At 42.5% G+C, this 72,089-nt stretch overlaps 1 protein-coding gene and 2 long non-coding RNA genes across 5 annotated transcripts; all 3 read left to right on the top strand.

Moving 5' to 3' along the window:
• Positions 1-3,159: 3,159 nt before the first annotated feature.
• LOC308588642 lies at positions 3,160-10,343 on the top strand. Its single transcript, XR_014008854.1, has 3 exons — positions 3,160-3,277; positions 9,808-9,865; positions 10,060-10,343. It is a non-coding gene; the product is annotated as an uncharacterized lncRNA (long non-coding RNA).
• A 13,458-nt stretch (positions 10,344-23,801) lies between these two features.
• On the top strand, positions 23,802-36,741 carry LOC308588630. The gene is made up of 4 exons (XR_014008839.1): positions 23,802-23,963; positions 29,921-30,026; positions 35,075-35,155; positions 35,476-36,741. It is a non-coding gene; the product is annotated as an uncharacterized lncRNA (long non-coding RNA).
• A 7,049-nt stretch (positions 36,742-43,790) lies between these two features.
• Positions 43,791-70,627, top strand: MXRA5 (matrix remodeling associated 5). Of its 3 annotated transcripts, none has more exons than XM_081196982.1 (7): positions 43,791-43,899; positions 51,145-51,360; positions 53,603-53,732; positions 54,468-54,858; positions 56,299-61,047; positions 62,759-63,659; positions 67,024-70,627. In XM_081196982.1, the coding sequence occupies exons 2-7, from the start codon at positions 51,155-51,157 to the stop codon at positions 68,930-68,932; spliced, it is 8,286 nt and encodes a 2,761-aa protein (XP_081053108.1). In that variant the 5' UTR covers positions 43,791-43,899; positions 51,145-51,154; the 3' UTR covers positions 68,933-70,627. The 3 variants fall into 3 exon arrangements, with proteins under 3 accessions (XP_081053108.1, XP_081053107.1, XP_081053106.1); XM_081196981.1 differs by lacking the exon at positions 43,791-43,899 and adding an exon at positions 44,198-44,327; XM_081196980.1 differs by lacking the exon at positions 43,791-43,899 and adding an exon at positions 44,228-44,323.
• Positions 70,628-72,089: the final 1,462 nt, after the last annotated feature.

Here is a 72,089-nt window from a genome sequence, read left to right as displayed (position 1 = left end):
TTATTTAAGAACCTGTGACTGGAGCTATCTCTGTCTTCACCATAGTTGACACCTATTGCGTTAGCTTATTGTGTAAGCCTTACTAAGCCCTTCTTCCAAGAATTTATCATCCCCCCAAGAAACAGCTCTCAGTTTCATTTGACCATTTTAAGTTCAATGTGGCTGGACTTCCTCTCTTATTGAGCTAGTCATTTTAATTCTTTAAAATCAATTTCACTGAGTGCTGAGTAATTGGCATATATGGGTGGAATTCAGCTTTGTGATAATACAATTGTTCCCGTTCTGCATGCCAGATAGAATGACCATCCCTCTCCTTCCCCCTCCAGGTCTTGTTCTGTGGGTTCTCCTGTTCCTCCAGAGAGTACAGAATGGAGTACAGATAAAGCTTAGGACTTTCTATCCATGACCCTTGAATTGGAGCCATATTTCCTATCTCTAGGCCACACCGCTCACTTGCTCTCTTCATGAACTCTTGCATATCTGTAAAGTAAACTGAACTATGGTGATGTAAACAATAGTAGTAGAGCTCTGACCATTCTTATGTGTGTACATAACACTTTTGGGGTTCTGAAGTTTTATGTTTTTTCTTTTTTACAGTATAGTGATTTTGAGATTGCTCCCATTGTTAAGAAGCAGGGGAAATGCCCAGTGAAGTGTATAAAGTTATTTTAATCACTGTGGTGTTCTGAAAGGTGTCATGTTATCTTTAGACGATCGGGGAAAGCCTAATCCTTCAGCTTAAGGAAACATTAGGTACTTGGCACTTCTTTCCAAGATCTCAGCTTGTTTTCTGCTACACGTTAGTATTAAATTAAATCGCCAAGCATTCTCAGGGCTGACAAGCAGAAGCAGAAGAAAGAAGAGGCTATGAAATCTCCAAGCTTTTACTTGTATCCCCCCACTCCCTCAGTGACTAATTTGCAGGGTACATTTGCTACTTTCAGGGTCAAATTACACATTTGGAAGTGATCTGAAGGCTGCCCTGTTTGGGGAAGTTTTTAATATTTGATGAATTATTGTATAATATTTTGCTGGAAGCCGCCCAGAATGGCTGGGGAAATGCATCCAGATGTGTGGGGTATAAATAAAGTATCATCATCATCATCATCATCATCATCATCATCATCATCTGTCTTTTTGCCAGCCTGTGACATCTGGACTACTATACCATACAGATTACCATAACAATCATGATTACTCTTATAAGTAATACCGTATTTTTCGCTCCATAAAACACACTTTTTTCCTCTAAGGGGAATTGTCTAAGGGGGAATGTCTGTGCGTCTTATGGAGCGAATGTGTGGTCCCTGGGGCTGGGGGGTGGGACCCGGGCTTCCCTCGCCAGACCCGGCAAGTGTGGGCAGCAGCGGAAAGGCTGCACGCAGCCTTCCCGCTGCTCCCCGACCTGCTCTTTGGGGCTGGTGGTGGGGGAAAACCACGCTTCCCCCACTGCCAGCCCCGGGGCTCCCCGACCTGCTCTTTGGGTCAAGCAGCTCTGGGGTAGCCCGTGAAGCCTCCACAGGGCAGCGGGGAGCCTTCATCCCGCTGCTCTGGGGAGGCTTCGTGCGGCTATCCCTGGCTTTTGTGGGAGGTGGGGGAAGGGACAGAGCGAGGCTCTCTCACTTCCCCCAGCTCCCGCAAAAGCCCCCAAGAGCCACATATTTTTTCCCCCTTGAATTCTCCCCCCCCCAAAAAAAGCAGGTGTGCCTTATGGTCAGGTGCACCTTATGGAGTGAAAAATACGGTATATTAATGAGACAATCCAAAGACAGACGAATGGTGGCAGGGCAAGGTTGAACCACTGCTGCACCTGCCAACCCATTGCTCACCCTGGCCAGGGTGGGAAGTGAGTGGAAGCAAACTGCTGTGCCAGCATAGAGCTGGTGCAGCGATTGCACCTAGCTCAGACCTGACGCCATCAAGTGACAGCAGTGGAGGCAGCTATGATACCGATGGCTCCCAAAGCCAGCTTAATCTCTCCCTACCCCAGTACTTCCTGTTTTGAGGCTTCCTGCAAGCGGAGGCCTGTGGAGGCTGGCAGGGCTTGGCACAGGGCCAATTTCGTGCAAAGGGGGTTTGGATTGTAGCTTCATGTACTCTCATTAACATTGCCATATTTTGCATGATTAATATATCATCTGTATTTTTGGTTCTTAATCATTTTATTGCTTTATATTATGTTTTAATTCTTTTTGTTTTGTGAGATGCCCAGAGAAAATATATTATGGGGTGGCGATATAAATTCATCTAATAAACAAGATGTCATTTGACTGTTCCCCACCCACAGCCATTCCACCTGACTGCATCAGAAGGAAAAGTGAGTTAGCCAGACTCCTTCCATCAGTTTGGACCATATGTCTCCTCTTCTCTACAGTACCTGAATTTGCTTCCTTTCCTTTCCCCTTCCTAACCTACTTCTTTTAAGCCATTTATTTGTGGACTGTCTCAAGGGCATTCTAAGAACTGGGAAAATATAGAGGGAGGGAGAGATTTGGGGCATGTAATTTCAGATTTCTGACATTCCCAGATGAGGATGGGTAAATGCAGCAGACAGAATGAACTGAGGACACAATCCTTTCACATGAAATTCTGATTCTCAATTGGGTTCGTGGTTGCTCCTCCCTTTCTCCAATAGGTATTGCTGGGCTCGCTGTTGTTGTCAGTTAATGATATTGTTCCCTGCCAGCCCTTGTTATGGATGAGTGAGATATTTATCTCACAGACCCATGGTACAAATTGAAAGCACTGTAACTCAACTGCTGTGCCACTGTGGCAAGTTTGCTAGGCTATGTCATAAACTGTCTTTCAAAAATTTGGGATCTGATCCCATGTGAATTACTTTTCAGTCCCACTGACATTGGTGAAACTCTACATTCTTAACTCCAAGTATTTTAGCTGAGTAGTAAATTGTGCTGTCAATCTATTTCATGGAAGAGTATTGGTGAAGAGAAATGGATTCAACAGCAAACTGGAGCTTACACAAGGAACACAGATGGTCTTGAAAAAAATTTTACATTACCTCTGAGTCTTCAAAGTACAGCCATGATTCCACAAACGCACTTTGTTCTACTCACGATTAAACACATATGGTAACAAAAGGTATTAAGATTTTTTTTTCTGACATAGGAAATCATACTCTGCTTTACTATTGCGGTAATAACAACTGGTCTCAAGGGTATGAAGATTGCTTGGCTTAGACACTAACCAGATGCAGTGATATCAAGCCCAGAAAACACACTGGAGTAGTATTGCCAAAATGCTCAACAATGGGTTTTAGGTAATGCAATATATATGCAATGTGTGTTAAAATGCTGGAGTCTGCATGATGCAGGCATTGTTTAGAAACTTTGAGGAAATGATAAGATTGTATCTAACTGAATTACAGAAATTATGTGGGAAAACAGTTGGGGAAAAGTGGTTTTATTCACATGGAACCATGGAGTCTCACTTCAAACAGCTATATGGTATATTCTGCTATTCATCAGAAGGATATTCTGCTATTGTCAGATGCAGAGTATTAATATTTTTATCTAAAACAATTTCATAGATCATTTACAGCAGAGAAAGAGCCAGTGGGGCCAGATGGTCCAACAGAAGTAATTAATCATGTTACCATTAGAGCACAGGTCAGACAAATAGTAGTTTCCTTACTGTCCCAACAAAACTCCTAGGAATGAAAGACTCTGGGTTGGTCCATATGCTTACTCTAGTAGTAGATGACATGGTCAGGTGATTCTGCTTACCTAACCTATGGATAGTCATGTCACTGCTCACAAGAAGATATACAGTGAAGGGAGAAGCAGTGTTGAGGTTGGTATGGTGCAAACTCACCGGCTGAGACAATCCAGTGCTCTTGCTGGTGTGTTTGCATTGTCCTGACCTCATCAAAACTTCTCCCTTCACCCTCCCAGTAAACAGCAGTGATGTGACCAACCAGAGGTCAGGTGAGCAGGTCATCCACTAGTGGTTTACTCTCTTCCTTGCTGACCACTTTCTTTCTTCGTTTGCAATAACACACACACACACACACACACACACACACACACACACACACACACACAATCTTTCTTCCAACGTGGAACCAAAAGTGGTAAACATGTCATTCTCAGATGGCTTTCCATGTAAGACCAGACCAGATCAGATCTGCTTATCTCAAGCAGGGTTCTGGCCCCCTGCGCCTTCAAACAGTACCATGGACTGTACTTGCAACAAAAGTCCCCCCCCTCCAGTCAATCACCACATACACAAGTCAAAATTTTGCTCATTATTGACACATCCATGTTCACAAATGAGCAAATAAAATGGTGGTGTGTGACCAAGTTCACTAGCATGCATAGATTCTGTAGCAGCTGGGATGGTGGGGCAGAGCTACTGAGCTGCCTTCCCAAAACTGGTGGCACTGTAGCTTACCTGGATGGGAAGGGGGTGCAGAGGAGCAGCAAAATATGAAAATAGGATTTCTAATATTCTCTGTCTTGTCATAAGGTGCTTTTACAGAGCAGTTTACTCTGGACTCAATGCAACTCATATACTGTATGCCAGTTTTTCTCAGGTCTGAATCCGCATGGTATCACCCTCATCAAAATGCATTTCATATTTTGCCTCCTGCCCTAAATTTAATCTAGATTCACCATTTCCACAGGTTTATTTCTTTCTTTATTGGCTTTTCTGTGGAAATGGGAAATCTGGATTATTTGGGCAAATAATAAGTGGCAGCACTTTGGTAAGGATGTCACTGTGCTGATGCAGTGATAAATGGCCTTGTGGAAGTTCCCAAATGCTCATAACTGCAGTTATATTGACTGATATTTCTGAAGACATTGTGTGCTGCAGTTCTATCATAACTCTGCATGAGAATTACAATAAAAATGCAAACTTATAACAAGAAAAACTGTGTTATCAGTCAAGAATCACCAAACCCAAAATATTTCTGTTGGTGCAAAACATACATTGCATATCTAGTCTACATAATTTATTTTCAGACCACCTTGCATTTCTACCTCAGAGTCTGAATCCATGAAAACTTTATCATTATTATTCTTTCTGTTTCCTGAGGCAATACAATTTTCTCTTCACACCACCAAATGTAGCTTTTAATTAAATCAAGACCTTGAGCAGAGCAATAACACTAGACACGTGTAAACTATTTGAATGGCAAATGCAAGTGTTCTGTACTTTCCATTTGCTGCTGGTTGAGGAAAAACAACAACACTTTCCTTTTAAATGCTGGCAATGCAAATCCCTCCATATGCATAATGTGCAAAAGGAAAAGCCACATATGTCTGGGTTCAATAGGTCTGAGCTCACTTTTTTTTGTGGCAGAGCCAAGCCACATATACGTGAAATACAATGTGTACAGATTTTTGCCCAGTATTGATTCCAGCCGTAGGGTAATGATACTTATAAAACTGTAGCTGTCTAATAAGAAATGTATTAAGAACCCTTTCTAGGTTCCCGCATGGCCATAGCAGCTCACAAATGTCTAAGCTTAAATCTACACCATACTTTAAGAAGGAAAATCCAGACAGCTATTTTTTTTCTTCAGGCTGTAATGGAAATGTTTTAGCAATATATGCAAAACTGGTGTGTGTCCTAGTTTCAGAATGAAAAATTCAAAGGAAATCCAATTCTTCCATTCATTTCAGTCCAAATCATTAACTGTTTCATGTTCTATGACAGGAAAGGGAAATTCCAAGCCCAGGGGCCAAATGCCCTCCAGGTTTCACTATTCAGTCCCTAGAAGTCTCCTTAGGCCCACAACCCTCCCAAGCCCGGCGTCAAGCATTTTTGCCTGACTGGAATGGGCCCTTTATGCTCCTTGCATAAGTGAGTAGAAACTATTGTACTGTACAAAGGTACATTCATTGATCTTCCCACTTTTGCCTGTGACCCCACTCTTCACTAGCATGTGGCCCTCAGAAGGTTGATCTGAATGGAATGTGGTCCTTAGGCCTAAAAAAGGTTTTCCTCTGGCACAAACCATGATCTCTCTCTGTGTTTGTGGGATTCTAGTATCTGAACTAACCACATCATCCTGCTTTCCTTCACCATCCCTGAAACCATTTATGACAACTTTTTGTGGTATAACTACCCGCAATGGTAGCATAGGAAGCTCAGGGCAAGATACATACAAGGGTGTATTGCAATAGCAAGCCTTGAAGATCCTACTTTTTTTGAGATTCCCCTATTATATTGGATAGTTGTTTAAAAGGAGGAGGAGGAGAAAGCTCTTTCCAGTTTTTTAACGTTACACTGTTGCTGAGAGGCTGATACAAATTGGCACTCATAGAGTATCACTTGGATGAGGTAAGTGGCTTTTTCTGCTCTCTTCCATTTCTTGAAAGGATAACACTGAGCGCATGGTTGAGAGGACCTAGCTATGCTTTAAGGAAGGGTGTGTTTAAGCTCTCTAGGCCCAGTTTCTGAGGCAAGATGTCTAGGCAATAGAATCATTCTGCTCATAAAATGGGCAATCTGGAAACATCACCTGTCCAGCCTGATCCCATTTCCAATAATAGGTGAAGTCAAGACCCATTCTCCTTAAAAGAAGGGGGGAAATGAACGTTGATTCATGTTTCCTCGACTCCTGTTTCCACTTTAATGTCTGAAGTGAGATTTCTGGATTTCACTTGGAAGTCATTTGTCCATTCCCCCCACCCCCATTTTTGCTTCTTAGTAATGTATTGTATAGTAGTTTATTTATTTATACTTAAGGTTATTTAGAAGCCAAATTTCCACCATAAATGCCCTCAGAGCTGCATCCATGATAATTAAAAGAATGAAACAAACATAAAACACATTTAAAATTAATTTATCAACACATCTGAAGTCTAAAACAACATCAAGAATAAAACAGTGTGGACTAATCTTTAGAGTATAGCAAGATTTTCTAACTTATATAATTTAGCATGGGTTATTTATAAAAAGACAGGACATTTCTACCAGATTTTTTTCCCTAGTAAAAAAAAAAAGTTTTGTGGAACTGCATATGATTACATTTGATCTGATACGGAACACAATTCTTCTATGATTACATTTGATCTTATGTGGAACACAATTCTTCTATGAAGCCGTGGCCTGGTTCACATACAATGCTAAACCAAATCATGGCTAAGTGGGAATGTGGGAATGTGGGAATGTGCAGGTTCTTACAGCAAAAATTGTGGCCATTTCACTCCTCCCCAGTCTTGTGGCTGTTTTCCTACTCAGAGCTAAGATGATTTGGCTTTGTGTTATGCCTGAAACCAGGCTCATGGGTTCTCTCGCTCAAGACATATTATGAGCTATAGCTTAGTTTTGTCCTTAGTTTACTGCTCTTAAGGCTACAAACCATGAGCCTGGGTTCGATGCAATATTAAACCAAACCATAGCTTAGTTCCTGGAAGCACAACAGAACTGAGGGAGAAGGGAAAACTGTCACAATTTTTGCTATCGAGTACAAGCATGCTCACATGTTCATACTTCACCATGGTTAATGATAAAAGATAAACATTATGTTCTGAGGTCCACAGCTATAATTCACTTTCCTTGTGCATCTTCAGATATCTGTCCTCGATTTCTTTATAAAAAAGGGGTTTAGTCGAATGAATGGATGAATTAAATGTCCTGCCAACTTAAAAACAGTAACACTGTGCCATTTCCATTCAATTAATTTCCTAAACATATTGTTGGAAGCAGAGCTTTACCAAGTATTGGCTACCCATGCCTGTACAAAAAACTGTCTGACTGCTAATTTAATCAGGAATTATTTTCCTTCAGGCCAGTCTGTGTGAATGGTGCTGGACACAGTAAGGACAAATACCAAACCGAGCCTTGAAACATATTGTTTCTGAAATGTATTACTGTCCTTTGTCTGTGTTCATTCAGGCTGGATGTTTTCCTGAGAAAATTTCCCTGTGCCTCCTTTTCCCCCAGGTCACTTATAGACCCATTGAGTTGTTTGACTTCCTGCTGGTGTGAGACAAATATCTGGGGAGTCCTTCCAACTGGAAACCATATTCTACATTGCTCAACTTTTCTCACACCCCCTCAGTCCCTTTCCTTAGGTCTACTGTCCAAGCAGTACTATAATTATGAGTACAGGGCAAACAAGCACTCCTTTTTAAAGTTAACAGGTTTATCCCTCTGGTTTCTGTCCCTAGCTAACAGGCTCTCAGTATGGAACCAGTGAGCTATCTAGAGATATGGTTGCTGCTGAGTTATAATCATCACATAAGACCTGGAACATTAACCTATCCTGAAATGTTAGCAATGTCTAGATTTTGATCCACCGCTATCACCTGTGGCCCAGAGGACAGCTCTCGAAAGCTGTCAACCCACTTTGGCTTCTGCACTAAGTTCTGTCACAGGTTTGGGACAGTATGAGGTTAATCTGAAGGGGTTAGAGTTGATATGTAGACATGCCATTAGATTTACTGCATAAGACTTGTTTCTTTACCCCAAAGCATGCCTGAATGGCCGTTTCCCACTGTTCCCGGATCAATACCACAGAAGATGGCTGGGAATATGTAGTGTCTCTGAAGAGAAGGGAAAATACTGTGGGGTCACTTCTATGCTCACCTCAGAAAGCCAGGCTATTGTTCTAGATACATGATGGAGTCTCTGTGAGCCATGTGGGCTTGCTAAAGTGTTTAACCTAATCCCCTAAACCGGGGATTTCTGTCTACTATATGTCAGCTCCCTACAAAAGCACTTTTCTTCACTTTTACTCATTCAAAGAAGTAAAGCTGAACCTCCTTGCTGAGGTGCAATTGAAAATGCGGTACAAATAGACCTCCAGAGGAATCTGGGTTGAGTGAATGGTAATGCCTTGTGCTGCTTATACAGCATATATTCCGCACAGTCTCCAACGCCATGTACAAAGAGGTGATTTTGTTGGTTTCCCTTAATAGAGTCCTGACTAAGGAGGTGATTGCCTTTCAGGACAAACAGCTTCAGCAACTATGGTGAAAGGTGATTAAAGAGTACTACACCGAGTAATGTTTTGGCCTTGATGTGGTGCCAGCTGGCATGGAAGCTGCAGAACAAACCTTTGCTTCAACTTCTTTCCCTCCTGCTACTAAAATCTTATCAGTCTCTCTCTTTTTGCCCCAAGAAAGGCATTTTTGCAGATGTTTCAGGGAGGATACAATTAGCCCTTTTCTATTGTATTTGTAGGGACGTTAGGGCTTCTTTCTGGAATAAAATAACACTGCTTCTCTCAGGACTATTACTCAGCCAGAGAGAAGGGTGTTCTGTAGGAGCTTGTTTGATGGTTTTGCAAAAGGATGAATGAAAATGTTTAAAACAGAGCTGGGGCTGGGCACCCTCATGATTCAAGATACCTCACATTGCAATTGGGCCATGCCACTCTCATAAAACAAATTGAGATCCATGTGACATCTTCTGTCTTTCCTTTTTCAAACTGCAGAAAGTCTGTCTTTTTCCAGAACAGAAATGTAACCTCAGTTGCCAGAGGTGGAGCTGCCTGTAGGACTATACTGTAATCTTTTTTAAAAAGATTAGGGTGGGTGGGGATGAAGTGGACAGAGGCATAAAGTTATCACAGCTCAGCACATGTCCACTGTAACACTTATGGTACACATCATTTTATGACTTTGGTTATTATTATTATTTAAATAAATTATTTAATTTAAAAAATCCACACACAAATGATTAAACATGATTCTGGTAACCATCATTTTAGCAACATGGTTCAAGACAGTGACTGGAAAGCATGTTTTAGAAAGAAAGAAAGAAAGAAAGAAAGAAAGAAAGAAAGAAAGAAAGAAAGGTGAATCATAATGGTGTAATACTTGTCTTTCATAGGAAAGCTGCCTCACAGACAGTAGCTGAAGAGTGAAACCATGGAAGACCAAGAAGAAAGGTAGGAAATCTGTTATTTCATTTCCTGATAGTACACTTTAATGTGACTGAACCATACAAATCTTCTGTCACTTGCTTCGAAAACCTCTTTGGGTTATAAAGCAGGATACATGTGTTCTAAATAAATTAATAAAATGTCTTGCTATCACAGTTACTGAAAGACAATGGATGCTGATTTCCCTTTTTGCATTGTAGAAACAAGATGCCCACTGGTGCTTGTGGATTTGATGGAATGTGGATTGTGAAACCTGTTTTCTGGATCTTACATACTCTACAAAGTCATGTGCAAGACTTGGATCTATAAATGTTACCATAATAGACTGCAAAAGAGGTGGTTTAATAAAAGCAAATTGAAGTTGTGGCTTACGCTTTAAGGCAGCCAAGCCAGGTGATTCCCTTTTGGCATGCTTTGATTGCAAAACTGTATGCATTTTTTATTGTAAAGAAATGTTATAAAGGTGTCATAACCACTTCCAAAATATTATGAGTGCTGGCTGTAAGCTACTGAGGTGTTTCTCAAGACTGTGAGTGAGATTTTCTCTAAAATTCAGTCAGGATTTTGTTCAGTTGGGATATTGTTTGTTCTTTTTTTAAAAAAAAACAAAAAAAACTGTGCTTAAATTGGATGCTTATACTTTGAAGGAAAAGCAGCCACATGGGACCTGATCTGAAAAGCATTCTTTTTTTTTAAAAAAAAAATATCATTTTTAATTTTTTAACAGTGTTCTATGCATTTAAATCATTTTCAATTTTTTACACATCTGAGATTACTTGAATCCCTGGACTTCCCCCCACCCCCACCCGCTGGTTTACAATATTTATCTGTTCTTTCTGCTGCATCTAATTCCATTTTTCAAATTCATTTTATATCCATTTTTAACTTTAGCCTTATTACATTATAAGTGTTATAACAATCCTGATAACGTTTTTAATATCTACAGTGATCTTTAGGGTACTCTATAAAATTTTCCAACTCTTTACTGAATTTCTTATCATACTGGTATCTGATCTTCACAGTCATTTTTGCCATTTTGGCATAGTCCATCATCTTGGTTATCCATTCTTTGGTTGGGACTTTCTCTTCTTTCCATCTCTGGGCAAAAAAGTGTTCTTGCAGCTGTCAATGCATACATAAGCAGTCTTTTCAAGTCCTTTGGTATTTCATCTCCTATTATTCCTAATAAGAAAGCTTCTTATTGACAAAAGTTATCTTAAACATTTTTTTCCACTTCATTATATATCATGAATTCCCAGAATTCTTTTGTTATTTTGCATGTCCACCACATGTGGTAGAACGTACCTTCTTTTTCCTTACACTTCCGGCATAATTTGGTAGTGTTTCTATACATTTTTGCTAATCTTATAGGCAGTGCTTTTTCACTTAAAAAAATGTTTGGGGGTGCTCTCATTTTCCTACTCATATTGAAATACTGACCCTCAATGAGGCCAAACTTGGATTCACAAAATGTTCAGGGGTATGCGTACCCCTGCATCCCCCCAGAAAAAAGCACTGCTTATAGGAGTCAAGACTCAATGATACATCATTTTCATATAGTTCTCTTTCAATGTACAACAAGCCGATCTGAAAAGCATTCTTGATCCAGAAATGGGGGGGGGGCATATTGCTGTTTCCCCCTCAAAATAAAGGTAGCCAGTTTAAGCCATTTCATAATATGTAGGTTTTGGGTTTTCAAGTTGCTTTGTATCCAGGGTGAGGGCCAAATGCAGTCCTTTGGACTTTTCCAGCCAGCCATGGCAGGCCCTGCTCCATGCCCTCTTGGAGTACTTCTGCCTGGCTGAAATTTATCCTTCAACTGATAATGCCTCTTGTTTGCCTGGAATGATGTTTGCTTAGAAACCTCTAAGCTTTGCCAGAGTTCCTCCATTGGCATTTGGCCCCATGAGGCAATGTGGCCCTAAGGCTGAAAAACATTTCCCCACCCCTCTTTTACATCTTCATTTGGAGCTATGTTGTATATTAAACTGCAAGATAACACCAGGCTGTCAAATTTCAAGATAAGAGGGCTTTGCATCCTTGTGAGCTTTTGTTACAGCCAAATAAAATCCATTCATTTATTTAAAGACAATTATGCACCACTTGGTTGTGAAAAGAAAAGAAAACCCCCTCTAAGTGGTTTACAACTTTGTAAAATAAGCATTAAGAGCAAGCAACAACAACAAAAACCCAGAAGTGATAGAAAAGCAGGAAGAAGTTTGCACTCCCCTTGTTCCACTCTCATCAGAGTGTTTTGGAAATTTTCTGTTTTCAAATATAGCAATTGTGAATGCTTATTATCTATAAGGAAAAGCCTGACTATTTCTTTATGGTTTATCCCTATTTGTCCCTATATGCATTTTTCATGATGTGTAATTAGTTTTCAAGCAGACCAAAATTTGTCCACCTACTGGATAAGTGTACCTGCCTCAAGTGGCAAGTTCCTGTCAAAATGGTGGCTCTTTGCCCAGGGAAACAAATTAGTCATATTTCTTCTCAAGAATTCTGGAGAGTTTTCAAGCATTCATTAGTCTGCCTATCCTTTGAATAGCTCTGGCTCTAATTCTCTTACTCTCTAGACAGGACATAGAAACCCTAGAATGATTTGGTTTAATTTAATGAACTCCTGGAGAGGTGAAACAGTTGCCCTCAGTCCCATCTGGTTTCAGGGTAATGAAGGAAGAAATCTGACTGGGATTCTATCTTCAGATTTGTGGATGAACGGCTAGAATGTAGCAGTCCTCTCAAATGTTACTGGTTTTCTAGTTAAAGTAACACTGTTTTGATTTGGAAAACTGACCATAATATAACATTGTTCAAATGTGGGCAATAATGTGGGCAGCTTTGAATGGGAAAAGATGGGTCAAAGTTCTCCTTTTTTATTTCATTAATTCATCCAATCAATCAGTGCTTTTTCTGGGGGGACACATACCCCTAAAAATTTTGTGAATACAAATTTAATAAATACTACTACTACTAAAGAATAGCAGTCTAGAGTCATGGCCCAACTATCAAGAAGGCCGGATCTCTCATCACCACCTGCTTAACCTTTGCAGATAAGAACATCTTAAATGGGATTTATTCAGATGATGCCAGTGCATGTTCAGACCTGTGAATACACAAATGGTCCCTGAAAAACCTGAGCTTTATAGATTAAAATTAGTACTGTGCTGAAAAATTCTCCCACTTTTCTTTGTTTCTTTACCACTGGAAGTTATCGATGGGAGAGGAAATTTTTGGGTAAAATTCTCATGGGTAGTGCAGAGCTTTCTTGTGCCTGCCTTGCTTTCAAAGTGGCCAAGATAAGCTTTCTTTCTTTCATTCTGTAAATAATCTCTCTGGTGATCTGCACTCTGCAGCCTTCCTGGCTGTATGCCTTTACTTTTTTTAAAAAAATAAAAAATCCATGTCATTTTCAGCTGCTGATTGTTGTTATTTTTCTTTTAAGTGAAACTTTCTTACTTTTAAATAAATGAATGTAGAAAGTTTTTCTTTGAAGGTTAAAAAGAATGGACTTCCCATGAAAACAGCATCAGCAAGTGCACTGATCTCAAGCATAAGGTAGCTGGCCTGTCCAGCTTTCCCATGCTTGAAATTTATGGAGTAACTCCTCCCATGCGACTTTTTCAGATTAGGAAGTGCAAGCAACCAGGGAGGCTGCAGAGTGCTGCACAAATGCTAAACTGAAAGAGAGAGGGAAAAACACACGTCATCCATAGCCACCTTGCAACAGTAAAGTCAGTTCAACCTTTCATCCCCCAAATCCTAAAGGCATTCTCAGGAAATTCTAAAGCATTCTGAGCATGAGTTAAAAAAATAAAGCCTCTTTCACAGGGAAGCAACACTTTTGAGAAATTAGAGGATAGGTTTTGGCAGAGGACTAATTAAAACCGACACTGAGTCATGCTTAGAAACTTAGGTAGGCTGTTTCAAAAGTGATGTTACAGGCAACTGTAACTATCAGCAATCCAGCAGCTATATTTTTTTATTTTTTAAAAAATCAAAGTTTGAGCCTTCAAAGCAGCCTCAAACACGACCCATTGCAGTAGAATACATACCAGCATGGTACCAGATTATGTATTTAGCGAGTACAGATCTCTGTTTCTCAGTTCTCACTACTACTTTGGATGTTACAATGCAAATTCTGCTAACCACCTCCACACTCATTTCTCCATTCCAAGGCCAAGGCTTGTATGTGATGTCTGAAGGTTTTGAGCATTGATGTATGTGAGCTGTAGACATGACTTCGGCCTCTGCAATTTTCTTGTAGAGATCATTTCCAGACATAACAAGCGGGATCACCAGTCGGTTGCAGAAGAGACATCACAGAACGTCAATGTCTCATGTTCAGAATGTCAGAAGCCGCTCTCAGTCTCCAGTGGGATTAGCAACAACCTAGCTGGCAAGATTGCTTAAAGAGGAACAAAAACAAAGCCCCTTTGCATAGTTATAGCCTAGCGTCTCTGCCCTGTAATGTGAAACACAGTAATGTGTATTTATTACAAAATTTTTAAACTTCCAGAGTTTATTAAACATAAATATATAATATTACCAAGGCATTATTTTGAAATGTTAATTATACCTTCTTTATGATTTCCCCGGGTGGCCCTGGTTACATTAATGTTAGGGGCAAACAAAGAAGTTAAAATCTAAAGAGTGCTTATTGCTACAAGTAACAGCATGACAAGAAACCTGCCTTTCACTAGAATGAAGTTCACCCTAGGCAATGGCTGTTAGGCTATCAAAGGGAAGAGTTCTATTGGGATGAGAGTTTAAGTATAACAAATTGTCTGCCGACAGGTTGAAATGCCACACAGGGATAGACTGTCCATTCAAAGAGCAGAAACCTCACTTCTCCGACACATAAATGGGGAAAATGTCCATATAACATGCCATCAGGCCTCTTCGATTCAAGTTTGTGTCCCTGTGCAGGGAACCCAATGCATGTACATCCATATATACTTACACATATGTTTGGGAAGTGTTGTAGTTCTGAGATAGAACAACTGCATTGCATGCATAAGATCCCAGGTTTAATCCCTACCATCTCCAGGTAGGCCCTGCCTGAAACCCTGGGGAGTTGCTGCTGAGCTAGGTGGACCCAAGTGTCTCACTCCATAGAAGGCAGTTCCCTTTGTACCTAGGATCCCTTCAAATCAACACCATTGCACATCAGGGAGTGGCATATTGATGTCTAGGAAGTAGCAAGCTACACCATCCAGAAGTCCGGTTACACATCCAGTGCTCATTGGTACCAAATGACTGAACAGAGCTATTGTTAACGGTTTCGATGGTGTGACCACACTTGGAATACTGTAGACTATTCTGGTCACCTCACCTCAAAAAGGATATTGTATAGTTGGGAAAGGGCAAGTAAAATGTGAGAGAAGATGGATCAATGTTTGCAGCATTTAGGACTTTTTAGTTTAGGGAAAAGGCTCGTAAGAGGTGACATGATAGAAGTTTATAAATTATGTCTAGCATGGAGAAAATATACGGTGGTACCTCGGGTTAAGTGCTTAATTTGTTCCAGAAGTTGGTTCTTAACCTGAAACTTTTCTTAACCTGAAGCATCACTTTAGCTAATGGGGCCTCCCGCTGCTGCCGCACCACCAGAGCACGATTTCTGTTCTCATCCTGAAGCAAAGTTCTTAACCCGAGGTACTATTTCTGGGTTAGCGGAGTCTGTAACCTGGGGCATCTGTAACCTGAAGCATATGTAACCCGAGGTACCACTGTAGAGAAAAGTTTCACTTCTGGGCATCCAATGATGCTGAATGTTGGAAGATTCAAGACAGTCAAAAGAAAGTACTTCTTACCACAGTGCATGGGATTTGCTCCCTCAAGAAGATTATACAAATTCATGTAGGATAAGACTATGAATGGCTGCTAACCACAGTAGCTGTATTCTACCTCCACTGTCAAAGGCAGTATGCTTCTGAACACCAGGTTCTCAAAGCCACAGGATAGGAGAGTGCTGGGCTCAGGTCCAAGCATCTGGTTGGCCATTGTGAGAATAGGATGCTGAACTAGATGGGCTGTTGGCTTGATCCAGCAGGCTCCGTGTGTGTGTGTGTGTGTGTGTGTGTGTGTAACAGCTTTCTAGAGCAATGGGGACTCCATGGCATTCAATATGTTGTTCAACTCCAACTCCTGTCAGCATGATTCAAGATGGTTATACTATCTGAGAGTAGTATCATTCATCTCAGGGTACTTTGGACATCAACGTGGGCTAATGACAGCCTGCTGGGCAAGAATTTGAAATCATGGCCCACCACAAACAAAAAAGTGATATTAGTTGAGATGCAAGCTGGGAATCTTCAGCCTAAAAGATTGATAAGGTTTGACTTCATAATTGTTGCAATCTACCATAGTTAGTCATGTTGACACCACACTCTTGCATCAGCTGACAAGACAAGACAAGACACAATAGCTACAAATTGTGAGGCCAGATTATTTGCATGAAAGACTACACTAAAAATAGGAAGCAGGAGGAAATCTAACAAGCAGTGTTGACAATGGTCATGGTGGGAAGAAGGTTTGTAGTTTCACTCTTGCCAATTAATATTTAATTCCATGCCTCAGAAAACATAATCAAAGTTTTTATGCGTTCCAAATTGGTTTGGCCTGGAAGACTGTTGTGTGGTTTAAACACTAGCATGACTGTAAACACAAAGCAATGATGAACCATACTATGAGGAATTGGAAAAAGCTGTGTACTGGGATACCATCGAGTTTTCTGTTTACTGCCTTCTCTGGATTCCTTTTTTCTTTTTTTTTAAAGATAAACAAATCCAGACATAGATCGGTCCCTTAGGTCTGTTTCTTGCACATAACAGAATGCAGGGAGCTGCCTTTTACACATAGATTTCTTTATTACTATTCTGTAGCATTTGGAATCCACAGAAGAGATAAACAGAGCAACAAATACTTAACCAGTTCAAAGTAAAAGCTGTGCACTCTATCTGGGGTGACATTTGAGGCTGCTTCGGAATATACATTGAATGCAAAAAGCTGTAGCTAGAATGTAATTAAAGCACCTTACATGTGATGACAATGTGTGTGAGGAGCTGCATTGCCTGGGGATATCCTACCTAGGTAGGTTCAAGTTTCTTGAACTGATTTACAAAGTCCTATTTTGGGACCAGATTCTCTAAGGGAGCACCTTCTTCCATATCACCTGGATTAGACACTGAGGTCAGCAAGTGAAGGCCTCTGTAATGTGTTACCACCTACAGAGGTCCATCTTGCAGAAACCTGGAGGAGGGCCTTCTCTTTTGTGGCACCCTTTCTATGGGACTAACTACCTCTGAGTTGTGAAAGGTGTTGATACTGATAATATTTCAGCACCTTCTGAAAACTCATTTTTTAGCAAACCTTTTCTGAAAGTAAGTATCAGTTGATTCTAAATTTGTTGTGGTATGTCACTGCTGGTTTTTTTAATATCATAATTGTATATGTGTTGGTTTTAATTGCAATATATTTCTTCATTTATTTAACAAAATATTTATGTTCTGCAATCTCATAAAAATAGAAGAGTATAACAAATATCTATAGTATAAAACCACATTAAAGAAAAACAAACCACAGTTCACCAGCTAACTGTGACAGAAATATACCTTACTGTGCAGTCTGCATAAGCCAAACAGCATAGAAAAGTTATCAGCAAACATTTAAAAATTAATACTGAAGTCACCTGCTGAATATCTATTGGCAGGGCATTCCACAAGACCGGGCCAATAACAATGAAGGATCAGTTTCGTGTTAACATTAGATGTGCCTTACCAATTTGGAGGACAACATAGTTGTTCCTACATGTGATATCAGTGCTATTTTGTTGTATGTTTGGGAATTTAAAGAAAAGCAGTATAAAAATAGTTAGTTAGTTAGTTAGTTAGTTAGTTAGTTAGTTAGTTAGAATGAATGCTTTAGAAATTGCAGTCTAAAAGAATAAAACAAGAAAAATACTCTTAGTGGCACATTCTCAGATAGATAGATAGATAGATAGATAGATAGATAGATAGATAGATAGATAGATAGACAGACAGATATTTCTACTTAAAAATCATTGTCTTTGACTTCAGTGAGGCTTACTCCCAGGTAAGTAAATGTAGCTTTGAAGGAAAATATATAAAGCCACACTAAAATGCAATAACAGAAAAGTAGGTACAAAACCAAATCTGGAAGCCATGTCTCATATGAGCCCAGCTTCAAAAGAACCAGTGATAGCTCATACCCTCCAGTGGCTTCACGGTTCCCTGAAACCATGTTCTACCTCAACCATTGGAGGCAGTATGGTTCTTGTCAGAGCTGCCCAAGGTCCCAGCTCACAAAGGACCAACGCCAGTTCGTCGTTATATACAAAAGTCTTTATTGAAGTTCATTTTCACTTTGACAGCCGCAGCGTGCAGCTCTACGTCTGAAACTCTAGACCGCCGAAGCTCCGTCTGAATCTCCTCCCCCCATACACCAGTTTAAGACTCTAGCCTTGCTCCACCTCTTCCTTTGCTCTTTCCTCCTCTGGCTCCGCCTGTCAGCTGGGGTCTCGCCCTTCCTAGACTCTTCTGACGCTGAATCCCCTGAGTCTTCTCCTTGCCTCCGGCGGGCTTTAGGACCTGGTTCCCAATCCGGGTTTTCTGCTGTCCCGCGCGCCTGTACATTTGAACTTGGTGGGGAAGCTGGTCCTGATTTCCAGCTGCTGCTTTGGGAGTCCCCACTGGCCCCTTGTTTCTGGTGTGTCCCCCCCGGGACTCCCCTTGCCCTGACCATGGGCGCCTCCTTCTGGGAATCTTCTGATTCGCTGGAGAAGCTCATGGAATCTCTCAGGTCACTGCCATACTCCCCTACACTGCCCTCAGATTCTTCCCCTTCGCTCTCCATTTCCTCTCTCCCCTGTGCCTCTGTTCCTGAGTCCCTGACAGTTCTGAATATCAGTTGTTGCGAATCACAGCTGAGGCGAGTGCTATTATGCTCAGATTCTGCTTGCAGAATTTCCATGGGTGTCTGGATGGCCACTGTGAGAACAGAATGCTGGAATAGATGGGCCTTCCTATGGTCTTATGAACCATAAAGTCATCAAAATGCTTGACCTCAATAAGAAAACGACATGTGATTTTTTCCCCCCTGTGCATACTTCAGCAACAGTTATCCATCACTACATGTCAGGAAGTAAAAAGACCTTCCTGAAAATTCCATAGAGAACCTAACCATCAATCCATCACCTAACTGTCATCTTGTTTATGGGAAGCACAGAGCATTAAGTCAGACTCAATTTTGGCAATGTGAAAATAGTCTTTAGGCTTGAACTTTGCCACAAGTGGCCAGATTCTCCTCACATTCAGAGACAATCCAGTGAGGTCAAAGGGGCTGCTTAGTGATTTAAGAATATATACCAAATGCCCATTCTTGTGATTTGTGATTCACAGCAGGCAACTGAACATGCATGTGATTTCCAGTGAAACTCTGACCACTAAATCATTTGGTTACTCCTTTGTATTTTACCTTGTAGCCGTTGAGCATCTTTCAACCTGGGCAGAGTGTTCCTTCATTAAATTTCCTCAGTATATGAACTATATATAGACATTCAGTCCAGATCAAAACAATCATAAAACAATGTCTTTGTAGTCTCTACCAAACTGTTCTAATATTTCTTCTTTGATATCCGTTTTTCTGAAAGCTGCACACTCCCACGTGCTGATAGATATAAATGTAATTTCCTTCTAAATTTCTTCCTTTGTTTCCAAGATCTGAAGAAAAATATTTTAAGACTTTTTATAACAGAACTTGAAAAGAAGATTGCATCAGTCAGGATATAGTATGATACTTCAAATAAGGCAATACAAATTGTGCATATGTTGATTTTACAAATGGTGCTTACAAAAGGTGCCAATTAGTTTGGAAGGCTACATGGAATTTTTGGAGATGGCACAATTGACTGATTTCAACAGACCCACAATGTTGTTCATTTGTATTTCATTATCTGTTTGGAGTACTATAGAGGGGCAGTCTTAATCCTACCCTACAAGCCCATCACACAAAACTATCTAGCCAACCTGGTTGCATGTATCTGGCTGGCTTACAGCACTCAATATTTTAATACGGAAAACTGTATTGCCATATCATGTAAGACAATCATTATCTTGAGGAAATTTGGGTGGTGCCCAGCAATTGCCTCCCTCATCCCACGATAATACCTGGAAATCTTGCAGATCTGGGCCTTTGAGTGGTTAATTCTACTTATTCCATAAAGCGGTAGCATCTCATACTTAGTTATGCTAAGACAGCAGTGTGTAAGAATTGTGACCTTCTAGATAAGTTTCCTCAGGGATCTCAAGCTGACACCTGCTATAGGGAGTATCAGACAGACCTGGAAGTTATCTATGTTGACTTCCTGCCAAGTATTAACATTTTACTCTGATGAGAAACTGATGTGTCATCCAAACACCAGGTGTGGCTTATGTAACCAAACTGTATGAAGTAGTCTTTCACTTTTTTGGGAATGGGCCGTCTGTGATTTATGTAAAGGGATAAAAAAAAAACCCTAGAACATCTCTGTTAGCTGGAACCTCAACACAGGCTAACATCCAAACCTCCAGCTCCTTATTCATGGCTGAATAAGGGGTCCTCTGACAATGTAAAGGGACATAAGATAACAGCAGTGCTTTGTAGCTTTCTTTGGGCTAATAGAATTTTCATCCCATCTGAGTGTTCATTGTGCTTCACATTCATAAAGAACCATTGCCCCTTGGGTAACACAATAATAATACTAGAAGCTGTCTTTCATTGAGCCTGACTGTTAGTCCATGTACTTCAGTGTTGCCACCAAATGACAGAAGTGACTCTCCAAAATTTCAGACAGGATTCCTTCCCAGTCCCACCTGGAGATTACAGTCTGACGACAGGGTTTAAATATGAACATTCAGAGTGCTGTTGCATGGGGCTAAAATTGCAGTTGCTTTGCTTTCACCTCTGCTGCTTCTGTATTGCCAGGACCTAAGACCTTAGCATCACGTTCAAGCCTGGGTTTGTCTCTCCTTGAACTAACAATGAGCTGTAACCAGTGTTTGTTCATAAACAAGGTTTGTTCTGGAGCTTCTGGGTTAGGGTGATTTTCTTCCCTTTAATCTTTTGTTCCACATTTTTCTTGGTGTTGATGAGGAGGCAGGCAAAATCACCGCTTTCAGAGTCTACCCTGGTAAGCCCTTGACATGCCCATTCCTCACCACTACTCCCAGCAGCAGCAGCAGCAACAACAATTTTATATATACAGTGGGACCTTGGTACTTGAACAGCTTGGTTCCCTAACAAATCAGCTCCCGAATGCCGCAAACCCGGAAGTAAGTATTCTGGTTTGCGGATGTTTTTTGGAAGCCAAACATCCAACACAGCTTCTGCAGCTTCCGATTGAGTGCAGGAAGCTCCTGAAGCTAATCAGAAGCCAGCCTTGGTTTTTGAATGGTTTCAGGAGTCGAGTGGACTCCCGGAATGGATTAAGTTTAAGAACCAAGGTACCACTGTGTGTGTGTGTATATATATATATATATATATATATATATATATATATATATATACCCTGACCATCTGGCTGGGTTGCCCCAGACCTCTGTTTCCAAGTGGACTGAGTCTTAGTCTCCCTGGAAACCAGAACTTTCTTTTTACTGTTAGGGCTTATTGAGAGTTAAATGCTTAAAAATCCATCCAAATGCATTCTTCAGTTATTTAGATTATGCAGTTGAGATATTTGTTTTGATTTCCCATAATTGATCTCACATTGGTCTTATTCTAATTGGTATCACATTAGCAGGGCTTTTTTTTCCATCTGGAACTCACCGGATCTCATGTGCCATGTAAACGGAGATGTATGTCCACACTTGAAGCTTAGACATCATGAACAAGATGTACATTACACATAATGTGTAATGTACTTTTTTATTGCATTTTTGTACTCTTTGCTGCTACCCTGATATGAAACCAGATTCTACTAACTATATTGAAATAAACACATGGAAGAGTCCTGGAAAGTTCTTTAATAATAATAGTAATAATAATAATTGCATGATCTAGCAAACCAAGACATTGGTAAAGGTAAAGGTAAAGGTAACGGGACCCCTGACCATTAGGTCCAGTCGTGGACGACTCTAGGGTTGCGGCGCTCAAGGGTTGCGGCGCTCATCTCGCTTTACTGGCCAAGGAAGCCGGTGTATAGCTTCTGGGTCATGTGGCCAGCATGACTAAGCCGCTTCTGGTGAAACCAGAGCAGTGCACGGAAACACCATTTACCTTCCCACCGGAGTGGTACCTATTTATCTACTTGCACTTTGATGTGCTTTCAAACTGCTAGGTTGGCAGGAGCAGGGACCGAGCAACGGGAGCTTACCCTGTCGTGGGGATTCAAACCGCTGACCTTCTGATCGGCAAGCCCTAGGCTCTGTGGTTTAACCCACAGTGCCACCATAAGCCAAATCAAGAGTCTCTTACTCTGAAGTAGTCCACTAGGGCAACTTGCTACTGAACTGGCTGTTCAGTTATTCAAATGTAAATGACGACATCTGCTTAAATCATCATAGTACAGGGAATGAAACGTCTTTGTAATATCTCTCTTTCAAAAACATTATTGGCAGTGCAGAAATGTATTTACTATCTTGCTTGACTACTGTATGCTGGTGATCTTAAAATTATCTTTATTGCACAGTGAATGCAAGATTATCCATGCTTCTTTCACAGGCAGGCTAAGAGTGCAGTCCTAACCCTCCTGATCAGTGCTGCTGAGTTAGAATATAGCAGGTGTCATGCCTAGGCGCCAGGCTCCACTGTTGAGGGTGTGGATGAAATTATGCCACTGGTGGTATCTTCACAGTAACCAGTATAGGTCCCCAAAATAGGGTGTTATGGGGCTGGGGTAGAGCAGAGTCAGCCATGAATCTGCTGAATCCTAAACTAATCCATTCCCCTTAGAAGGCTAGAACTCGGAGTTGGAGCAGCAAGAAAGGTAGAAATGGTCCTCCACTTTGCCCTGTGTGTTGAGAACAGGTAGGCCTTCAGATGCAGCAGTCAAACTGCTGCTCCACCCTGGTGTTCCTGGCTGAGAGACTTATGATTCCTCTCCCTTACTACTGTATGAAGCATCTTTTTCAACCTGAGGGCTGCATTCTCTTCCAGGCAACCTTTAAGCAACCACCATGCCAGAAGCAAAAGTGAGTGGAGAAACAAATGCTAATTTGCTCACACACCCCTCTCTTTCCTTCCAAGCAATGAAGAGGTATTGTCACAGTTCAATGGCATATTCTAGGCAGGCAAAAACACACAAGGAGTGTGAAAAGCAGGACTAGTGAGGGGTGTGGTCTGGAAAGAAGGGGCACGGTGAAGGAGGGTGTGTGGCCTGGGACCACATTCTGAGGCACACACAGAGAGAGCAGGAGATCAGGCCTGGGTTTCCCTATTCTTGGTCTATAGGTTTGCACCGCTCCTGTTTGATTTAAAGTTGAGGAAAAGATCAGCAAAATTCCAAACCTCAGATGGCTCAAGTAGCTTCAGCAATCAATATCTGACAGTAAATTTTTTCCCATGTTTGCATTCCTGCTTCAGTCATTCCTGTTTCCTGATAGAATTTCCAGAAGGTTGAAACAGAAACTACCTGACTGCCATTGCTGTGCTTTCCAAATTATTGGCAACGTTAGCTGAAATGTTCCCAAGATTCTTTTTAATATTCAATCTAACTGATTTCTGCAAGAATACAGTTAAGTACCTGTTTTTATGCAATCGTTGACATAGCTAGGCTTCATTGTGGTTTGGCCAGAATGCCAGAATAATGAAGATGGAAACCTGAGTCTGCTGCCTGAGAGATTGCACTGGTTCTCAAAAACACTGAAGTGGCTCTTTAGAGTACAATATAATATTGACTTTTAATATAATGTTCCTATTAAGAACCATTTCTTACAGATGGCAGATATTGTGAACCTGTGGAGTCCTGCAAAAAAAAGACAGAATCCAGCTCTACCGGTCGCTTGATGGTTTGGTCACAGAAACAAACTGCTTTCTTTACAATTCAGTGTGTGTCTGATTAGAAATAAACCTCACTGAATTCAATGGGACTTGCTCCAGGTATGTGTGTATAGAACTGCAGTCTTAAGCACTGTTCTTGAGTAAACTAAAGGGGCAAGGCTTTTTAAAAATGTGTTATGGAAGGGGTTACTGGGTTGTTGTTTTATTTTGATTACCGTATTGGCCCGAATATAAACTGCACCTGCAAATAAGCTGCACCTTTAAAATTCATGGGGGAGGGGAGACAATACCCAAGTATGGGTACCATTCCCCCGTGCTCCTGGGCCAATACCCAAGTATGGGTACCATTCCCCCGTGCTCCTGGGCTGCTTCCGGGGGGGGGGGCATGCCACTTTGCCAGCGGTATAAGGTCATGAATATAAGCCTCACTTTAACTTTCCACAGTTGGAATTGGGGGGGGGGGGAGTGCGGCTTATATATGAGCCAATACGGTATGTATTTTGTGATTTTATATTCTGATTTTATTCTGTGAACCTCCCTGAGACCTGTGGGTATAGGGTGGTATATAAATTCAATAAATAAATATATAAAAATATATATGAAAATGATAGCAAATAAATAAATAAATAAATAAATAAATAAGTCATTGCCCATTACAACTATTGCGTTATAGTAAAGAGACATGGAGAAATAGTGATCAAAATAATCTAATTTCTGGTGGCTGAGGTAGGGGAGGGAATAGAGATAATTATTAAAAGATGCCCTAAACTAAGGACACATCAGTGAAGGTGACAGATCAGTGTTTTTCTTTGTAAGTAAAGATTATTATGATTTTTATTTTTAAAAAACCTTTCTCCAGAAGATTCATTACCTTAGCTTACCCCAATACTATATTCATTGACTGAGCTAGTGAAATGTACCAGACTGGAAAAAGACACACACATTTATTTTGCTTAACTGGCTACTGCTTCTTTGCTTCTTACTCACCAGGAGCCAGATTTTTCTTGAGGCAATGTCTATTCCTATTGAAGGAGCCATAAAGTTTACTACCGCCAAGCAGTGACTTGCTCCATTTAAACATGATTCATTGGGAAGCCTGTTTTGCATCAGTTAACATGCAACATTCACACTTTTTGTTAGGGGGGATTCACTGCTAAGTTTTGTAACTGTCTCATTTTGGTGAGACAACTTCTGGAGTCACAAACCTAAGGGGCACTGGATAGTACAGGTGCTGTCCCTAATGTCCTCTTCTACTCCACCTGACCTTCCTTCACTGAATGGAAAGGTCTGAAGAGGGATTCCAAGCAGATACAGCTGCATTGACTTAGAAGACTTCCCATGACCATGAACCCTGGTAATGCAGGGTTCCTGGCCATGGGGAAGATTCTAAGCATATTCACCTGAGTGGGTGAGGATCCCTCCTCAGATATTCTCACTCAGTACTGGAACATCTGCAGGGCCACAATTTCTACATCCCTGAAACAGAGATAGCTTTTCATAAAATCCAACCTTGTCTCTATAGACATTGTTAAGCTTCTCTTCCAAGCAGGCCTGTGCTTGTTGTAAGTACAGGAACCATTTCTCACAATGTTTGCCAAGACTTGCTGCCCCAGAAAAGAAAAGACCTGTATGGGGTGAACCAACATCTGTGCCAGTGCAATGCCACAAGGCATGATGTTCTGCCCCACAGGAATGTTACAACAGCACTGCAAGCAACAGTGCCTAGGTCAGTATGGAAGACCAGGATGTGCAGATTCTGTAGTTGCAAATGGCTCATGGAGAAGAGTTCATTAAAATGTTCCCTCATGATTAAGTTGCATCTGAAAGGAAAGGCACAGGAGAGTGTTTTCCTGGCTCAGACCCCATCACCTCAGGTCCCAGAAGAAGAAAGATATACAGAGTAGACTGTTCAGCTGGTGGTTGCAACAGGAACAGGAGTGAAGCAACATGAATGGTATCTGTGCTACAGTCAATGGTGAGAACAATGGATGTGGTGATCATAAGGAAGCATAAAGTCAAAAGAAAATGTGATCGACAACCAGAAAAAGTGGGGAATAGAATAGGGACAGTCTGGAAAAGGTTGGAAAAGAAAGGAATAAGAGCAGATTCAGGGGATAAAAGGAATTTCAAACCTTACTTGGGGAAAGACTTGAACCTTGCACCTTGCTCTAGAACAGATTCCTGTGGAGACTTAATAGTCCACAGCAATAACCTGCTGGAAGGGACATCTCAGCAGTTCATCATATTTCCCCAGTAACTTTGATATAAGAGACTCTCCTACAACATCTCTACCTTTCTACTGATTGTGTTCACTTATGCCAGTTTCTTTGCCCGAACAGGCAGTGCTACATATTGAGGCTAACTTCTGGCATCACCATTTAGTAAAGGTTAGTGAAACACTTAGGAAAGCATTTACAATTGTTTCCAATTTCATCTATAAAACCTACCACACATCCCACCCATTACGACTATCTCCAGGGCCAGCCATACTGTTACTAAGTCTCCTCCCATGACAGATGCCAGGGGACAGGGGTCCAGAACTGGTAGAGAACAGAGCTGTGTGTGCCACATAGCCTGGCCTGCCCCTCCTAAGATAACCTGCTGTCTGTAGGTGCAGTGAGGATCAATGTCCTCTCGCCAGCACTGAAGTAAGGCCCCATCTATGCCATACATTTGAAATGGAATGGCAACATTTTAAATAGTCATGGCTTCTCCCAAAGAATCCTGGGACTGCAGTTTGTTAAGGGTTGAGAGACTCATAGAGAATTGCTGGGTAGTCCCTATTCCACTCAGAGAGCTTCTTCCTCTCCTCCTCCTCCTTCTTGTTGTCATATTTATATTCCTCCTTTCCCCCAAGGCAGTTCAATACTCATTCAATCTGTTTAACATTCAATCTGCCTTGCTAAGGAACTCTAAGAATTGTAGCTCTGTGGATGGAATAGAGGTCTCCTCATAACTCTCAGCACCCTTTACAAACTAAAACTCCCATGATTCTTTGGGGGAAGTCATGCATGACACCACCTTCTTCAATGTATAGGGCAAATGGGGCCTAAGATTCAACAGCCTGTCTAGTATGTGGAATGGAAGGTGTGGAGTGCCATCTTGTCCACCTCAGACAGCAAAATGGCTTGACCTGGGCTGCTCCTGGCTGTCTTTCTCGAGCTGTCTTACTGTCTTATAACAGAAAGGGCCTCTCCTGAAAGCATGTATAATTAAGCAGTTTCTAGAGGAATGGAGAATGTTTTTCAAATCATTGCTATTTCAATGACAGCCTTTAAGCGTATTGTTTCAAGTCTTGATATCCAGCAGGCCAACTGCTGTTCCTATGGCCTGAAATGATATACACAGATGTGGCTCCTCCAACATATTAGTCAACCAAAAAAATGTTCTTATTTACAGGAAACACATTTTATCCAGAGAAGCAACAGAGCAACAGAGAATAAAAGAACATGCCGAAGTTCAACGCTATGAAATGGGAGGAGACACACAGTAGTTGTTTATGGGGAACATGCTGTGAGATGTAAGATGTATATATATTTTCAAGGAAGGCAGTTTTTCTTCCTCCTTTCCATATCTCCACAGAGCTAAGAAACATTCTTCCCTAGTTCTCTGAATAAATTACTATGACTATGCATGAAAGGTACAGACAGCTAGCTCATTGCCTTTTGGGATTTTTTTTCCTGACGTGTTTTTTAACCAAATGAACATGTGGCAACAGCATAAAAGAGTAAGTTTGAATTCCAGAGATTCTGTTAAACCAACTGATCTACTCAGATAGTTTGGAAAGGTACCAAACTGACAGATGGGTTCCAAAACAACAGTTTTTAATTTGATTAATTAGATCACTTTTGAAAAGAAAGGAGGCAAAAGGCTGCTCAAGTTAATTTCCTGATTTCCATAATCTCCTCTCGAATAAAGGAGGACAGCTAAGGAAATAGCCTAGATGAATAGAACAACTATGATGCAATATTGTAGCAGAAGAAAGAGAGGTTAGATTTGTGGTGCATTCAGACTTTATGAGTTTTTGTTTTTTAAAGCGATGCGCACTTAACGTTTCAGAAGAGGTGCAAATACATGGATGCATGGAAAAATTTCAGTAATATCTGAATGGCCAGGGGTTCGCCATCCCTGCTGTCATGGAAATCAAAGCATCTTTAAGAAGTGATGTCAACTAGAGGAAAAGAGTGTTTAAGTATATCCTAAGAAGGTGTGTGTGGCCAGCTAGCTTGGGGAGTACGAAGCTGAATAAAGCTAGTTTGTTGAAAATATTGACAAGAAAATGGGACTTGAGCCAACTCACCAAATCACAACTTATTTCCCTTGATGCTGTCAAAGCTGTCTCTCAGTCTTGCCTGCAAGCAGTTGTGCAGAAGACTTAATTTGTCACCTGCCCTCTCCAGTTATAGAACTGTAATAGTCAGGAGGAAATATTCCATGTTGATAGCAGCACTTTGAGATATTATACTCCCAGGAATTGCTGGCAAGTTCCTGTCCATGGGCGCTCCCAAGTCACACAGCTAGGGATGATTCAGTTGGCATTTTAAGGGGAACCCACTTAATCTGCACTTTGCGAAACAATAAGTGAACGAAAAACGGTGATCTATCAAATCTGAATTTTGCTGTGCAGCTCTCCGGTCAATCAATGTGCACAAACCAAAAGTCCAGATTGACAAACAAAGCCAAACCATGGCTTAGCACAGAAGAGGAAGAATTACAGAAAGAATGGAGAGTCCATGAGCCTTTTCAGGAACCCTCATGCTGATCTGTTTGTCCTAAGCTAAGTGTTACATGCACACCAGTTCTATGTATTGATTTCATTATTCATGGCATAATTGACTCAGCTGCCATTGTCAACATTTGTGATTTTTATCTGAAATCCATTCATTTCACTTCTTCTGGAGATTCAGCACTGGCTATCTTTGCTGTTGACAACTCAGCTAGAACATTTCTGTTTGAACCAGGGAGCACATATAAAACAATAACTGCATTTTCTGATGGCTCTTTAGTGGGTAAGTTTAAATGAGAAATGTGTTTGGGCTGAACTCATATTACATTTTTTTAAAATGAGTTTCTAGAAGACCCTTTTCTTTTGTGAAACATTGTTCACTAGTTGTTTCAGTATTTCAAAATTGTAGCAGTGGTTAGAATCAACATGCCTATTGGTTGGGTATACCCACTGGGATTTTTGGGTCTCCGTCTTTGAACAGCTGACTTCCCTGGCTGCCATGCCACAAACTGCTTTTCAAAGTCCCCTCATTTTCAAAGGTGGTATGAGGTTGGTATTTGGGGCTGGAGGTGATATTTAAGACACAGAAACTCAAAGCCCCCTTGGCTTTGAATAACTGCCTTTCGCTCTCTCGTTCCTGCCCAGTGGCTTTTTTTTTTATTTTTTTATTTTTAGAAATGGGAGAGTACAAATAAGGCAGGAATTTCTTTGAGGAACTAAATGAACAAAATTGAGGCTGTGCCATAGCACCATGGGCATGAATAGAAGATATTACAGGTGAACCAGAAGCCTAATGTCAATATTTAAAAGAGGCAAACAAGTCACTCCTACTCATTCAACAGCACAATTAATTCAGAAATCTGTCAACAGAGGTATAAAAGGAATGCCATTCTACATGGTTCGGGGGGGGGCAGTTTGCCAAATAAATGTTTGTTTTCCACAGGATATGGACAATAATATTTGTACAGGATTTCGCATATTAGAATCCTTAATGTTATGTTGAAATCGCCATCATAATCCAAATAGCTTAACAAACAAAAATGGGGAAATGGAGTAACTAGGGGATTCTAGTGATAAAATCCACTTCGATTCACCGACAATGTTCTCACACTAGAGCATGTAAAAAATGGGATATCCTGATGGGGACAGGATCTCTCTTTCCTCCCCAGGAACCCAAAGGGTGGCAATAAATGGAGAGAGAAAATAAATACGGTCCTTCATGAGCAATCCTTTAGTTTACACATACGAAAATAGTTTCTACAGTATTGTTAAATACAGGACATCTAATTCTTTCCCCTGTTTTATTTGTCTTCACCTCTTATGAGTTGATCTAGGAGTACTGAAATTTGCGAAGAAGTCCCCATTCATTTAAATAGGACCTAGTGTTGTACAGTTAACAACCCTACAGTCTATGAGATCATTGCTGGCGTGAAAAGTAAGGTAAATATGATTACTGGATTTGTGTGTATATATATCTCCTGTCTCTTTCCTTGTATTTCATAATTCCTTAGGGTCTTGTTATCCTATGATAGCTACACATGTCCTGGGGTTACTAGCACCATAAATTATCTATTTTCATTCTAACATCTGCCCTGTGGGCTTGGTTACTGTGTTTAATACCTTCCTCAGTGCCAGATGGCTGGCCTTACTTTTTCACCATGCCACTATAAACCATCCTAAATGCAGAGATGGTTTTAGGGTAGTGTGACAGGTTTGCCTGCACTAGGCCAAGCTGAGAGGAAGTGCTGCAGGAGGTGCCACAACAATGATGAACAATAGAAGGCGAGAGGCAGGAAACTCTGGATTTTTGTGTCACACAGGGTGCCAAAGTCTGCCCCTGCTCCAAGGATCTGTGCTCCTGACTTATCTAATGCAGCAGTCTTGAAGACAATCCATGAAACTGTTTTGCTGGAATAGAAGCATGATGGAACTACTTCAGTGATCTGTTATTTACAGCCAGATTCAGCCCAAGTGACTTTGAACAAGTTGTTCTCTCTCAGACTCAATTACCTACATGTAAAATACATCCAATGTGAACACTAAGCTCCCATCTTATAGAGGTTTGTTAGGCTACAGGGCAGAAAGACACCAATAACTTCCATGATGAATGTGTGCTAACATAAACAACAAGCCAAATATTCCTTCCAGTAGCACCTTAAAGACCAACTAAGTTAGTTCTTGGTATGAGCTTTCGTGTGCATGCACACTTCTTCAGATATCTGAAGAAGTGTGCATGCACACGAAAGCTCATACCAAGAACTAACTTAGTTGGTCTTTAAGGTGCTACTGGAAGGATTTTTTTTATTTTGACTATGGCAGACCAACACGGCTACCTATCTACTACTGGAACAAGCCAAATAAACGTTCTTCATGATATAGCCTCTGTGCACCGCAACCCTCAATCAAAGAAAGAAGCTACTGTAAGCCCTGCAGTTTTACCTTTATTGCACCTTAATTTTTAGTCTTCAATGAAGATGCTCATTACATCATTTTTACATGCTTAATTGATCCTGAATCAGTTGCCTAGATATACAATGCTGGATGGTTTAAGATTCAACGTATGTTGTATTACTTTGAAATATTCTAATGACTTGATTGTAATTTTTATTCTGTTGGCATACATTGCCTTGCCATAATTGAGTATAAATGGAAATTAATATGCAGGCAATTATTAAAATGAGGTCTGTGTCTATTCACTTAAAGGTAAGCAAAATACAGATTGACAAGTTAAAATACAGATGGAAAATTGTTTTCTTCTACTATAAATTCTCAGGTGTTAAATGGTTTGAAAAGTAGGAAAACAAATTTGTAAGGTGGGAGTTGGGGAGACGGGGATCTGGCCTTTGGAGGTGGGGACTATAAGCATTGGCTTACTTATGCTGATTCTTCCAAGTAGTGAAATAAATCCAGGAAGTGGGTTTCTCAACTTACTAGTAGTTGTCAATTCCAAATGTATCAGACTGTTTTGTTTTTCTTTGTTTACCCTCTCTGCATTTCTTTTGCCATCCTTTTCAAAAACAGAAAACATACATGTCAGCTCCAATTACTGCTGCTGTCGAAAAATCTCCAGTTACAGCCAGTTGTAGATTACTTTCTTATGGCTGTGGGATCAAATTGTAGATTAATAGTAATGGTATGATATCCCAAGTCGCATGATTCCAAGGTATGTATAACAAAAGCCATCATCACACACAGTGTCCCTGTCTTTATATTCTGCTGCAAAGTTTTAGCTCCCGGTAGTAATGGCACTACCAGTAGTGATGTATGGAAGTGAGAGCTGGACCATAAAGAAGGCTGATCGCCGAAGAATTGATGCTTTTGAATTATGGTGCTGGAGGAGACTCTTGAGAGTCCCATGGACTGCAAGAAGATCAAACCTATCCATTCTGAAGGAAATCAGCCCTGAGTGCTCACTGGAAGGACAGATTGTGAAGCTGAGGCTCCAATACTTTGGCCACCTCATGAGAAGAGAAGACTCCCTGGAAAAGACCCAGATGTTGGGAAAGATGGAGGGCACAAGGAGAATGGGACGACAGAAGACGAGATGGTTGGATGGTGTTCTCGAAGCTACCAGCATGAGTTTGACCAAACTGCGGGAGGCAGTGGAAGACAGGAGTGCCTGGCGTGCTCTGGTCCACGGGGTCACGAAGAGTCGGACACGACTAAACAACTAAAGAACAACAACAACAAGTAATGGTACTGCATTTCATTCAAGCATTTGTATCCTAAATGTCACAAATCTCTCTCTCTAGCCTGTTTCAAATTGTTGATCCTTTGAAATTTGCACGTGAGTCTGAATGGACCCCAAAATGCCCGGCTCCTACCACGAGCCCTCATCATCCTGACTATCCTCTTCCTTCGACATTTATTTAGTGGTAAAGGCTAGCAAAAGATACTGCTGTAGGGTCTCTGTGGAACTGCAAGTACACAAGAGCATTCAGGGGCCACTGAGAACAATGTGAAATATTGTTGGTATTGGATGCAGAGGTCCCTAGGTTACATTGCACTGCCTGTAACATCAGAAGCATGATGGGACCTTTGCTTAAAATGCAGCCAATTAAAATGACTCATAATCTGAAGATCAGTTACAAAATAAATCTTTTAAGCTTTCTTCACTCCTAACCAGGCTTGGAGGGAGTCGTCAGGAGAGTTCTAGAGTTACTACAGAATTCTGCCTTTTAAAATCAATAAAGGCTTTAAAATGCCTGAGAAACCCTACAACTTGTTAACTTGACAGTTTAACCTGAAAGTGTTAAACTGAATTTTCACACAAGTCTGCTTTCAAATTCTTCAAATGTAAATGAAGACAGAACAGTTCTATAACAGAACTATACCACCTCCAAAAAGGTTTGGCTCACTCAGTTTCCAAATAGATAGTATTGTGATCCATTAAACAGAAATGAGACAGATCTGGTTTTCGTAACCCCCAATCCAATTCAAAGGCATCTAGCACAACACCTTTTGCACCTATCCATCTGAAATTTGACAGTATCCCTGTACATGTAAAAGGCTACTGTGCCTACAAAATTCATCAAATTATGACAAAATATTTATAATAGCATTTACCTAAAAAACCCAAAAACCTTCAAAATTCAAGGGCTACTTGCACATACGCAAGCAACCCCCTCTGCACCTATTTGTCTGACATGTGACATGCATCATCCACTTGGAAGGGAATATTAAGCATGCAAATTTCAGTCAGTTTTGCCACAAAGCAAAAAGTCCAAAACTATGTGCTGATTTCCTCTAATAGTCAATGGGGAGACAAGTGAGGTTCTGATTCAGACCCAATATGAAGCTATAGTCCTCCGTATGGGTCTGAGAAGAATCAACCCACTTTTTGGAGCCCTCTAGTTTTTATTTACTTTTATTTATACATTTTAGACAGCTTTTAGAAATGTTCATGGTAACAAAGATACTTAACAAGCTTGCAATATGTGGCTATTCCATGCACAACATGGAAGGGTTTAACCTATCCAGGCTGCAAGGTGGCAACCTTAAGAACCAGCTATAGATTTCTATCTATTCAGAGAATGCATTTAGCTAGTGAAGCTGAATTCACACCAGCCAGTCATGAAGACAGATGAAAATGCTAACAGCTGTTTGAAAATTCAGGGAAGCACATGTTCAAGCTCTGAACCACAACTTGGTTTTTTTGCCCACTGTGTCCCTTTTAATTGATGAAGTGACACATTTAGAATTTAATTCCAACATCATTTCTGTAGCGAGTGTGTAAAAGTAAGAACAAGTTGTTCCATAGACGTCTGTGACGTTAATAATAATGTGTTAATTCAGGAAATAGCAGAGGCAACATTACATTTCTCCAGAGGGAAACAACTTGAAAGAAAGGCATGAAGGTAGAAGAGAAGTTAAAAATCAACATTATGAATAATATGAGTTTTCTAGACTTTGAGACTCTCTGCCTCAGGATCAGGCTGCATGCACAGATCTAAGCACAACTTTCATGCTAGAGAGAAAATACTGATCATGTGTTGGAGAAGAAGGAGAGAAAGGGAAACATTTCCTCATTCCTGTATCATTGACACTGGATTAGCTCCAGAGTTGCATTTCCAAAAATCGATGGACTCATTGGATTCATGGAACGGATTGAAATCCTGTAGAGGAAATTCTGGCAGATTCCCCCTCCTGGCTGCAGCATCATGCAATTCTCCAGAGCATATTTTCATGGGACTGCAAGGAGGATAGAGGAATCAATATCAGCTCCTTCCTTCTTTCCTAGCGAGAGTGCCCCATGAGTTTAGCTTCACTCACAGGAATTCTGGATCCAAGCCACTGTCCCTAATACTGCCAACCATTTGTTTGGCAGAGTGTATGGTGTGCAGAAGTGTCCAATGTGTACCCCTTTGCGTGCATGGATCTAATTTAGAACAGTGGCCCATATGCAGAAGCCAGTTTCCATGCGCAGATCTCTTTTGCTGCACTGAAATCTGACTCGGAAATATTTTTTTTGAAAGACAAAAATACAATTTCATCGTGATTTAAGTTAATTCAATAAGGTCCAGGATCAACATATTCAATACTTTTACACTTTGTTTCTCCTCCCCTGCCCCCAACTTCTTAAATCCAACAGTACCCATTACTTGGGAATACTATAAAATTGATCGTAAGGAAAAAATGGATTTTATTTTATTTTATTTACAAGCAAATTGAAGCTTGTTGAGTTGGCACTATAGGAAGCTGTGTAATTCCTTTGGTAGGATCAAACAAAGACAATTGCCTGCAAAATGTGTTGGTGTTGTGTGTTGTCTCTCAGCCTTTCATATGTAGTCTAAGTGGTTTGTGACAACCATAGTACCTGATTTGCCAGCCTCTTTGAGTAAAATATGAGAAGTGTGGGTGGCATGAAGTCTTCCAGGGATTTGGATAGTGGTGTCACAGAGGGGCAGCTTTTATCAGTCTAGGATCCTCATATAATAGTGAAGCATCACTTAGTATTTTATATTCCTTATCTAATCAGGACTCCAAAGTTGCTGTCTTTCAGAATATCCCGTCTGGCAGGACATCTGTACATGCTCTGAAATCCAAGACTCTGCTTAAGCAAGGAAATTGTAAGTTGCTAATTTAAACTGAGCTTTGTTTCTCATTTGCAAGTCTATGCAAGTGCAATTTTGATGCCTTTCCATTTCCTTCCTTTCCCCCCTCCCTTTCTTATTCTCTAGTAAAATTCCATATGTTTTTACATTTGCCTTTATTGGTTTTTAAAAGGCTATTTTCTGGAACTTCTCACTAAAATCATCCCAACATGCTAGATTGCATGCTTGCAAATCTACCTCTTTGCATTCTAAGGATAGTTCACAAGCTTTTCTTAAGTTCTGGCTTTGAGAAACTAAAGCTCTTCTCTTCTTTCTCTTCCTGCCCCCACCCCAAGCTGGACTGAGGAAAGTTATTGGCAGTAAAGACACTCTCCAAGCAACTGGATCCCTTAACTGGAAGCTGCCTATCATAATTTTTGGGGAGGGGAAACCCTTGCAACAATCTGCCCGCGTAAAAAGAACCAGATCCGTCACAAATGGAGGTCCATTTGGAACAGATTTTCACTTGCAAGGGGGAAAAAACCCCTCCTTTGCCAATGGTGATGGCATGTGTATGTGCAGAACAGTTATTTTAATCCTGTCCTCCAGATCAGTACGATAAAGTAGCCAAGCACCAACCTGAAAATATAGTTGCAGATCAAGTGACGCTTCTGCGGGAAACCTGGGGGGGGGGGACATTTTGGGAGCAGACAGGAGCCTCAAAATGTGGATACCATCCAGCATTCAGAAGGACAACTCACAACTTGGATTGCAAATATGAGGCACCCCTATTATTATCTTCCAGACAATTTAATAGGATTTATTCACATAATAATTTTAAAATTAAGATTGGCTACTCTTTGTCGTGACATTTCCTGAATCAATGAGACTCCCCTTCATAAGTTTCTGTAGCTCAGCTTCTACATTTCAATGACTTCATCCTGTGCTCCTTATGTTGAAAACCACATGCTAGGGGAAACATGTGTAGATCCTTCTTATCTGATCACTGCTCCTCCTTCTTAGCTGATCAACAGTTGGGTGAGAAGAACTGGACCCACCTTTCAAACTACACTGCAGCTATGTGCTGGCTGCCAGGATAGTGCTAAATGTCATTTTTTCCGGAACTACAGACTTCCCCAATATTGACCTCAGAAGAAAGCATTACAAGCTGTTACAATGTATGTATCGGAACCCATTAAAAAAGTCACCAGAATGTGTACTTCCAAACCAAGGAATATTTTTTTCTGGCAACCACTGGTGGTTCTATATTAGTGCTTTTCAAAGTGTCTTCTAGAAAACTCTGGGTTCCTTGGACATTCCCGTTTACCTGGTGCTCCAGAGAAGCAGTGTTTGTTGCCTTGGTGCATTCATGGCCCAGCTCCAAGAAGCATATTTTCTTCTCCTCACAACTGTTGGGGGCCATGCTGGCTTGATGCCAAAGGCCCGTTGGAACAGGCCAACCAGGGCACAGCTGGGGTGAGGCTGACCCGGCCGAAGCCGACTCCACCTTTGTGGTATAAAGAGAGGACCGCATCTGGAGGTTCTCTCCCTTACAGCAGAAATTGTTGTGGGATCTCTACTAACATCTGTAGTCAATAAAGTTGTAGCCAATTTCGACCGAATACAAATGTCCTGTGTCTATGGTTGGTGCCTCACCAGGCTGCAGGCATCATGCACCTGGGCATGCAAGTTACCGTGGGGTGCTCAATGAGAAAACCAGACATATAAGGCAAATCCTGATCTCCCTATCAATGTAGAGCCACAGAGCTTGCTGGGTCTATTCCAGAGTGTGCTCCCTGTTCACATGGGGTGACGATAAACCCATATGCTTTGCCAGTGCTTCATGTGATTTCTCTGCATCTTAGAAGATGTCCTAGGATCTTCTAGGAGACGCTAATGTTCCATGGTCAGCCAATGTGAACAGAGTTAATGGAAAATTGAAAAGCACTGTTCTAAGTGAATCACAATACTTTTGATTCCGTAAAAGTGAGGTTTTATACTTCTTTGAAACTGTTATTGTTTTGAGGGGGGAAAGTAGATAATTCTAAGACGTCTCTCTCTTTTTTTTTACTTTCTTGTCTAAACAGAAATATTGGATAGTGGATTAAATCTATGAAAAATGAGACAACATTTCATTTCTTCATTCCTAGATACCTGGGGATATCTAAATATGATATAACAATGATAATGATAATTTGTTGGCTGGGTGATATATCAGTCATCCTGGTAGGTGAGAGAAAGATGAGTAAAAGCTGGCAAGGGTTCGTTGATTGCATTCTTCCAATATTAAAGCACTCCAGCCACACAAAACACAAAGGAGTAAACCCTAAGAGGATAAGCAGACATGCACATCAAAAACATTGATATGCTGACAAGCTTGAACCTGTCTGTCATATCTGAGCTTTACTCCTTCCTGAGAAGCACTGTGATACAAAGCAGGGTCCGGAAGTTATTAGCACTGTTGAAGAAATCCCATGGGGAAAAGTCAGTCTACCTTCTCTGGAGACACAGGACATGCTTGCCCATATATACAGTGATACCTCAGTTTAAGTACTTAATTCGTTCTGGAGATCCGTTCTTAACCTGAAACTGTTCTTAACCTGAAGCACCACTTTAGCTAATGGGGCCTCCTGCTGCCACCGTGCCGCTGGAGCATGATTTCTGTTCTCATCCTGAAGCAAAGTTCTTAACCTGAAGCACTATTTCTGGATTAGCGGAGTCTGTAACCTGAAGCATATGTAACGTGAATCATATGTAACCCGAGGTACCACTGTGTGTGTATATATATACATATATTCTTGTGGAGAAACAACATAATGCAGACTTATAGCTGATGTACAGCACGGGATTAAATAATTAAATTCAGGCATATCCCTTATTTCCTTGATCTGTCAGATGTGTGTTTCTCCACCCACAGTATCCAGTGATATGGAGCAGGGAAATGTTCAACACAAGGATATCTAGAAAGCAGGGCAAGTATTACTGCATGCTCCAGAGGGAAATAATATAGGAATATGGGGAGCTTCTTTTATACCGAGCCAGAGACTATTGGTTTATCTCACCAGCTATCATATACAATGCGACTTTTTTGATGCATCTGCTTTATGATGTCCCAGAGCAAAGACAGCTGGCCTCCACACAAAGGGACTATACTACTCATGTGAGCGAGAAGCCACAGCCCCCTACGGATGCAGTCTGTTCACTAGTGACGATAAACATTCATAATCCCTGTGCTCCTGTTAAGTGGATGTAGATTTTGCCCTGAATCATGATCCCCGTCCTTTACATTTTTCTAACATATTCATTCATGCATTGGAATATTTAGTCATAGAACTGAATGTCATGGACTGGCTCGATGCAGAGGAGTGATGGAAGACACCAGCCAGGGAACCCCTAGGGAACCCCAGGAGAAGAAGGCTCAGAGCCAGGGAATTGGTGGTAGGATGACAAAGAATTATTAGCAACATCCTCCCAGGGTTTCAGGCAGAGAGAGATTCCTAGCCCTACCTGGAGATGCTGGGGATTATTTACTACTACTACTACTACTACTATTATTATTATTATTATTATTATTATTATTATTATTATTATTATTATTATTATTCCCCACTCATCTGACTGGGTTCCCCCACTCTGGGTGGCTTCCAGCACGTATAAAAACATAATAAAACATCAAACATTAAAAACTTCCCAATATGGATGTCGTCCCAGTAGAGTTGCCTTCAGATGCCTTTGGAATGTTGTTTGGTTTTTTTAAAAAAATCTGTTTGACATCTGATGGAAGGGCATTCTGCAGGAAGGGTGCCACTGCCGAGAAGGCCCTCTGCTTGGTTCCCTGTAACTTCACTTCTCACAGTGAGGGAACCACCAGAAGGCCCTTGGAAGTGGACCTCAGTGTCGGGGCTCGACAATCCAGGTGGAGATGCTCTTTTGGATATACTGTCATTGCACGCACTCACTGAGCCGCAGCTGCTCCCATAGCTTGGCACGGGAAATGCTGTCTTTAGTAGCAGTTCCACATTCATTGTGACAGGGATTTCCATTTAATTTTCTTCTAATGGGGGGGGGGAGAGATGGGGACGACATTTTAAAATAAACAAAACAGCAGTGTCTCCTGTTCTTGCTTGACAGACCTATAAAAAAGCATCTTGCCATTTAACTGAGCCACAAAAGTCTACTTTCAAATTAAAACATTATGAAGCAGACTCACCATAATTTTGTATTAATAAGCACATCTTTGAAGAATTAACTGTGCTATCACTTACATACACACAGAGAAAGGGGGGCAGGCAATTCAACACAGTGACATTGTATGAGGACGGAAAGAATTCTTCAGTCTTGAATGGCTCATGCTGTGACCCCGGGTGCAATTTTGAGAGGGGGGACAAATAGGTGCCCTCACAGCAGACTCCTTCATCGGAGCCTGCACCAGAGGGAGCTGTGCCTTGGCGGCGGCACTTGTGCCTGCCGTAGCTCTGTCCCAGGTCAAGCCTGACCCTGGGGGAAAGAGCAGGCAAGTGGGAGGTAATGCTGTTGCCCACCCTCCTTGCCTGTGAAGCATCTTACACTCGGCTACAGTAGCTCTGCCACCGGTCAGGCCTGACCCAGAGAGCAGGAGGTGAGTGGGCAGAAGCTTCCTCACCCCTCTCCTACCCTGAACTGTAGTGCACGGGAGAAACGCCTCCACGCCCCTTCCCGGGCATTGCGGGCATAAGCTCCACTCTTGCCAGTCATAAAATAATTTCAGATACTATTTACCATATTTTTTGCTCTATAAGATGCACCCGACCATAAGACACACCTAGTTTTTAGAGGAGGAAAACAAGGAAAAAAATATTCTGAATCAAATGTTGAAGAGGAAGGAGGAGGGAGGATCAGCTTAAGGCATCACAACAAGAGGCAGCTCTCCCTCTTGCTGTGCTGGGTTCAGCGGAGCAGCGCAAAGCCTCTTCAGCGAAGCAGGAGGAACTCTCCCACTTCACTGAAGAGGCTTTGTGTGGCTATCCCTGAAGCCAGAACAGCAAGAGGGAGAGCTGTGCAGCCTGCATTCGCTCCTGTGCTGGTCCCGGGGGAGGGGGTTACCGTGAGGCGTGGTCAGAGGGTCGAGGGTCTGGAGTCTGTCCACCAAGGGCAAAGCGGGGTCCAAAGCAAGAAGCCGGGCATGGTCGGGAACTCCGGAAGAACAGGTCTGGGTGCTGGCCAAAACGGCTCTTCAACGACGTTGCTCCTGCAACATGGGACTGGGCTGACTGGCCTTTATCTTCTCTGAGGCCAGGGGCGGTCCCGGCCCCCAGGAGACCCGCCTCTCCTGGCCTTAAGGCAAGCACTCCTCCTGAGAGAAACCAGTTCCCTCCACCTCTCTGCCCTGAGCCTCTGCAGCTCAGGAGAGGCTGGAGGGTTACTGGACCCAGGGGAAGGCTCACCTTCCCCTGACAGGGCTGGGAGAGGCGTACCTGCAGGCAATGGGTCCTCAACCACCTCCAGAGCCAGAGTGGATTCATCTGGTGTCTGCTCCTGAGGATCCGGCACAGGTGCAGACCCTTCAGATTCAAGCCCCTGCCTTGGCTCAGCCAGCCCTGGAGGCGGGGACTCCTGTGCAGGCTGGGACTCCTCAGGTTCAGCTTCTGAATCAGATTCCCAGGCCATCACAGCTCCATAAGACGCACACACATTTCCCCTTATTTTTTAGGAGGGAAAAAAGTGTGTCTTATAGAGCGAGAAATACGGTAACAATTTGCAATGACAAAATGTGAGATTAAAAAGCTGACGGGTGGTTTTGCGCTGAGATTTAAACATCAGCACCAGTTTTGACAATACCAGTCATTTGTTCCTATTCTATACTTATTCCTTCTTTTATTCAGTGTTGAAGATAGGACTGCCAACAGCTGGGGTGAAACCTTATACTGCCCTGCTCACTATAGAGCCAAAGATTGTTTGTTATTAGATGTGTGGTTCATTGTAGAGCCGTCGCACCATGAAATATCAGCAGTGGTGGCTGATGCCCTCTGGAAATTGTGGGACAGAAGGGAAGAAGGTAAGTGGAGTCAGAGCCAATGACAGCACGAACCAATGAATTTTCACTTTGTCCCCATCCTCCCTCCTGCCGAGTTCTACAAGGCCAAAACTGAGACTAATGAGGAGGAAGCTGACAAGCAGTGCCACCCCCTGGACAGGAAGCAGCAAGGCAGATAGGTGGAGGCTGGCTGATGGCAGACTGAGGTAGTTGGAGCAGTGCCCCATTCGCCCAAATGACCCAGCCTTCACTGAGTATTGGAGCCCTTCAGTACTCATTCACAGCTAATGTGAATTGCTGGGCAAGACAGTTCTTTGAAAGAGGATTTAGAATACCCCTGTGGGTAGGGGAGGAGATCACCTGACATCATTGGGCAACTCCCTGTCATACTTGGCCTGCAAGGGATGGGGAAATTAATGTCCTGGCCCACCAGCCAGATTCCATTTCCTGCTTTAAACTTTAAAAACAGGTAATCCTGTTGCCTATAGTCTGGTGGAGCTAGAACATATCACACAGTTTGACCAAAATGTGGAACATTTCCCCCGGGAGCAACAGGACTTGATGTTCTCTCAAACTCAGGGGGAATTGTACAGAAAATAAAATAAAAGCATGTCTAGCCCCAGGTTTGTTTGTTTGCTTGCTTGCTTGCTTGTTTACATGGGGGAGCCATGTTTTCTTGTGGTTGCCTGTTTTCAAAAGGAAAGAAATATCTTAGGAGGACCAAAAGTAGTGCTGCAAACTTCAGACCACTTCAAAAGTACATTTATTTGTTCATTTTTACCTTAGCGCATCAGCATAGATATTTAACAGATTTCCTCTTTAAAATCCACAGGATGGATTTGGTGCCATCCTTATGTTTAGCTAATGGTGCATGATGCTGAATCTCTTTATAGTTCAATCTAACTCTGAGGGAAGCAAGGGACTGAACTTTGGGAGTGTGTAAAACTCTCTACTGACCTCACCTGTGTTGCCATAACTCCTAGCAGCCACAAACAGCCTGTTGTCATTTTTCTCCCAAAAGCTCTTGTTACAAGGTATGAATCTGAGTCCCTACATATGTGTCCAGCACTCACCTATGCACACTCCCAAGAGGTTTAGGATCTTTTGCTGGAGTTAATACATGTTATGCTCCACAAAGTTCACACGCAAGAGGAATAAAGCAGGCTTGGTTTATTACATGAACAGAAAGAGGCAGTGTACCGGGATGCTATTTTCAATAGCAAGGTTAGAATCTAAGGGAGAAGGAAATCATACAGCATAAACACACCTTAAAATGAAGAGTTAAAAAAAAGACCCCTAACTATCCCCAGAGCCTGGAGAGTGACAATTTGCCAAAGTACCCATGCTCACAAGAAGAAAAGAAAGGGCTCAACTCAACTTCGAAGCCTCATGGAACAAAGTGAGGGATGCAAAATCTGGACCTCCTGCAAGAGTTAAATTCTTCCCTTAAAATCCCATATAAACCAGGCAACAGAGATCTCTCGCCCATTCTTTTGGTCCAGGTCCAGTGGGGTATGAAGCTGGTCCTTTTTTTGCAGAGCAAACAGGGGGGCCCATTGCTGTTTTGAGCTACCTAGCCATTGAAAATCTAGGGTTTTGGTAGTCTTTTAAATCAATGCAACCTTACGGAGAAGAGAGGGGTCTTTTGGGGTGAGTGCCAAAATATATTTATTCCTTTCTTCCATTATTTCGTACAAATTCCTGTTTCCTATTTTGCTACCTCTACCTAGTTACCTTGTATGTTTCTTGAATCATGTGTTTTACCTACAGGAGATGGTAATTAAAGTTGGCTGGTAGCGCAGGATTGCTGATCTTTCCTTTAGGCATTAGCTCAGGATATTTACTCATAACTGCCAGGACATGCAGAAGATAAGGACTAGTACCAGATAATAGGCTCCTTATTTTATATCAGGTTATGCCAACTGCTCTATCATGATCTATGACAATGAACAATGGGGGGAAATCGTATTTGTGAACACCCTTAGACTATCTGGTGCAATGATACAGAGTTGCTTTGGCAGGGGCTTCTGTGGAGAGGGGGAATGGTGGCGGACAGCCAGGAGCACCAAGATGAGTTCTGGTGGCACATGGCAGGGGGTTGGACTAGATGACCCCCACGGTTCCCTTCCAGCTGTACCATTCTGCGATTCTATGCCCCTTGCAGGCGGCGTGGCCCACGTGGGCGAATGAATCGCAGAAAGGCGGGCGCGCTGGAAAAGGGACGGCAAGTTAAGTTGCGCTTTTGCGCGAAAGGGGATCTCCCCACGCCGCTCGCGCGCTCAGCCAATGGGCAACCGAGGGGCGCCCCTTCGACGTCTCCTCCCGCGAAGCTCAGTCCGCCGCGCGCTCCCCTCCGCCTCCCAGAGCCGCCCACCAGGCAAAGGAGAGCCGCCGCTCGCGCCTGCTTACAAACGCGCCGCGCAAGACGCAGGAAGCAGGGAGCCAGCGCGGGGCATGCTTGGCGCGGGGCGCGCTCCTCTTGCTCGTCCCGAGACGCAGCAGCTGCGGAGGGAGCCGGAGGGGCAGAGTCCGTCCCCGGGGCAAGAGTTTGGCTGCGGAAGCGCCTCGGTGGGGAAGTAGGGGGGAAAGAAAGAAAGAAAGCCCCAAGCTCGCTGGTGCTGGTGCCTCTTGTTTCGAAGTGTTCAAAGAGAGAAGCGCCGAAAGGACAGAAGCGCTCCAAGTTCTCTGTTCTGTTACCCTGCTTTCCATTTCTTCGCTTTTCACTTGGCTCTTCAATAAGAGTTCCTGGATTTACTGCCTAACAGGGGTGAGGAAAACAGAAAATAGATCTTGGGAAGGATTCCTGAGCTCCCGTTTTGTTTTGTTTCCCTCCCCATTTTTTAAAAAAATCTTAAGATGTGTATCTATTTCCCGCCCCTTCTTCTCCTCACATCCCCACTTTCCCCGGATTGATGCATCTCAGAACTGGGAGTTGCAGAACCAGGAAGGAAGACTGCTGAGCTCGGCTCAAAGCGCGCACCTTCGGGGTGGGGTGTGAACTACGTTTGCGCGCAGCTCTGGAGTCCACGGAAGAGGAGACCCAGAAAGGCGCTCGAGGCGGGGGCGTCGGCGGGGGTGGGGTGTTGCTCGGGCAGGCAGGCGAAGCGCCCGCCCGTGGCACTAGCTGTTCTTTGCTATTCGTCGACAGGATGGATCCTGCAAGCAACAGTGTCTGACACTCTTGGCCAACAGTAGGTAATCTCTCTCGCGCTCTCCACCTCTTGCATGGCTTGCTGCGCCTCCCGAAGGCAATCTTGCTGAAGGAGACTCCTCCTGCCCCATAGTCAAACAGCCTCAACTGCTTTTGTCATTATATTTTGTTTGAAAGAGAGAGAATAAATTGCACAAGCTAGTGGACTTGCAGTTGTTGCTTTGGAACGATTAGAAAGGATTGGAACTTTGTCTGGCTTAGTTTGAATTTCACAATCTGCCCCTTTGTTGTTGTTGTGTTTGAAAGGTCGGGATGAAATGTGGAATAGAAACTCACTTTCTAGAGATGGAAGTGGGGCTTTCTCCCTCCCCCCCTCTTTTTCTTTCTCTCTCTTTTTCTTTCCTCTCTCTTTCTTTCCCCAAGGGATATATCGCTGTAATGACTCAGTGAATTAAGGACATTCTTCTCTAATGAGAAGCATGTGCCCTGCAAATGAAGCTAGGAGTGGAAAGCACATCCAGCTCAGGTATCCCTTAAACAGTGTAGCTCTCAGGCACATCACCTTCAGCTGCCCTGAGAAGGGCTGGGGAAATAATCAGCCTTCCTTCCTTCACCACCTACTCGTTCTCCCGCCTCCAGGAGGAAACCTGAGGCCACCTTGGGGGATAAATCCTTGGACTTGATCCCACCACAGCCCCTGCCCAGACAAAAGGCACATGCAGGATGGAGTGTCATGTCATGAAATCATCTGCAGAGGGATCGACACAAGACGGTCCTTTGCCCATCCAGAAGTTAAGCTCTCTCTGACTTCACCCTGTCTGGCCGCCCAGATTCAATGTGTCTTCCTCTTCATCATCAGCACTGTGTTTATATATTGCCCTTTGGAGTATTCAGAGCCTTCCTAGCACCTCATACATTATCTCAATAATCCTGCTTTCTTGACCCTTAAGGTCTCTGCCTAGGTAATAACTCTAAACAATCCCTAGGGGGCGGTGGGAAACAGTATGAATGCTGAGATGGAATGGGGCAAGCAGGATTTCAAAGCAATTTCAAAGCAGTAATTTCCCGTCCTGTCTTACGTTTCCTCTTTTTCTCACCCTTTCCCCCAACTTCTCTGTTCTAGAGAGCAAGGAAGATGTTTGGAGTTGCAGAACGTCCCCTGCAGATGCAGGGATGCTTCTAATAATCCAATTCAAGCACATCACCCACCAGTTTGTACCACTTTGCCAAAGTTTTCTACCCTCAGGGGCACACATCTAGGGCAGTGTTTACACGTGGCCCTCAGAGGGGTGGCTGTCAGTGTGGCCCTCAAGCTGAAAATGGAGGGTCTCCCCAATTTAAGCCAAGAACTCTTTATCCCTGTCACATGTTAGTGCCTTTGCACATCGCCATCAATTATAGGCCACTTTTCAATAGGAGAGCTTTGGTAATTAGATCCAAGTATTATATTCATTCTGTTACTTTGGTACCCTTGGAATTGCTTGTTCATTGCTTCACTAGTTTTATAGAGTTACAGGCTTGGAAGAGATCAAAAGTCATCTAGTTCAAACCACTTTCCCTCTCCACAGAGCCTACCTCCACAGAGCTTAAATTAATATTTCAGTTATTTCATTTATTACAGTTGCATCCCACGCTTCTGCTGATGAGCTCAGAGTAATGTATATAGATCACCAGCTTGCGTGGGCGATTGGGGGTCCAACATGATGAGGGTGACATCACATGTGATGCAACATCCTGATGTAACACATGTGACGTCGGGAGGAGCTGGGAGCAGAGCCAAATGTCGCTGCTGTGAGGCTTCAGTGGCCAGTCACTCCACCTCCTCCTGGCTCCACCACCGACAGAAGGCTGCTTCCAACCTCCTTCTCTTCCATGGCAGGAGGAGGAAGAGTTTGCCACTGGAGCTGTGCCACACTCAGCTCATCACTGGGCAGCCCTGATCCCCTCCCAAAAGATATTAGGGGGGACAAAACAGCTCAGCCCCCAGGAGCCGGCATCCCTGAGCCTCTGAGTTCCAGTGACTTGCCCACTAATTAATCTTTATAGGTCGGAGGCAAGTGTACAGTCGTACCTTGGATCCCAAATGCCATGGAACTCAGACTTTTTGGCTTCCAAACACCACAAACGCGGAAATGTTTGTTCCAGTTTGCAAATGTTCTTTTGGAACCTGAATGTCCAGTGGGGCTTCCACAGCTTGATTGGCTGCAAGAGCTTCCTGCAGCCAATCAGAAGCTGCGATTTCAAAGGCCTGGAAACAATGCCTTATGAGGAACGGCTAAGGGAGCTGGGCATGTTTAGCCTGGAGAAGAGGAGGTTAAGGGGTGATATGATAGCCATGTTCAAATATATAAAAGGATGTCACATAGAGGAGGGAGAAAGGTTGTTTTCTGCTGCTCCAGAGAAGCGGACATGGAGCAATGGATCCAAACTACAAGAAAGAAGATTCCACCTAAACATTAGGAAGAACTTCCTGACAGTAAGAGCTGTTCGACAGTGGAATTTGCTGCCAAGGAGTGTGGTGGAGTCTCCTTTTTTGGAGGTCTTTAAGCAGAGGCTTGACAACCATATGTCAGGAGTGCTCTGATGGTGTTTCCTGCTTGGCAGGGGGTTGGACTCGATGGCCCTTGTGGTCTCTTCCAACTCTATGATTCTATGATTCTATGATTCTATGATTTGGGTTTTGAATGTTTTGGAAGTCGAACGGACTTCCGGAATGGATTCCATTCGACTTCCAAGGTACGAATTTAAAGCTTTCTATCTAGAATGGTGGTTATTCACTGTTGATTGTATTTTACTACTTGTTTGTGCCCTTCTAACCACAACACCCCCTCTGATGTAGACTGGATCTCTGCTTGTAATGTGGTCTGCTGCTCTTCAACCCACAACCTCTCTTTACACATCCTCTGTTTTTTGCTCTCCTGTGCACCAAGCCCAGATTCCTAGACTTGACTCTATCTAGCATGCTACTTGGCTTCCTTCTATTGATCACCACTTTTCAAAGTCAACATCAGGTTGGCTAGAAACAAAGGGGAAATGGGCTCCTGTAACTCTTAAAACAGAGCTTTCCAAATTTTTCATGTTGGTGACACATTTTTTGGACATGCCTCATTTCGCTATACAGTAATCCAGCTTTACTAGCAAACCGGAGGCTAAGCTAACCCCTTTCCAGCCCTGGGAGGAGTGTGGGGAGCATTCGCGTGACACACCTACACACTGTAGCCGACACACTAACATGTCACGGCACACATTATGGAAATCTCTGCTCTAAATGCTACATAAGCTTGCAGATTTTGGCAGGGGCTCCTTTTCTTACTCATGTAACATAATAGCATGACATGCTGCCTTTGCTGAAATTCCTTCTTCTGTATGAGGGTTAAGCACCCTAGCAGTCACCAACCACCAAACTGCTAATAAAACAAGGTCCTTGGCCCTTTCAATGCTGTTTATATCCATTACAAGCTAGAGAAATTTAGGAGAAGTGTTTTTTCCTGTTAAGCACAGTGCAGGTACAGGACAGGACACAGTGCAGGTACATTCTTTCTGCCCTGTGATTATTAAAAAGTGCAAATTCACCTTCAACCTTACTAGAAACTCAATAGCAGCCTCACTGGTCACTCACATCCATGTAGCAGGTTTCACTGTATTTCCCAACTACTGAGTAGCAGATTCCCGTAGCAAATGATATCAAGTGCTGCTGTTTATTGTGGACCTGGTGGTGCTCATGAATGCATGTTTTGTGCAACGTTCACTTGGCATTGTTCTCCTCAAATTCCACCCTACATTATTTTTTCCATTTAAATCAGATTTTCCACAGAAAACTCAATGAAGTTAAAAAAACACACCCAAACAAACCACTAAACTGGTAAATTCACATTAAATGGGGAGGGGAAGCTGAGATGGCATTTTGATGAGGACCCTGCAAAGTCTTCCATGCATGAGCATCACCAAATCCTCAATAAACTGCTGTATGGAAGTGTCCTGTCATTTGGCTCATTTGAAGCATTTACATGTCCATTATTGGCTTTGACCCAACTTCCAGTGGACTATTCATATCCATCATCAAGGTATGTTTAAGAGGCACGGTGTTGTCTCTGTTGACCCTACACCTAACATGCACATCCCCTCCTGCTCAGTCCTCAACCTTGTCCTGTTGAGCAGTCTGAATGAGACTTGAACTAGAGTTTGCTTGAAAACGAGTAGAAACCTCTGTGTGATTGGGCACCCTGCTTCATCAGGATCCCTGATAGCTCAAGCAAATATGAGTAAAAGAAACACCTTCAGACCTCTCAAGCTCAACAAAGGGAAGGATCACGGAATGAGCAGGTGCGTCAGAACTCACCTAGACATTGGGTCCAGGCATTGTGTGTGCATCCCTCACCACCACCACTACCAGACCCCAACTTGAGCATCTGTGTCCCTCCATGCCAATCTCTGCCATCAGAGACTGGAGTGCCACTCTTCTGGCATGGAGCTCCCCATTCTGCCTCCCAAATGTGCAGTCAGAAGAAAGTACCACCTGTGGGATCCCCACCTGCAGAAAGTCTCTAAATGAGGCATTCTGGGGGAAGGAGTGAACTGGCCTCACTGCTTTCACTCATCAGCATTGAGCCTGATCTCTGTGCAAGCTCCGGGTTGGCACAGCAGTTCCCCTGTACTCCGCCTTCCACCCTGACTGGTGAAAGCAACAGGGGTGCAGAGGTGATGATGTCTCTGCAGCCCACCTGGGATTTGGATTGTTCTGTCCACCGGTAATTGCGTTTTTGAATGTTTGAATAAGTTGCTTCTTTTTTTTTATCACACATCTTCTCAAGGAAAAGACATAGATAAGCAGCATATTACAAAGAATATTAAGAGAAGGCACCAGTTAAGGAACAGAAATACCTATATGTAGTCCCTGTGTGATTCAACAATTATTCTCATTGCAATCATCTTCTAAACCCAGAACCAGTGCAAATATCAGCATTTATACTGTGATGGGGTTAGATAACATCACACAGAACTCTCTGGTTAAATTAGTAGTTGATATCCTGCTACAATTGTTGCTCTTCATATATAGCTTCTCCATCATTCGTATTTTAAATGTTCATTTCTGTGTAATAAGAACTTGCGAACTTTAAAAAGCCATTATTTCTAGTCAGTGCGTGTTTGCCATTGTGCCAAATGTAGGAAGCATAGGAACCTGCCTAATACCAAGTCAGACTATTGGTCCATCTATCTTAGTCGTGTCTGTACTGTTTGGCAGCTGCTCTTCACGGGTTCAGACAGGAGTCTGAAGATGCCAGGGATGGAACCTGGGATATTTTTGCATACAAAGCATGTGCTCTGTCACAGAGCTACAGCTTTTCCCTAGGGTCTTCCATCTGTAGGGGTGGAAGGCATTGTGACGGCATGATGCATTTTCCATTGTTATGGATATTCTTATTTAAAAGGAAGAAAGAAACCTTGCGGTACATCATTTTCCACTTAGCGGCCTGAGCCCAGGATTTTGAGTAGGAAGTCATCTTTTGATGTTGTAACTTCTGTCTGACTCTAAGCAGGAATTATATGAATAGAAGTAGATGTTTATTAGTCCTCTAAAGAAAAGAAAATATGTAAAATATTGATATGCATTAAAGAAACACTGTGTTAAGTACAAAGTTCTTTGACGTGCCATGGAGTTATTTTTTAAAGAAGGGGCAACTATTGTGTTAACCTGACCACAGACATTTGAGAAGCCCCTTCAGCCTCTTGAACCGCTGCTTTAGAGTCATAATGGCTTGCATATGATGCTGATAGGAAAGGAATGACAGCCTTATTGCTTGCAGATCTAAGAACTTCGGAGTATACACAAAGAAATAGCTTTGTAGAGGCTAATGGCTCAATCCCATGAGCCATTTTTCTGAGGAAGCAGCTTGTAGGGATCAGGAATGAGAATTCCAGCATGGATGTGAGACTGTAACTCACCAGTTGCTCCAGAGACTATAACTCGCCAGTTGCTCCAGAGCTTCAAACAAGCTTATGGCAAAGCCGCTCTTGTGCTACTCCTTGACTCACACACAGCCATGTAAGGATGTCTGTTGACGGAAAACAAACCAGGTCATGGATGGCATAGCAGAATCAAGGGAAGGGCAAACAGGAAGGGAACAAGTAAACAGAAACAGGCAAGAGTCATGGAGAATTAGATCAAAATGGCCTGGGGGGAGCTTACATCCGAAGAGCGGGTGGGGCTAAGTGGTGAATAGGAGGAATTTAAGAGGCACATAGGGGGTTGAGCTCTGATTTAACTCAGACTGGCTCAGAGTAAGCAAAGCCGTTGGCTTATTGTTTGAGGAAATAGGTCAGATTATTCTAAGGAAGTTCAAGGAGAATGGGGAAGATCCCCTTCCTTGCTTGACATGTCATCAGTCTTTTTCATACTTTGCACCAGCCACGGGTAGTATTAGGAGTTATCCATCCATACAGCCATGCTTCAGCTGCAGCAGAGCAAGTAAATGCTTGCAGTACTTTATCTAAACTTCATTCATTGGCTCTAAATGTTTAAGATCTGCCTTTTGGTTATTTAATGGGTGTGAACTTGTGTTAAGTCTTAAGTATATGGGTGTGTTCTGCTCCCACTTGTTACTTCCTTTGTGTATGTTAATGAGAAGAGTGCTTGTGGGTGGTTTCTTCCACGTTGGGGTCAATTTGGTAGCAGTGTTTTAAGTGTGATGGATCTGGGTTCTTCCTTAGCCGCCTTCACATGTTACTCCATGAAGGGATTCCACACACTTAAGGAAGTAGTGAGGTCATCAAACTGGCCACATGCAATGCAGAGTATCTAAATAGTCATGTTTGACATCTATTTAAAAATTAAACTAGTTCTCTCTCTTTTGAATTAAACAGGTATAGTGAGATGAATAAATTGGTGAAGATGCTAAAGCAAACATATTTGGGGGCACTATCCGTGGTGCTGATTCTCTCTCTCGGGCTTCCGGAAACTACACTTGCGTGTCCTCATCCATGCGCCTGTTATGTTCCCACTGAAGTTCACTGCACATTTCGGTCCTTAGCAGCTGTGCCAACGAAAATCTCTAAACATGTGGAACGAATCAATTTGGGGTTTGTATTGCAATTTTACTGCGGCATTTTACATTCTTTGAGAGTTCATCCCACTAGTTTGAAGCATTGTGCATCACATGAGCTGCAATGTGATACCATTACTGTACAGATTAAAAGCCTTCCATAAAGAGGAGCATTTATGGGAATTGATCTAAAACTACTGTGATCTACCTACATTTATATTTAACATTTTTGCGAGACCCAGATAAATCCTACTGATTTGTCTACAGTATATGACCAACACAATGAGCCAATGGTGAATGTGCATTAGCATTTGCTGTCTTGCTACAAACCTTTCTCCTGCCCACATCATGATCACTTCATTTTCAGAAGGCAGATAACAATTGTTGTAGCACTAATAATCACTTCTTATGCTTTTTGGAAAATAGATCTCCAGTTTCAGTTGAACTTGCTTTCTTGCTCACTTCTTATGTGCCAACCCTATGAGTCTTGTTTCTTCTAAGCTCTTAAACAAAGACCTTACCCAGCTAATTTTATATTTACCACACCTGTCTTGGTCATAGACTATTTGATAAGCTGTACTCTCTCTGTGTCCATGTCCCAGCAATTTCCTTCCCTTGCTTTGCTCCAGAATTTCCTACTTCCTCTAGACTCTAGAGCAGTGTTTCCCAAACGTTTTTGGGCAACGGCACACCTGTTTACTGAAAAAAAATCTCGCGGCACACCACCATTAAAGCCCCGCCCCGTGACGTCAGCGCGCAGCGTCACGCCGGGAGGGACGCACAAAAGTGAACGTTTTTTCCCTCGGCAGCTCCTCTCAGCTGCGCTCAATCCGCCTCGGAGCGCAGGAGCGATGCCTCTCTCTGGCTCTCCCTCCACGCAGGCTGAGGGAGGGAGGGAGGGGCGCGTGTGACCCGTCTCTGCTGGGAGACCAAACCCAGCGAGACAGAGTCGCGCGGAGGCGCCCAGGCAGCGCTGCCGGCTGCGAGGAGGAGCGCCAGGCAGCAGCAGGAGGCGCGGCCTCTCCTCGCCGCCCCCGCCCCGCCTCTCGCCGCCTGACTCGCCCGCCTCCCTCCAGGCATCTCGCGGCACACCAGCCGGTGTCTCACGGCACACTCGTGTGCCGGGGAACACCGGTTGGGAAACACTGCTCTAGAGCATCTGCTCTTACTACCACCATTGCTATTGCTTTCATCCTTTCTTCTGCCTCTGTTTACCTGGGTTGTGACTCTCCTCCTGCCTACATTGGGGTTCTCCCCAAATCAATTGCTAAATGTGTGCACAGACTACTTAGACAAGCGGCATCCCATTTTGCCTACAAGACTCAAAATATACAGAAATAATTGCTGTACTGCTGTCTCTGATGCTGCTTCCCTAAATGATGCCATATTGTAATGGTAGCCTACAAAAACCAAGAGAATAACCACAACCCTCCACAGTGGCTGCTGTGTAGCATTCAAGAAGAGGAGCCATAGAAGTCATGAGAGCATTTTCATGTTTCTCTTCATTAGTTGTTCTGCTGTGCTACTGTGATTGGGACAGAGGTTAAAAGATGACCTTCTAATAATGAACCATGGCTTTCTTTACTTTATATGCTCCCTTCAGTAGCTGAGACAACTGCAGTGAAACTTTAGTAAAATGCAAATGTACTGAGAGTTAATTGATTGGCCTGTCAAAGGGCAAGCGATTAATCTACTAAGCATTTTTTAATCAGTTTGCAGCCTGAGTTTCTAGATTCACAGTTTTGCAATTTCAAAACCACATATTTATCTTAACAGTTAAATACCTAATTACATGCTATATGTGCAAATCTAGCAGTTTAGCTAGTAGCTGTGGTTTTCTGGTTCCAGAAACTGCTTGGCAGGCATCCATGTTTAAATGTCCTCTGCACAAAACATTATTCATTTATTGTTACATGTTCTGTTGGCATCCTTGCATGCCTACTGGTTGCCAGTCCCCATATCATCATAGGTTGGATCCCTGCCACTGACTAATATATCCAGCACATGGAGAACACTGTCCAGAAAAGCCTTTTCTAATTAATTGATAATTCCATTAATTTAAGCTGCAACTGAAGTGTGTGTGTGTGTGTGTGTGCGTAGTCAAAGAAGCATTGACTTTTAACACATGAAACACCAGGTCTTGTTAAAATGCTTCATTAACTTTGTCAGGTTAAGTGTATGATTTATGAATAACCCAAAGGTGCCTAAAAATGTCTGGTTTACTCAATGCAAAATGATGATTCAACACTTAAATGTGGTTCTCCCCACCCTCCCTCCAGGTTTAACAGCATACAGGCAATATCTGGAAACTCGTTTGCAGGCCTTGCAAAACTGGAACTGCTCATGCTTCATGGGAATGACATCCAAAACATACCTAACGGAGCCTTAAAAGATCTGACATCACTACAGGTTGAGTCAAAATGTTTCTTCTTAAAATAACAACAGTTTCAGTCTATTAGCTGTGTTCCCACAAAGCCCAGATGTGCATACATGGGGAAGGAGTAGAGCATCTGTGTTGCATGCAGAAGACCCCCAAGTTCAATCTGGGACATCTCCACACAGGGCTGGGGGTGTCCATTGCCCGAAACCATAGAGAGCTGCTGACTGGCAATACTGAGCTGGGTTAACTGATTTGTATGTTTAACTGATTTGACAGCTTTGTATGTTTCTATGGAATTAGTATAAACAGTGACTGCCTGGTTGTTGGTGGCATTGGAGAAAGCTATATAAGATACATGATCAGAAGCTCCTGCATACACCCACAAACACCCACCCACCCACATCTGTAGTCTGTATTATTGAACCATGTTTGTTAGTGGGTACACACACACACACACACACACACACAGTAGCACACAGTAGAGCAGTCACTTTCATTTCTCACGTATGTAGGAGTTCCTGAATCAGACTTACAGTTCTGTGGCTTTAATCCACATAAAGGCAATCATACTGTATGTACATCCTACTGAAATCCATTTTGCTGTGTCTTAAGTAAATTCTGCTTATTTTGAAGGGACTGAAGTGTGGCTACATTTGTCTAGTCTGGGCCACTATATTCTCCTGTATTGCTTTATGTGTGCCTATTCTGCAGTGCCATGTTACTACTAAAAAGTATTAACCTATTCATTTTACCTGGCCATTTAGGTATTCAAAATAAGCTACAACAAGCTTCAGGTTATAACTGGTCAAACCCTCCAAGGGCTTTCCAGCCTTATGAGATTGCACATGGACCACAACCGAATTGAATTCATCCACCCAAATGCTTTTAATGGATTAACTTCCCTCAGACTTCTCCATTTGGAAGGAAACTTGCTCCAACAGCTTCACCCCAACACGTTTTCTACATTTTTGGTCCTTGATTATTTCAGGCTGTCGACAATAAAGCACCTCTACTTGTCTGAAAATGCCATTAGAACACTGCCTATGGGCATTTTTCAAAAAATGCCACTCCTAGAGAATGTTTATCTTCATGGGAACCCCTGGTCTTGTGACTGCAGGTTGAAATGGTTCCTTGAATGGAATCAGAAGTTTGCAGGTAAGGGAAGATCATAGTTGTTGTTTTACTACATTAGAAATAGACTCCGGCAGAAATTATCACAGAAATATTGCCTTCCTTTGTTGGCCTATACTCAGGGGCTGGGTTATTTATTTATTTATTTATTTATTTATTTATTTATTTCTAAACCTTAAAAACTGCCTTTCCATAATTCATAAGAACATAAGAAGACCCTGCAATTTCATGCCAATGGCACATATAGTCTAGGACCTGACCAACCAACCAAACCAATGGAAAATGTTAAAAATATATAAGTGAATACACCTGAACTGGTCCTAAGATATTTCTCCAAGCCAATTGGGCACTATTTGAATAGCAAAGTACACTATAAGGGCCAAACTACACATTATGCTAAATACATAGCATGCCGTTATGTCTTCCCTTCTGTGGGTCCCAGTTCTGCTGGTATCCCTCCCCAGATGCAGTCTAGACAAACCACATAGTTACAAGGCTTAGGGAAAAAAGTGCCAAAATTGAAGACACAGCTGCAGGCTACATACTGGGCCTTAAAGGCATGATTTAGGTGTGGGGAGGCTGATTCTTTCATGTATTTCTGATGTTGTAGAGCAGTTACCTCAACAGAACCAACTTAATTGGGGAACTTTCCATTCTAAAGAAAAGGGTATTTTCTATCTCTTCTCTCTGGGACAATGATAGCAGTCAGGCATACACATGTTTCAGAATGTGGTGGCCCAGTTCAGAAATGGCAGAGGGGACTGTACCATTTCAGGTGCTCAGGGAGTTCAACCCTCTTCGGAGCAGCCATATCTCTACCTGTCCCATACCGAATATCACATATGATGTCAGATGTGGGGAAAGTGGCCACAGCATGAGAAAAATGGCATCTTGGATCAAATGGAGGTGCCTGGTAGGCCAAGTTTGACCCATAAACTGGAGGCTCCCTATTCCTCATTTAAATGTTTTAAACAGCATGTATCAAGCTCCCAAAGCTGCAGAATTAATGCTTGTGAAACCAATGGCTATTGCTGTTGGGCCAAATTTCTGGAAGACAGTAGTATGATAGGGCAGAAGGATAGTTCTTGCATTTCTTATTCCATATGATGATACCTTCAGTTAGAATTCTCTTCCTAGTTCTATCCTCTAAACCAAGGCATCTGAAAAAATATACCGTATTTTTTGCACCATAACACTCACTTTTTTCCTCCTAAAAAGTAAGGGGAAATGTCTGTGCGTGTTATGGAGGGAATGCCTGCGGGTGGCATGCCTACGGATTTTCCTCCTCTAAAAACTACGTGCGTGTTATGGTCGGGTGCGCGTTATAGAGCGAAAAATACGGTATATCAATAGGCTGTACAGGCCAATTGATAGAGTGTTGTATAGGCAAAACTTTCAGATAAAATATTTCTCTGTCAAAATTCCATCTGACTTTTAGATTATTATTATTTTTTTGTCTTCCAGCTGTTTTAAAGTGTAAAAAAGACAAAGCCTATGAAGAAGGCCAGCTTTGCCCTAAATGCACGTTCCCTAAGCAATTTCAGAAACAAGACATTCAAAATGTGAAAAATGTTTCCTGCACAAAGCCTATCATACAGTCTCCACTGAAACAGAGCATTGGCCTCGAGGAGGTGGAGGAGATAGAGGAAGATGATGTCTCTGAGCTTCCCATGGAAGAATTTCAGCTGTCTCCATGGAACATTACTCTGAACCTGACAGATGAGCATGGCAACATAGTGAATCTGAAGTGTGAAATCAAGAAGCCAACAAACACCACCCAAATTCAGTGGAGCCAGAACTCGCCTCAAGAAATTGAAATCAATGCAACCATTTCCTTGGATCTGGAATGCCCCATGAACCGAGAAAACTATGAAAAATTGTGGAAGCTTATTGCTTATTATAGTGAAGTGCCTGTCAAGTTAGAAAGGGAGCATGTGCTCAGCCATGAACCCAAATTAAGCTATCATTACAAGCAAGGTTCTGATTATGATGCTCTTTACTACACAGGTGTCAAAGGGAGAATCCTTGCTGAGCCTTCCTGGGTGATGCAGCCACTGATACATATCCAACTGAACAGGCGCCAGAGCACAGGGAATAAAGTCGTGCTCTCTTTTTCTACCCAAATTTCTCAAACACTTCAGATTCAAGAAAACAGACAGCAGAGAAGCAGCTGGGTTATGATAGAGCAAGACCAGCACACAAAGGCAGCTCAGAGTGTAGTGGAAGGTTCGGATGCTCAGCTAAGTTGCAATGTGAAAGCATCAGAAAGTCCCTCCATCGTGTGGATGCTTCCAGATGGGACTAAACTAAAAGCTCCATTCAGAATGGAAGACAGCAGGTTTTCTGTCCTCAGCAGCGGTCAGTTAGTCATCAAATCCGTGGCCTATGCTGATTCTGGTGTGTACCACTGTGTTGCTCAAGTGAGGAGTGATGCAGACACAATGGCCTACAGACTTCTGGTACAACCCGCAGTCATCCAGCCAGCTGACTCTGAGACGATGAAAATTGAAAAAAATGTGGGGGATTCCATACTTCTGCCCTGCAGTGCAGTGGCTGTACCAGAAGCGCACATAAGCTGGGTACTCCCAAGCAGCCATGTCCTTCATGATTTATCAAACTCATCCAACCAGTACCTGTTAGACAATGGCACCCTCTTAATTCCACGCAGCCATGTCAGTGACAGTGGGTACTACAGGTGTGTGGCTATAAACCAGCAAGGATCAGATCAATTTGCTGTTAAAGTCACAGTAAATAAAATGGTCTCTGACAGATCCTCAAAAAGGGTGAAACTAAAAAAACGCCTTGGTTCAAGAACCTCTGTAAAAGCAAAGGGGCGGGTCATAGAAGATGATGAGGGATCAGGTGCTGAAGAGGCTGATGATACTCGGAGCAAAAAATTCCACCTGAAGGACCGTGAAGTGCCCCTTAAAGAAAAGAATGACAATGTTCCTCAGGTTCAGGTTAAGAAGAACAAAAAAGGAAGGCACAAAATGAAATTATGGAAAGGCATAGACAGGACTGAAGAGATCAATGTTGCAGAGGGCCGTAGGGTATTTGAATCCCGAAGGAGAATAAATATGGCCAACAAACAAATTAATCCGCAGCACTGGGCCAACATTTTGGCAAAAGTCCGTGGGAAAAATTTCCCTAGAACAACAATGGTACCAGGCACTTCCTTCAGGACTACTACAGAGACGCCGTCCATGCACCAAACCACCAACGCTCCGCCCATTATCAGCCCTCCCATTATCAGCCCTCCACCAAACACTGCTGTGGAAGTCAATGGAGAGGAGTCTTCTGCAGATTCATTGCAGCTAGGTGAGGGAGAAATGTTCTCAGTCACAATTCTTCCCACTGTCAACGTGCAGAATAATAACCAAGACCACACACCGTCTACAGCAATGGGTACTGAGTCTTCCATAGCAAGTGAATTGTCAAACACGGGAGAAACACCTATTGGAGGAGATACTCTGATTTCTCCAACTGTACAGACACAGGTGTGGGATCATAGTGATTTGAGGAAAAATGATCCATCAGGGGGACGAAAAGGCATAGATAGCTTCACCCAAGACTCTTCAAATGAAGAAGTAACGAGCAATTTGCCATTATCCTCTGTGGAACTATCACCTAAAGCACCTGTCCCTGCAAAAACTGAAGGTTCAGGAACAAATTTACAACACAAAAGTATGAATAAGCTACATCATGCTGTAAAACTGCATTCTCAAACTGAAAATTATATTAATTCAATAGCCTCTACTACTATTTTTGCTTCTGTAGCTACAGAGAGTGGTAGTATAGAGCACCAGCAAGGAATAATTTCTTCTGACCTTTTCAGGGGTTCTGAAGGTATAATACTTGAAAAAACAGATGCTCAAAAACCCAAAGCCACTTTTATTGTAGAAAGTACCACTGTTCCACTTAACAAGAAAACCCAAACAATGACTGCTGCTCCCAGTAACAAATTGACCACAGCGACCATGATTACAAGCAAAACAACTACCTCTAACTCACAGGTCATCCATCATCCTAGAAGACGACCATATGGGAGAAGAAGATTAAGACCAAATAGGTTCAGAAGACCAAAACTTATCCCTCCTACTGCCTTCACCATAGAAGAGACACCTTTTATTAGAAAAATATCTAAATCGGAAGCTCCTACCCAAAGTTTGCAGGGTTCCATTTTTAAAGGTCATCATAAATCTGATGCTGAAACACAACATGGAAATGAATATAAGCCTCCTGAAGTAAGTTCTCCACTAGCTACAAGTACTGCTGCCTTAAGGAAGTCTACTGGGGTCCAAGACACAGAAGAAGCTTCATTTCTTCATCTTTCTACTTTACCACCTAAAATACCTGTAACTCTTTCCAATGCTGCCAAGGACTGGAAAAGTCACATGGTGACAACACCAACACCAGATTCTCTAACTACAGCCCCTGGTAGACAACCACATTTGCCTCAAAGCTCAGGACATATGCTTGCAACATCTGCAGGCAATGAATTCATCAAAGTCTTGGAAGATAATACTGTTTCAGCAAATAACCAAGTTAGAAACACTCATACAACAAGCATGTCAGTATCTATAGAAAGTATCACTAGACCAGTGTCACTTTCTGAGCTTAGTTTCTCAAAGATTCCAGAATTCAAAGAAGAAGCTTTTCTTACTGGCTCATCAGCTTCAAGGAATGAAGTTGACTTAAGGGTAGCTCAGTCAAGACCTTCCCAGGTACAGCGTTTAAGTACTGCTGATGGCATGGGGGAACGCTTTAAGGATCCTCCAACTGTAGATGAACAGGAGAAATTTTCAGACTCTCTAAAGATAAGTACAGTGGCAACATCTCCTCATCAAAGAGAAATACTGACTTCATCTCACCATGGTACAGTGGGTGATCACATTTCCACACCTGCAAAAACTAAACAAGTGATCAGTCTTTGGCATAATAAAACACTTATACCACCATCTTCAAGGCACACAAAGGAAAGTATTACTCAGTTACATGATCGTCATGATCAGACTAATGTATATAGAACTGAAAAAAACTATTTCCCAGTATTACCCATTCCATCTGCACCATTAGCCACTACTCTTCCTCCATCAAAGCCTAGCACTCTTAATTTGTCTACAAAAGAAAATTACACATCTGGTCAAGTAGCAGTTCCAGACATCAAAAGATTCAGTCTCAGCCCACGACAGAATGAACTTTCCACTTCCAATTCAAACTACAACAGAATAACCTCACAACAAAAGCAACCGAAAGAACCATATGGTGGTAGGAGATACAATACACTGAATCCAAATATTCCCAACCAGCCAATTGGAATTATACCCATTTTTAATCAGGCACCTGCTTTTGCACCTCCAAAACAGATCCCTGCAAGAGGGACCATGAGGCCTCCATATCTCATTGCACCAGGTCTGTATCACCATTTTGTAACTCACCAGGCCCCCCTTCACTATACCAATAAGCCAGAAATTACAGCTTACGCAGCACATACCACACAGGACAAAAGAACCTCTTCTCCTCATACAGAGACCTTTCCCACCACAACTGTTGCTCCGTTATACAGACCTAAGTTGCAGACCCCCAGCAGATTTGGCAACCAGGGAGAAAACAGACTCAACATTCACTCCAGAGTTTTTGCCAATAACTACCTTCCTGACACCAGAGACAAGCCTGGAAGAACAATAAATCAAGCTGTACCCTACCTCCCCAATTCCAGAATACCATTCCTGTTGAACAGAACTAGGGTATTCCAACAATTGGGAGTAAACTCTAAACCTATAGTGCCTAATCCGCTTTACCCAATTAGCACAACAGAGAAGAAATTTGTCTCTCCAACCAGGGTGATCACACAAAGCACTCCTCTAAGGGCTGCTGCTACCCCAGTGCCTCCTGTGCCCCTTGATACTACACTGCCATCTGAGAGTACTACTCCTAGTATTAAGCCACAAGGGACTTCCACATTGCAGTCCTCCAGAAACATCCACTACAATAATCCTAATGTGCTATTTGTGCCTAAAATTGGAGGAGTGAAGGCACTAAATTCCAGCATAATCCAGCCTTCAACACATTTCAAGATACAAGGAGAGAGGCCTAAGATTATAACAAAAGGATCTAACAGTCTATCCATCCTTGCTGAATCAGATGCTGTTATCCCATGTGATGCCACGGGAGACCCCAAGCCTCTCCTTTCTTGGACAAAAGTATCCACCGGTAAGATATTTAAACTAGTTAGATTTACTCAGAATACTTTTCTTTCTTAAAAAAACAACAACCCTGATGTTTTTCTTCTTCCCCTGCCCTTAGAAAAGGCACGGTTATAGAATTTTCTTTAAATATTATGAACTGTTGTTTAACTTTTTTGAGGCTGCTACTTCCCCCCCCCCCTAAAAATGTGTTTAGGGCTACTCTCATTTTCCTACTCATATTGAAATACTGCCCCTCATTGAGGCCAAACTTAGATTCACAAAATGTTTAGGGGTCTGTGTATCCCTGTGTTCCCCCCAGAAAAAAGCACTGCTGCTACTACCCTTTCTCTTGGAATGATGCTAGAACCAGAGAATTGTGGAGGATGCAAAATGGTGACCAGGCTGCACAGTAGTTACTGCTGCCGCCACTTGTTATAGAAACAAAAAGAAATAAATAAGGAACATAAAAGTTGCCCTACTCCCACCCCTAATGGTGAGTCCTGCCCCTGAGAAATTGGTGAAGAATTTATCTTCCCCTCTGGAGAAATTCAGTCCCCCCCCCACACACACAACCAGTTTCTCTGCCCTTAAATAGAGCAGATAATTTTTAGAGGCCATTTTCCCACAGCTTGTATTAAAGCATTCAATTTTGATCCAGTCACAATAAGGCAGAGGCCACCAACCATTTTGAGAGCTGGGGGTGCCACTCACAATATGATTGTCATGAGGGTGTGGCAGAACACAAAATGAGCAAAGGTACATAGTGAAAAGTACAACCGTGGGGAAAAAGACGTATCCTATTGAATATCAGCCTAGAAGATTAGACGGAAACAGGAAAAGTGCATTAATGGGGAGAGAGGCGTTAGTTATTCAGGATCCCAGGGATTCCAAACAACTCACTTATCCACTGCAGCTTTGATGTCAGTCATTGGCTAAAAAACATTGACAGGAAGAAGAAGCCAGGCTTGCTCATCTCAGAGAAATCACATAGAAGAGTACCTGCATATTTTGCTTCTTACCTTTCTTTGTAGGAGGGCTAGAGACTTACTTTTTAAATGCAAATTCAGAGTTTGGGGCTGCTGCCCACAGGTGCCAGGTTGGCAACCTCTTCAGTAAGGCATTCTCTATATCCCCCCCCCCCCAATGAACAGTATGTTTTATGTACAATAAACATACATTTTCATTCCCTTTAGGAACCTATTTGGAGGGTACAGTGTCCATTTCCCCATTAATTTAGGTGTGCACTGATTCATTTTTTTACCTAATAATAGGGTTTGGCTGTAACTGTTTTGGCACAACTGTTGCACTCATCCGGTTATACCCTCTGTGCGTCTGGCTGCCCATTCTCATCTGCACTGTGATGAATGTCTGTTGGTAGGGCCAGAAATTTCTTATGATGCAAATAAGGACATAAAACTGCATCTGGGACCATTGGGTATTTGGACATGACTGACTAGATTGGATCTTCATACCTCTGCTTCTTATAAGGTCCTACCAGAGTACTATTGTGCAGCAAAAAAGGAATAAAGTGATGTGTCTTGGCCTTTTCTAATTTATTTAAATTAGAAATTTATTTATTTAAATTTTATCAAATATACAAGATATAATACTAATGCATAATAAAATAATAATAATCTTGAATATTGTAGTTTACTACAGTTTCTATGTTCCTTTTCAGAAAAAAAGGTATCCCCAAAAATGCTTTTCTTCTTTTTCCTTCCTGCTTTTCCTTTCAGGAGCTGTCATGACAGCCAATACAAGGATACAACGATTTGAAGTCTTGAAAAATGGTACGTTCCTCGTTCGCAATGTTCAGCTTCAGGACCGTGGACAGTATTTGTGCACTGCTCAGAACCTGCATGGTGCTGATAAAATGATAGTCTCGATGACCGTCTTAGCTCAGCAGCCCAAAATGCTGGGTTCCCGCTTCAGAGATGTGACTGTTTATTTTGGAGAAAAAGTGATCATGGAGTGCCAAGCCAGTGGTATTCCAAGTCCCCATATTTCTTGGATTTTTCCCGACAGGAAAATATTACAAACTGTGAGCACTACAGAGGGAAGAGTGATGCTATATGAAAACCGAACCTTGTCCCTCAAGGACACTAACTTCTCAGATCGTGGAGTATATAAGTGTATAGCCAGCAACGCTGCAGGAACAGACAGTCTTGCCGTGAGGCTTCACATCGCTGCCTTGCCACCTATTATCCAGCAGGAGAAACAGGAAAACATTACCCTCAGCGTAGGGCAGAACATTAACATTCACTGTAGTGCCAAAGCAGCTCCTCTGCCTGGCATCCGCTGGGTGCTTTTTGATGGAACCCAGATCCGCACTTCCCAGTTTGTACGCGGCAATCTGTTTGTATTTCCAAATGGAACTCTTTACATACGTAACGTCTCTCCCAAAGACAGTGGGAGCTATGAATGCATTGCAGCCAACATGGTTGGGGCTGCCAGGAGAACCGTATGGTTGCATGTCAGAAAGCAGTCCACAAATGCCAAGATTACTGGGAGCTCTCCTCAGAGAACAGATGTGACCTATGGCAGCACCCTGAGACTGGACTGCAGCGCCTCTGGGGACCCCTGGCCACGGATACTCTGGAGGCTGCCTTCAAAAAGGATGGTGGATTCTCTACAAAGGTAAAAAAATAAAAATGACCATAGATATGTATTTAATTGTTTTTGATTAGTTTAAATATAACAACTCTTCAAATTAGCACTATAGCTGTAGTCATTTCAGTGTTACTTCCTTTAGGCTGCAATCCTATACACATTTACACGGAAATAGCTCTCTCTGGGCTACTTCTGAGAAGAGTGCAGTTTAGCTCTGTATATTGCACATGGTTTCAGAATGTAAACTACCAGCAATAGTGTTATACCTTTCACAGCATTTCAATTATCTTGCATGCATAGAATCCTAAAATAGTAGAGTTGCATAGGACCCTGAGCGTCATCTAGTCCAATCCTCTGCAATGCAGGTATCTCAACTAAAGCATCCATGACAGTTGGCACTGTAATAACATGTTGGACTTAAGTGCTTGATTGTGCACCATGGCCACTCAGAAACAAATTGCACCGAGTTCAATAACACTTCCTATGAAGGATGTATAGGATTCCAACCTAAGACCATTTGTTTAGAATACCTGTTTTATAAAGAATCCTAAGGTGGCGCTGTGGCCTAAACCACAGAGCCTAGGGCTTGCCGATCAGAAGGTCAGCAGTTTGAATCCCTGCGGCGAGGTGAGCTCCCGTTGTCCAGTCCCTGCTCCTGCCCACCTAGCAGTTCGAAAGCACGTCAAGTGCAAGTAGATAAATAGGTACCGCTCTGGCAGGAAGGTAAATGGTGTTTCTGTGTGCTGCTCTGGTTCACCAGAAATGGCTTAGTCATGCTGGCCACATGACCTGGAAGCTATCTGCAGACAAACACTGGCTCCCTCGGTCTATAGAGCGAGATGAGCACGCAACCCCAGAGTCATCCGCAACTGGATCTAGGTCAGGGGTACCTTTACCTTTAAGGTTCCTTGCAGTCTTATCAGAGTTTCCTCAATGGAAAAGTATCCCTGAAAGACAGGTGGCCCAACACTGTCAATCTTCCCTTGCCTTGCAAAGGTGTGGTAGGGTGTTCGGTGTGTTCTCAGGTACACTCTTGTTTATGCATATCAGCAGTGAAATTCAAAGTGCCATACTATGGAGCTAGATTATGCTTTTGAATGTCTTGCAGTGCACAGCATGCAGGATTCTGCAGGGAGCAAAGCACTGTGGAAAAGGTATCTTTTCATTTAGACCAGTATAGGTCACAAAGAAATTCCTCTGGATATGGATGGGTTAAATTAAGGTAGAATGCCTTGAAATAGTTCTAATGAAGAGGGTAGTGAAGCTAAAATTGGCCTGCATAGCTGTCCACATTATTTGTCCACTTTTCCTCCATCTGGAAAAAAAAAGGCTGTAGTGTATCCAGAGTGAAACATTCTTCAGTGCATTGGCTTGAGGAGAGATAATTGTGTGGTGAACTCCTCACATAAACCAGCAGGGCTTAAATATATTTCATTTTGACGGAATTGTGGCCATGTTTGCTAGAACAGCAATATGAGATTTGATTTCACTGTTCATGCTTGTGTACATCTAGCAAAATTCAGCGTTGATATTTATATTAAACATAAATACAATCATTTATGTTTTCCAAGAGGTTCAGGTATGGAGAAATGCTTGGGCTTGATTTATATTTATACTAATGCTACTTCACATTGGTTTGCGATTGCAATGTTGTTTTAAAATACATAGTTGTGTGTGCATATTTTTCACACTGACCCTGCCTTACAAAAAGTTATGTAAAAACTGTTAGCCTTAAGAGAAGGGCATTAAGCATTTATGACTGTAAGGTAATTTGTTCAGGAATGTGAGTTTTATAAAGGACGTTTATTCACCCATCATATAAAATGCATTAATTATACCTGAGGTCATGGAACTATAGTAGGATGAGTATGGCAAACTTTAACATTCAAAAGTGTAGAACTCTTGAGGCTCTTGGTTTTTTAGATGGATTCTATAGGACTTTTCTATAAACGTACTGTACTGTGGAAACAGATATTACAGAAGACATGGGATCATCCCCCTATTTCTCCCCCATTCCCTGTAACATGTAAGGAAGTCACAATAGGTCATCATACTGCAAATTTCCCCAACTTGGGCTCTACATCATGGGCTGCCACTCTCACTAGTGAGAGTGAAGAATGTCACAGTGTGATTGTATCACACCATGCACTGAATCTTATTAGTCTTTCCTAACAGTAGATAACAAGGTATAGGGGTCTCATTTTTTATTTTGTTTTTTGCAGCAGCAGCCCTAGACCTTCCATAACATCTTCTTCCACTTTTAGGCTCCTTGGTAGCAGGAATGAAAAAGATCCCTTAGTTTAAGAAAGTTTTGAGAGTGGTTTGCATCTGATTGGCAGTGCTGGTTTTAACATTTGAAGTGGAGCATGCATGGGATCTAGATACACCACACACAAGTTTTCCTTTGAACTCTGCCTGAAGCTCCTTTGTTCAGTGAATGCAGAAAGGACTACACACAGTAATCACCAAAGTAACTCAAAGAGAAAAGTTTGCAATTCTTCCATCTCTCTGATCTGAGAATAACGGGGGTAACTCCTGAATTGGTCATAGCTAGAAAGACTAGGTATTCCTGCAGAGCAGCATCCCAGGCAAACATCTTATTTATGGTATCACTGGATGTTTATAACCATTTAAAATAGATTGATCATACATTTTACTGTTGCAGAGAGGATAAATGCTCTTATGCATTAAGTAGTTAGGCTTTATAAACTTTTTAGATTGCTCCATGTAAATATTTTGTATCGTGTTAGTGAGACCCAAACAACCATTATCTTCTGCTCCCAGAGGCCCCACGGTAACTATTTGGGAATTGGCAGCACAATCCTATGCATGTCTGCTCAGCAGTAAGCCCCATTAAGTTCTGTGTGGTTGACTTCCAGGTAAATGTGCATAGGACTGCATTCTGAAGGTGGGCACTCATATGTACAATATAATAGGTAATATATCTATATAATAGCTATATAATAACTAATAAATTCTCTGGTCTGTTTTATACCAAAGCAATGTGGCTCTCTATGGAATAACAGTATGTATATCTTGCCATATGGAGTATATTGTCAATATCCTGTTCACTTTATAAACATATGTATCCATGCATATAAGCTTACATGGGATTTATCTGTGGTGTGTATATATACAGGAGATTCCCCCACCTCCTTTGTATTTCCATGTCTAAATGCAGCATAGAATACTGTAAATAAAATCTGGATCTTCAGAAGAAGCATAATGATGTAAAAACATCCTTCCACTAGAAGAAAGTCAGTTGCAGGGTAGAATTGTTTGATTGCAAATGAAGATAATTGTTCTTGTTTGTTTTCTGGCTCAAAATATGATGGTTTATGAACATAAACTTAAAACACATGTTTTGTTTTGTTTCCTTTTTCTAAATTAGTTTGGACAGCAGAATCAAGGTATTTGGCAACGGAACTTTGGTTGTTCATTCCATCACTGAAAGGGATGCAGGGGACTATCTGTGTGTGGCCCGCAACAAGATTGGAGATGATTACGTGGTTCTTAAAGTGAATGTGATGATGAAACCTGCCAAAATCGAACACAAGAATGAGAATAACCGCAAGGTGATGTATGGAGGGGACCTGAAAGTTGACTGTGTAGCTACAGGTCTGCCGAACCCTGAGATCTCCTGGGGCCTTCCAGATGGCAGCATGATCAATACCCTCATGCTAGCAGATGACAGTGGGAGCCGAACAAAGAGATATGTCGTATTCAACAATGGGACACTGTACTTCAATGACGTAGGGCTGAGAGAAGAGGGAGACTACACCTGCTACGCCGAAAACCAGATTGGTAAAGATGAGATGAAAGTGCGGGTCAAAGTAGTGGCTGAACCTGCAACAATTAGGAATAAAACGTACTTGGTTCTCAACATCCCATATGGAGATGTGGTATCTGTAGGATGTGAAGCAAAAGGAGAGCCCACACCCAGAGTGATGTGGTTGTCTCCAAGCAACAGACCTATCCCACTTTTGTCAGATAAATATCAGGTGTACAGGGATGGGACGCTTCTCATACAGAAGGCCCAAAGATCTGACAGTGGCAACTACACATGTGTAGCCCGGAATACCGCTGGGGAAGACCGGAAAGTTGTCTGGATCCATGTCAATGTTCAACCTCCAAAAATAAATGGGCACCCCAGTGCCATCACCTCAGTGAGAGAAATGGCCCTGAGAGACAGCCGGAAGCTCATTGACTGTAAAGCTGAAGGCATCCCAACTCCACGGGTCATGTGGGCTTTCCCAGAAGGAGTGATCCTGCCTGCTCCCTATTATGGGAATAGAATTACTGTGCACCGCAATGGCACACTAGACATCCGAGGAGTGAGACAGACAGACTCAGTGCAGTTGGTGTGCATTGGCAGGAATGAAGGGGGAGAGGGCAGGCTGATTGTGCAGCTGCAGGTCATGGACCACGTAGAAAAGCCAGCCTTTCGGGATCCAGTCACTGAAAGGATCACTGCGGCAGCAGGACACAGTATCAATCTGAACTGCTCAGTGTATGGGACTCCTCAACCTAGCACAGCCTGGATCCTTCCCAATGGCACCGAGCTGCAGAAGAGCAGCCATCTGCACCGATTCTACCACAAGAGGGATGGAATATTACACATCAGTGCCTTGTCTGCAGCAGATGCTGGGACTTACCGCTGCACAGCCAGGAACCCAGGTGGCTATGCAGAAAGGGTGGTCTTCCTCAAAGTGGGGTTGAAACCAGAAATCAGCAATCAGTATAACAACTTAGTGAGCATCATCAATGGGGAGACCCTGCAGCTTCACTGCATCACCCAGCCCAGCCAGCAAGCTCGCATAACTTGGACTCTACCCAACGGGATGGTGTTAGATGGTCCCCAGGCTGTTGGGCGATTTTCCCTGTTAGAGAATGGCTCTCTCACAGTGCGTGAAGCATCCGTGTTTGACAGAGGTACTTACCTGTGCAAGGTCACGACCGAGTATGGCTCTTCCCTTATGAATGTCCCAGTGATTGTGATAGCCTACCCACCCCGGATCACAAGCGAACCGGCTCCCAACATTTACGCAAGGCCAGGCAATACAGTGAAGCTGAACTGCATGGCCATTGGGATCCCTAAAGCAGAAATAACGTGGGATCTCCCAGACAAATCACATCTGACAACGGGAGCTCAATCCCGTCTGTATGGAAACAAATTCCTTCACCCTCAGGGCTCATTAATCATCCAGCAGGCTACACAAAAGGATGCAGGCTTCTATAAATGCACTGCTAAAAATATACTAGGCAGTGATTCAAAAGCAACCTACATACACATATTCTAAAGTTTTAAAAAAATGCCTTTGAATACACAAAAATATCTAAAGTCCCTGCCAAGTGAGCACAGCTAGGAAAATACAGTTGCTAAATGAAAACAGTTGTACTGAGAGAAGAACAGGGTTGTGCCAGAAATGGTGGATCACAGCTTTACCTTCATGAAATTCCAAAATACTATTCAGGCAGGTAGCAGATCTGAGAAGCCGTCTACACGCTCTCTATGATGTTAGAGGGCTTCTTGCCACTTGTCTTGAAATCTGACCTTGGGGGCTACGGATTTAATAGCCCACAATCTTTCATCTCAATGTGGTGAACTTTAAACATTTTTCAGTTTTGCTTTTGATTTAGAGGCGTGTGCTTTAATCCTGCCATATACCTATCTAGGGTATATAGTGCAATTCAGCCAAAGTTAAGTACTTTCAGGACTCATTGATTTCAGTGGAAGAGTTAACCACTGTGATCAGTGGAACCTAATAAGTGGCTGGATTGTGGAGCACAACCTTAAGGTCAGGAATGAGGAACCCCACTGTTGGACTCAACACTGCTCATTGGTCCCAGCCATCACAGTCAGAAATGATGAGAGGTGTAACTCAAGAACATCTAGGGGGGCACAAAGCAGGTGGGGAACCTGTAACCCTCCACATGTTGATGGAGTGTAATTCCCATCATCCCTGACCACTGAATCCCCCTGTCAAGTTCTTCTCTCCTGGATAACTTCTCAGAACACTTACTCTAATGTGAGTTTCCTACTCAACATCATTGGGTGGTATTGGGGAAGTGGAGAATACTTGATGCAGGAATGCTATTCTCAGAAGCAGTCTTGTAGGGCATGTAACAAGTAATTCTGTCCTAAGTATAGCATTAGCTTGTCAAATTAATATTTTCACACCTTGTGCTATCTAAAAACTCCAGTGGCAGGAATGGGAAACCTCTAGCCAGGCAATCGTTGGACTCCAACTCCCATCAGCCCTGGGCAGCATGGCCAATAGTCAGGTTAATGGGAGTTGTAGTCCAGCAACACCTAAAGGGCCACATGTTCCCTTTCCATGCCCTATGGCTTTATTTTGAGGGAGAAAATAGGAACATAAATGTGCATCTTTCGCAAGAAAGCTCAAACTGAGAGAAACATGTTGATAATTCTCCTTACCCCAATCAATTTTGGTTCTGCCTATGATATAAAGTACTATGACCACTGATAGTGCAAATCTGTTCCTTTATGCAACATGCACCTTAAAGCGTACCAAAGTAGTATTAAATATAACAAAAGAGCTGATGCAAGAGAAGTTATTTCATTATTATTTTTGTTGGACACAAAATTATTTCCATAATCCCCTGCAATACTTTTGACATAGCCAAGCCTTTATAGAATATGATTACTAACTTACTCTCTAACCATTCTTCTATCAGCTCTCTGGGATCAACTCTTCAGTTAGCAACAACCCTGATTTTTTCCCACCACAGCACAGCAATAATTACTGTAACAATGCAAATGCCTCACAGCAGGGGAACCCCTAGCTGACTTCAGTCCTTCTGTATTTTGTATGGTGTTTGTTTCGGACTATGAGACTGGAAGAATACAGTGACCTGTGTCTCAGTGTATAAATTATTGGTCTTTACAAGACTCTGATACTTCTACTGTGTTTTATATAAATATTAAGATCAGTATACTGTATGTTTTATAATAAAAAAATATTTTCCACAAAGCTTTGTCACAGTGGTTTTTCCTGGTAATAAAACCGCTCCATGGACCATGTCAAACAGAGTGTGGTTAAAGAGTAGACAATTCCAAAACCCCTAAAAAAGAAAATGTTTTCTTTAAGGACTCAGCCCAGGGCCAGCCCAAGGTAACACTCTGCTGCTTGACATGAAGGAAAAGATGGCAGTTCTCCAGTCCATGTACTAAGCCTGACAGCACTGACAATTGAGTCCTCCTTAAATATAACAAAATAGCATTCAGTTAACCTGAGGGGACAGTTTAATGGGTGTATGACAACCCTGTGGCAGAAAGAGAGATGGGGGAGAAATTTGATTCAGTTTGCCTTTAAAGGCAAACTTGGTTCAATTGTACTAGCAGTGCAAGAAGAGAAATAGTCATCTTTTCTGATAATCTGATCCTGAATGTTGCAATGCAGCTCTCCAGCCAACTTGTGTGCCCCAAAGCACATCTGCTGGGGCAAAAAGTGCATTAAAATTCATCTATTCATGACAGCATCATACAAATATGCATTGTATTAGGAGGGAAGTGCTTTACAAAAATGTGTATTTCGGGCAAAATTGCATACAAAAAGTGCATATTGTAAGAAAGCTGTTCTAAAATGCTGATGAATTTTCACAAGGACTTTAAAAAAAATCACAAGTTGATATGCAAATGTGGAGAACTGAGCTTAAAATTGGGAAACCGAAACAGAGTAACCAGGATTGACAGGTTCAACCATCCTTAGATATACATAGCTCTGCTCAAAGTTTGGGAATGGCTGGCGGCTCATGGAAAAATGGTTTGAAGGGACTGCTACTGTTCCCTCACTCACTCACTCACTCACTCACTCACTCACTCACCCACCCACAGTATTTGTTAGCTGAGGCCATAGACTTATTCTGTCTAATGGTAGGGCCAGCATTGACTTGATCAAAGGTGCACAAAGCTGCCACAGCCTTAGTGTTGATGTGGTTTGGTAATCTATCCTCCTTCCCCAAGGTGCTTCAGTGATCAGGACTCGTGCCTTGTGACTTAGCAAATGCTATTAACTGCTATGGAAATGCTAGGCAAATGTGGCAGTTGTGAACTGTAGCAAGCTCCACAATGCTCACAATCCTTTTTTCATATACTGATCCTGTACAATGGGTCACTGATGATATACATCTCTTACAGATGGGGAAGAGAAGCTGAAAAATTGTGATGGTTGGTCAAAGTTACACAACGAGTCCATGTCAGGTGTACCAAAACTCCCGGGTACAATTCCATATCTGCTGTCCAATCAGCATCAGTTCAGGTGTGAAGGGTAGGGAGAGCAATGGACCTTTAATATGATATCCTGTCATGGGTTTTAAAGAAGAACATAGCTCTCTTCCCCACCATTTGCAAGCTGGCCTAAAGTCTTCATCCATCAGCCAACTTGATTTTAAATCTCCAAAATGTATTGTTGCGGGGTCAGGGGGAACTCTCAG

This window comes from Podarcis bocagei, assembly GCF_964188305.1.
Source record: "Podarcis bocagei genome assembly, chromosome: 6".
Classification (NCBI taxonomy): domain Eukaryota; kingdom Metazoa; phylum Chordata; class Lepidosauria; order Squamata; family Lacertidae; genus Podarcis; species Podarcis bocagei.
Note: the sequence above shows the minus strand (reverse complement) of the source record. Positions and strands in the feature narration are given on the sequence as shown.

Coding starts and splice junctions, on each gene's coding strand:
- MXRA5 (XM_081196982.1), top strand. CDS start 51,155: ATGAATAAATTGGTGAAGATGCTAAAGCAAACATATTTGGGGGCACTA. Junction 54,859..56,298: donor ATGGAATCAGAAGTTTGCAG/GTAAGGGAAGAT, acceptor TTTGTCTTCCAG/CTGTTTTAAAGTGTAAAAAA. Junction 63,660..67,023: donor ATGGTGGATTCTCTACAAAG/GTAAAAAAATAA, acceptor TTTCTAAATTAG/TTTGGACAGCAGAATCAAGG.